This window comes from Nothoprocta perdicaria, unplaced genomic scaffold (assembly GCF_003342845.1).
Source record: "Nothoprocta perdicaria isolate Ctin4 unplaced genomic scaffold, notPer1 scaffold_148, whole genome shotgun sequence".
In the NCBI taxonomy this organism is placed as follows: Eukaryota; Metazoa; Chordata; class Aves; order Tinamiformes; family Tinamidae; genus Nothoprocta; species Nothoprocta perdicaria.
The window spans coordinates 1907781-1979869 of NW_020454627.1; positions in this window are offsets into that span (position 1 = coordinate 1907781).

The window sequence follows — 72089 nt, forward strand, 5'->3', positions numbered from 1 at the left end:
CTTTTATGAAAAGAATTATTTTAGAAATTTTGTATATATGTTATACCAATTCAAATTAATATGATCTATATAGGTCTCAACATATGTCTAATGTGAATATATATGAAAATAATCCAAGAGTGAAGTACTAGAAAATATCTTCTTGGTGGTAAAGAGTGAATTTTATAGAGAATTACTTTGACATGGATGAGTAATGGGAAAATGTGCAATAAACAGTCTTTGCAGAAACTATTGATTTGCAAACTCAAACCAAAGGATTATTGATCTTCACTAATGAGAAGTAGATAGATCACTCATAAAAGGCTGGAAGTGTCAGAGACCAAGGATCAGATTTCATAATGTGAAGTCTATATTTATTATATAATAAAAGGTAAAATGATAACTATAACAAATGTACAGGCATCTATATATGTGTGTATATTAAATAATAAAATATATATTATAAAACTTCTGGAGTTTCACAGATAACAATGTAGTCAAAATTAAAAGAGTTATTATTATTATTATTAWTAWTAATAATAATAATAATTAAAAAGCATCAAACAAGAAACTTCCTGGTCAGGAATCTGACACTTTACACTTAACTTTCTGTTGTTCATAACCTTATTCATAAATATGAATGAAAAAATGCGTATATATTAAAGATAGAAAAAGAAATTCTGGTTCAATGAGGGAACAGTAATACTAAAGTATTAGAATAAGAAAAAAAGTTCTTTGTCTCTGAAGAGGCAACTTTTAGGTCAAGTGGGTGCAATAAGGTCCAGATAAATTTCCTCTTTTGCAGTAACTTTCACCGAAAAGTACCACTGGGTAGCATAGCCCAGTACCCATATGTAAAAATATAAATTATATATATTTAAGTATTATTGAAATTGTTAGGCAAAGTTAAATTGAAGTGATATATCAAGGAAGYTTGAATTAAAGCCTTCAGATAAAAAATATTGAATTCATTAGCTCTAGCCCTCTGAAAGATATTAATTTTCAATTAAGTACAAAATAACTATCTTCTCTCATCTAAAACAGTTCCAGAGCAATTTTTATTTGGAGGAATATCTATTCAGCATAGAGTGCCAAATACCCAATATTCAGCTGTGAACATGCCACTATTTTTGCAGAGTATATATAATTTGTCATATAATACCTCCACAGAGGTCCTGAAGTTGACTTAGATTTGTGATAACTTTTAAATCAATAATATTACTGAAAATTCATAATGATGACTGCATGAAAATCTAGTTTGACCAATGTGCTCAAAAGTCACATTGAGAAGGATCTCATCAAGAATCAGCCGAGTATAGTAGTAGAAAAGCATCATAGCATAGCAAAATAATAGAAAAGTAGTACCAGTTGCACATGAAAAATATGCTTTAAGACATGGCAGATAGTTCATAGTGTCACAGACAATATTCCCTAAAGGAGAAACACATTCATTTGTGATTTAATGCATTATCTGTGCTGTAAGACTAATTTTCATATTCTGACTCTTTTAAAACTTTTTATCATTTCTTGCTTGGAAGTAATAATTTTTTAATCTTTTTATTCCCATCTGTTTTCTTTAATTTAAAATATAGGAAGTGACTTCTATGTTATGAATATCAGTGAACAATTCCTTAAGAAAGTTTTTTTTGTTTGTTCTGAACCTTCCAAACACTCAAGATATCTCCTCAAAAATGGCTTAAAAAATGGCAACTGTTTTATGCTACATCTTTTACTGAAAAGCTGAAATAATGTTTTGTTTTTCATGCAAGAACTCAGACAGTTTGGTTCAGCAGAAAGTCTTCTATTACTGTGGTATATATACTGTGTGCAACATTAGCAACACCAACCTCAGCAATTTCCTAGAGTAACTAAGTTACACAGTAGGTTCTAAGAATTTATTCAGATTTTTCCCAGATCAATTTCTGAATACTCATTATAATTTAGTGAAATTTCTCAATGCAAAACAGCATATTCTAAGCAAAAACAAGCAAACAAACAGAAAGCCTCCATTTTCACTATTTGTGACATCTCTTTAAAACTATCAACAGTTACCTCATTCATATTTTCAGAGTTCAATATTCTGTTCAAATTCTAATTCATGATTAGGGTACCAAATCCAGAACATAGATCATTTTTGAGATGTGATTCTTATTCAAGCTATTTAGATATATAAGCCAAGAAATTTAAAACAATATATTGATTGTTTTCCTCCTAAACTCTTCACATTGCTTATTCAAACTGCTTATGAATATTAGATTATGATACAACTTTTTGTCAAGGAAGCTGGCAAGTTAGCAAGGAAGCTAGGACAATGTAAGTCTCATCATTGCTCTCAAATAGGGCAGKATATCTGATATCCTACACATTTCAGTACAGCTAACACATTTGGAAATGAACTGATCTGTGATACTGTATTACTTGTTGCATTGTTATATAATAAGATTTGCTGAATTTAGGTGAAAGATAGAAAGTGTTCAGAATGTTTTCCAATGAATTTCAACTACCAATATGTGTAAGGCTTTTCAAATGGCTTTGAAAATAGAAGATTGACGTTTCTTTAGCATTTATTAAAGATTTTCTCTGCAACTACTAACCATAACAAGCACATAAGTTTGCAATATTTTTTTCTTATTTTTATACAGGATGCACAGGATCCACAGTGTGCTAAAATCAGGGCTGAGGGGATGAGGAAAACAGAATAATTGTTTTTTTTAATTCTCTCAGGTGAAATTAATTTATAGTAACCAACATGAATTTCCTTACTGTACTGTACTCTTATAATGAAAAAATAGGAGACACAACAAACAAGAAAGTGAATAATGTGCATTGCATAGTAAAAATAAAGCAGTAGTTTTGCATAACCTTAATCTTGTAGAAAATTGGCACAGTAGCAATTCTAGGTGGCAAATGAGTAAAGCAGGAACACCTCAGGAAACAGTACAGAAAATAAACCCGGTCATGACAAACTAAAGTAGACTATTTGGGACTTAGACAATATTTAAAACTTATTCATGGATGTGGTTTAATCCAAAATGCATTAAGACTTTGTGAACATGGAGTTCTTGATTTTCAGTTTCCTGTAACCTACAGTTCTAACTCACAGTCAGAGCTTTTGTTGAGTAAAGGTCTTTGAACTGTTTTGCTTTCATGAGCAAAAAGCACTACTTAAAAATGCCAGGCTTCCAAAAGCATATAAATGGCAATCAATGCTTTTCACGTGTATTAATATTTCATGGCAAAGGACTAGATTGAAAATGCCTTGCTTTCATTTTATAATACTAAATCATATGAACAGTTTCGTTGAAACTAGTGAGAATTTTTCTGACAGTAAGCCTTTGGTCAGAAAGGCATAGGAATGAGGAGGATGTTCAAACAGTTGTCCAAAAAGGACAACTTCGAATGAAATTATATATCATATTATATAAGGCTTCAAGGTAATGAAGGGTGAATTATGACGGATTTCCTTGATTTAAATGTTGGAATAGTTCTCCAATTTTGTGAGTATCGGTATCTCAAGTGTTAAGTATCTCACATGTTCCAATGAAATCACTTTTCAGTGGCCTCTACTGTATTACAAGTTTTTAGCTTCTAATTTAACTACCTTTTTATGTCCTTGTTTATTATCTCCTTGGCATGTTATCTAACAAGAATGCATGTTTTACACTTTCCTTTTAGAATGTGATAGGATTAACAGAAAAATGTAATCAAAATCTAGTCTCATTTGCAGTGATATGGATTTAAGTTTACTATTTTAATCAGACTCACTCCAGCTTTTCCAGAATACTTATGACACAGGGGAAGTTTCTATGACTGAATGGCAATTCTTATTTCCTATAATTTCTAGCAAGCTTTCAATCTGAATTCTTCATTATGTTTCTTTGTGAGCTGTCATTTTCCAAGAAAATATAGGTAAAAGATCAAAGAAATCATACCTTAGAAGTAAGCTAATATTTCTAACATTTATTCATTAAAGTTAGAATTTAAAAAAGATATTTTTATAACTGTATTGGATTTTGAGAACCTGAAGAATTCATTACACAAAAAAAAAGGATCAATGTTATGAGAAATATATAAAACATTTTCCTTCTTTTTTTTCTAGCAGTTTTCATGGAAAGACTTGCAAAATACTAAAAAATCCATTCATAAACAACATTTCATCTTTCCTTCAAAATTGTAAGACGAATTAAGATTCAAATCACACAAGATAAGTTTTTATTTTTGATAATCATTAAGAGATGAGCTASGTCAAAAACACATTGAGCCTTGAGCTGACAGCACTTCGTTTGACTAAGAGAGGAATAAGATATTGCTGCACTTGAGCATACATACTTTATCATAATGGAGATTCTTCTCAATTCTAACTTCTTCCCCTAAAGTATGAAATTAATCACTTTCAAACTCATGCCTCAAGTACATAAATTATTCACTTTAGTTTAAGAAATTAATACATTTTACATGTGTGAAAATACTTTGCTTGCACAGACAAGGTAATTTAACTTAGAAAGTCTTCTAGTGCAATCACTTTATTCAACTCTAATCCATACTTTATATCTCATATAACCCTCTGCATATGTTTTGTGCCTACTGACGAAATTAGATTTTCATCAATACTTTGTAAGTGGCATATAAAACAAATGTATTACAACAAAAGAGAAATACGTAGAAAAGAGTATAAAAATAATAAAAATAAATGCAGCAGTATTTTTCACTCACACTACTGGATTTGTATGTTAGAATATTACCTGTTCAGATACTTAGCTAATTTTTGTATTATCTACGTAAGGCAAAATTCCTAACAAACTGGGTGTATTTCTTAATTCCCAGTGATACACTTTGAAAGTCTGACTATGCACACAACCAAAAAATCTCTCATGATAAAGATTAGTAATTATGAAAGAATATGATTAATTCCTTCCAAGTCACATATTTTATGTTCTTTATCATTTGACTCTAGAGTGTGGTTAGTGAGGGAAAAAAAAAAAAAAAAAGATGTTCCTCAGATATTGTTTCAGGCAGTGCACATGTTCTGGAAGACATATTCACTCTTTATATTCTCTTGTTTTTTCAATGTGATCCTTAAAGTTTTAGTATTAGAAAATAATTTCTTAAAAGAGCTATCTTCTTTCCTTTTTTTTTTCTCCTGTAGATATAAACAGAGCATTCAAAGAAAAATACTTCATGTTTATTCTATTCTAAATTGCCCCAGTTTGACTCCAACATCTGTTCCCAAACTGTTGTAAAATGTGTTTGTTCTATCAGTGTCTGATACTGATTCTCAAACCTGATACATTAAGTAAAATAGTTAGAAGTTCTTTCATGAGAAAACTTAAACAGATTTTTGTAGCTGTTATCCAGTTTCAGGATGTTAGTAGATGAAGGCTGCTACCTGGTGAGATGGCTCTGAGTCAAYTTAGCAGTTGCTCTAATCACTCTTGTCAGAAATATTTAGACACTATTGAGTATCCCATCTGCAAGACAGCTAATCATAGAAAAAAATCACAAATATCTACCAATTTGTGGCACTGTTACGATTTATCTGTATTTATAAAAAAAATGGTTTAGATTATGAGAAAGCTTAAGCTATACAGTAACTTTCAGAATGTTTGCTACTATTTTTACAAACTAAAGAAATATCACTTCCTTTTTCCTTTGCCTGTTGAGATCAGAAAATCATTGCTGTTATGACTATGAACCTCCACCAAGTTGCTGTCCTAAAAACTTAGGTTTTTTAGTCCGCTTTTTCCCCTTAGTTCCCTTTTTCCCCTTAGTCCCCTTAGTCCTTACCCCCAGCTGCACACAGATGCATTAGTAATCACTTATATCATGGATATTGAAAATAGTTCTTTCCTGTTAAGATTATATCAGAATCTATGATTTGCCAACTCCAAAGTTTCTTAATTCTGAAAAGTTGTGTCAAAATTAAAATAGTATTAAAATTGTAATTCAAATCTGTGATTCAAAAACCTAATCACCTAAACCTTTAACATTCTCAGAATATTTAAAATAAATTACAGTAGTTATTTATGATGCAATTTAAAATTCATTTTATATATAGTTCTAACTTAAATGCACATGTAAGAAAAGATGTGACCTCATATATATATATATATGTACAATATATATATATATGTGGTTATTGTACTTTATTTATTTTAACACCAAAATTCAACAACCATACTGAACACTAAGTAYAGCTTCTGGATTCTGGTATGATTTTTGTCTCCTTGAATAAATTTTCTTAGCTTCATATAAATAATAGAATTAGTTACTAACAGTAGCCTGAATTACTAGTTTTCATAGAAATACAATTTAAATGTCATTCCTATTACCTATGTTTCATGTACCTTAGATACACAAGCCAGTTTTTTTACTGGAATTCTATATAGGCAAATTCTTGTGTCCTTACTTATTGCCTTTGACTTCAGTGAGGCTAATGAGGCTCCCCTAAGAACACAAATCCTACTCTAGGCTCAGTAATGGATTAAGGATTGTATTCTTATTTGTGAAGTTAAAACAAGTGCGATATTATTTTCAGATGTATTCTGTAGCAGAATTTCCTATAGTGAATACTAGTTAGCTATGTTACTGGACATCCAGAGGCTGTAGAGAATAAAATATGAGTTCTCCACATATCAGAGTAGCATAATCTATCTGCATATGCAGCATCCAATAGAGAAACTACCTGGAGTACTGGAAAGTCTTCTTGTTGTTCTTTTTAAGGTGATCATGTCTTAAGCAAATGAAAGTAAGCATCAGACTGAAATTTAATTAAATTTTGTATGTTATTTTGCACTTCTGAGTGAAAAAGAAAGACAAAAGGCAGAGAATCTGATGCCTGTAATTCTGAGACATCTTTTTTATAACAATCCCTACATCTTTTTCACTTTTGTGTCTACTAAGGGTTTAATACTTTGGTTTAGTTTTTGAATATGTGAACTATGAATACACTAATAACCAAAATCTGATTTTTTTCTTCTCCTCCATAAAATCCATGAAATGGATTTCTAAACCTTGAATCTAATAAAATCTTTCCTTCACAAAGAGAGAAAAAATGTAGATAGCACCATTAATTCCTTCTCTGACAATAATGCTGATATCTTATATATGCTCCTGTTACATGACTGGTTTGTTTAAAGATGTTCATGTTCTTAGAAACCTTATCATATATGAACAGTTAGCCCTCTGCCTGCCGAAAATAGTGCTAGCTAGGATTTAGTAAGACTGTAGGGTGCAGGCTGTATAATGCAACAAAAATAATACTTGGTTAATCTGCTTTAACAGCTGGTGAGCACTCCATCACTGCAAGYCCTGCTATATTGATAGTGATCTCTAGGTGTGTGTAAAGGTTAAGTAGTGATACAAGGGTGCTAAATGGAGGCTTATCAGGTTACTGCACATCAGAACAGAGATAAAGCTCCCTTAGGACACTATCATGTGAAAAGAGGACCTATTCAGAAGTGTTTGACAGAAGATATACAATTTCGATGGAAGCCCTCTAATTAGCAGTGCAAYTCAATGTGCAATTTCTGGGCTGCAGAGCCACAGAGCCCACAGACTGCCTTGATCCCTGCAGTGAGGCATGCACTGGGTTACCCACATGTTATATAGTGAGCAAATGCAGGGCTACTTTTTTATGTTAACTGAACCTGATTTGCACAAGGAGACGGAAGATCTTGCTGCAGCTTCCTGAGCAATTTCCAGTTACCAGCCTCCCTGAGAAAAATGAGGAGTTCATAAATGAAGAAGGGTGAGTACATCTCTGAATATCAGTAAAGTTCAGCTTGAATATTATTCACACCACAAGCCTTACCCACTCGTACCACATTACATCATGACCTACGATGTTGATGCCAAATGTTGAAGCTGATCTCACAAATTCTCAGCTTCTAAATGAAGCTTCTTCAGAGAAGAAGATTCAGCAAGCTGGATGCAAGCAGGAGTGATCTATACCAGTGATTTTCAATTTTGCTTCTTTTTGTACAGCTGTCATGTCGTATGCACTGACAGAGCTATGTTGGCAAAATCAAAATCTTTGGCTTATCAGAAGTTGTCAGAACGGTAACTGAAAGCTGCTTTACAATAAGTTTTATTGTTCATTCTTGTCTTGCATACAGAGTGGTCATTAAYATGAAGAATAACTTATTTCTATTCTGACAAGTCACTGAAAATTTCCACGTAAGTGTAGCCAGGGGGCTACATGGGGCTGGAAAGAGAGGCCACAGTACTGCTTTCTTTCCACAGACACAAAGAATATTTCACTAAGAGGGGCAACATCTTCTTGTAAGTAAAATRGTTTTGAGTAAGCACCAAACTTCATCTGTGAAAAAGATCAGAAAGAGGAGAAATTAGAAATAGACACATGCTATTGTACAAGTATTGCTGCTCGGATGGTTTGGCAAAGTATTTATGCATAGAATATTCTTTTAGTTGCATCATCTGAAGCATGGYAAAAGCTAGATACAGCTGTGAAATAAGCTTAGTGAGAAAACTCTTGTCACACAAAAAAGAAAAGATTTGCAAACATCAGCCATTTTTGTAGGTTTTCATTTTTTTGTTTTGGTGTGTGGTGGGAAGAAATGGATCTTAAGATGCTGTCAGTTTTCACACAGTACTACAGAGTATTCTCCTGTATTCAAGACTACATTTTCATTTCTGTTCTTTGCTTTTCAGATACTCTCTTACACATCATGAGAATTTCTTAAATATATTTAGTATACTACAGAATATTTTGTTGCTCTGTATTGTTCTGCATTTGTTCTAAACTCATTTTATAATTGGTATTAGTACTTTGACTGCAAAATGAAGTAAGAAATATGAATAAACAGCTCATCAGTCAGCATACAAACTTCTCTTTTTTTTGTTAGTTACTTAAAAAGATAAAATGGGACAGCATTTAATTTTCTATTGAAAATGCTTATTTCTRTGGAATTATATGACAGAGGGAGAAAATGGCTTACACTTTTTCTTAGGTAAAAAATGGAAATTACCCTAACCCACTCAAAATTCTGAGTTAATTTACTTGAGTTTTCAACTTGATAGAGGCAGTAGTCTTTACCTCTGACCATAAAAAAAAATGAAGCATATTCATGTTATAACACAACAACAAGATAAAAGAAAAAGAAAACTTAAAAATTATATTCATGTTTTCCTCCAGTCAATCTTGGCACCTTCTGTATACTCAATCCAAATGAAAAAGTGTTCTAAATAATACATTGTTATATTTCCATTAACATTTACTTAAATTTATTCAATTTTTTTATTTGGCTTTAGCTTCTTGCTCAAACTACTAAATAAATTATTGTTTTCTATAGCCAGAAGAAGACGAGAGTAAAGTGTGAACCTACAAAAAAGGCTTTATGTTAAGCATCAAGAYTTACAGAAATTTTAATATTCGAGTTCACAGACTTCTTTTTATTTTCTATGCTAAGCTCCAAGGCTTTTTAAGAGCAYTAAAATAATATTAATTATAATCTTAAATTGCTGCAACAAGTATCAAACATCTGTCATGTAGAATGAAAGTTTAAGAGACAGGAAGACAATTGAGGATTTTTGTACTAGATCTTCATTGTAGATTTGAATATATTTTATGAATGATATACATTTATGTACAATAATGACTTACTGTATGCACTTATTAGAGGAACAGAAAGACTCCTTTTTTTTTTTCTGTAAAGCATTAAATAGTCTCATTCAGCCATAGTGAAGTTGGAATATTGCCATCAACAGAGTGCTAGTGCTGAAAAAGGAGAGAAATTTGGATTGAAATAGTTCTCCAGAGCCAATTTGTTTAACATGGGATAACTCATGAAAAAAAAAGAGGAAAAGAAAAAAAGGCTTTGAAAGGCTTTGATGCAAAATATAATTGAGGGAGGCATTAGAAGTTTTACTATAATCTTATGATATTTTTGAATGTTATTATGTTAAGATAATACTATTATTAATGTTTTTGCTGTTTTCCCACTATACACCTAGACGTTTAAGTTTAGAAGTGCAAGTTTAAGAGACTTCAACAAAATGATTAGCTTATTCTGCCTTCAGAAGATTATTCRCTCTCTACATATGTCACTTTTTGGCATTTTTATGTTCTAGAGTGAGAATTTCATAGTTACTGGTTTAGTATCTCATCAGCAATGGGAGGTAGATGATGGAAAACTGAGGATCATTTCATTGATTGTCAAAGAGTATCCACCTCTTGAGGAAAAATTATTTTAAGGTAAAAATTTTAATGTTGCCAACTTCACAATATTTTGCACTTGTCTTTGTGGCCAAAATATTCTCTGAGTTTCACACATGAAGTTTTTATTTGGAAAGGCAAAAATAAAAGATTTTATTACTCAGCGTTTGGGGGAGAGAGGGAGAAGAGGGAAGCTTGTAAATCTTATCCTTKAAGGTTTTTTTATCCAGAAATATCCAGAAATATATGGTATTATTTATACTAATAAAATGGATGTGGGGAGGACTTTTGCAAGTATCTTGGGAGAGCTATACTAAGTGCTTAATACTGAGAATATTGTGGTTTAGGAGCAATGGGAATTGTAAAATCCCAGGGCTACTTCAGATACAATGTGGAATAATCAAAGATGGTGTCAAGTCATCAAGAAGAGAATTCCTTTTGCCTCTGTGCTACCATAGCTTTACCACTGCAAATACTGGTCACTTGGTCTTAATAACTTCTCAAAGAAAACACTTYAGAAAAACTGCAGTGCTCCTTAGTCTTCTGAAGGCTAATACCGCACGGGTTAAAAAGGATGGTTTATCTTCTGTAATATAAATAGATGGAGACAAGTGAAGAGGATTCACATCTTTTACCCCATGACTAGATCATACAGACAGTGAATATATAGGCATGAACTTTATACTGCAACTCCACTTTCTTACCACCCTGTGTATTCAGATTCCAAGAAGCCATTGCAGTCATGGCTGTATAGAGCCATTCAGGATCATTTCTAGTAATTTCAAGAGAGCAAGTCCATCTTTCTTTTAAAACAAGGAGTCAAGCGCCCATTCCACCCAGGGAAAAGTGCAAGAGGAACTCCATATGAAACACTGCCTATATTTTCCTGAGTATTACATATTGGTTAGCATACAGAGAACACATACCCAGAGATTTGTTTGTGCTGGAACTTCTAATGGATCAGACTGAGAACAAAATTTCCAAATTGGGCTGAATTAAAATGCCTTTTTGTCCAACATATATATGCTATCTATTACATAAACAAAGCTACCAAAAATCATCACATCTTCTTAGTTTGCTCAAAAGTAGTACCTTTGAAATTAAATTTATTTTTTATATTTTAAGACAATATAGATTCAAAATGAGCCATCACAACAGAAATGATCTAGTAAAAATTTCTAATGGTCTTCTCTGATTTCAGCTTGGGTTTCACTGAGTAGATTTGGTCACAACTCCACTTACTTCCAAAGAGAGAAGTTAGGAGTCCTGAACAACCACTGAGCAAACTGCTAATAACATATTCTTATAATTCTTATGATTAAAGTATAGACACAATTAAAAGTTTCTTTGTGGACTGAATACAATGCATTTATGAGTCAAAAGTGGTCCATCCACTGAAATTCAGAAAATCTTAAGCTGGTGGATATTGATGTAGCTCCATCAAAGTCAGTGGCACTAACTCCTCTTTTATATGAGCTAACACTTTGGTCTATGATCTGCCCCCTACCCTCACTATTATACACTGTGTTAACAGATTGTCAAACATCCCTTGAGAGAAATATATATCCTGAGGGATAGACCATTTTCACATCTATATGATTTTCAAATAAAGGTCTTATCTGAAGTCTAGTAAAAAACAACTCAGAAAAAGAGGTACTTACATTCTAACTTTTTCTTTCTTTTTCTTTTTTAAAAGACTAATCTAAGAAGAACAGTAACCTCAATGGAGCTATTATTTGCCCTCCTGCACAGGTAGCAGGCTCAGCTTTTCCCATTGCAGTGTTATAGCCACTGAAGCTGTATCAGAGCATGTATAATTACTTCATTATACATACCTTAAGTATAGGAGTGGTGTAGGGAAATACATCAATGATTCTGGAGAAATAGTAAATATATTGTAACTCTGATTCATGTTTTTATCCACCTGCCCTGTATAAGTGAACTCTCAGTATTTGGGGATTTATTTATTAAAAAAAAAAAATAGTAGAATAATAATTCTAGTGAATAAAGAGAGTATGATTTACAGTGAAGATAGCAGACTGAAATCTTGAAGGTAAGAAAACTGAAGGCGGTATTATTGAATTAGTGTTGAGAGAATAGCAGGATAAAACACTGAGGCAAGAAGATATGCAGATGTGCTGAGCATAGATACACAGACCCAGCTGTAGCTTTGGATCACTCTTACATGATATTTTTCTTCCATATGATCAATAGCTGAACTTACCTCTCTTAGAACTTTTAAGTCTCTAGAAAGAAAATTTTGCTCCTGCAAGAAATTGTTATTTGACTTGTGCTCAAAGAAAACCAAACGAAAATAAAACCCTGATGTGTGTGCAAATATGCCATTGAGTTGCAGCTGATAAACTGTAATTCAGATGCTATAGTTTTCATGATGTRTATTTGAATACATCAGGACAGCATCAGCCATATCCTCTGCCATTTGGCCCTTGTGAATGTCTTCTCATAGTCATCATTCTGCAAGTGAAATAGTGAAGTTGATGACCATGTTGTTGATGACCATATTGTAGTGGGATAATTGTGCTTCTTCTAAAGGCTGTATACGTCTTTACTTTTCTGCTTATTTATTTACATTGTGTTGCAAAAAAAATGTCAGTACAAATTCCACTTGTGCTTTTCTTTAGCATACGGAAGAGGATTAYGTACGTGTGTGTATATGTAGAATATGAGTGGTCCAATACTTTGTAGAAGTATGTGAATAATCAGAAGTAAGCAAGGAATTTGATTTCCTGCCAAATGATTCTCTGACAGGTTTGCTATAAGGTGTAGGGTCTTGTTTTTAACAATAKCTGTGAGGCATCCGGCTTCATATTTACCTTTGCCCTTCTATAACTGAAAACCTAAAGATAGCTTTTGATTTTTGCTCCAATGAGAAAAATAATTTGTAATACATGTGTAGCAGTCTCCAATGTATCAGCAAGACAATACTGAAAAAATTATGTAGACCACAGTTTTTGCAGTATGTTGCTCGACTGCAAAAGAATTTCCATAAGTTTTCTACGGTTTATTTCATTTGTTTGTTTTGCACTGGAAATAGTGTGAATGCTGATAGATTCATTCTCCAATTTACACACGATTTCAATGTGATTATTTTTGGTTTATGTAACTTGATAAATTAGTCTATTTTTAAATAGATACAAACTACCAGCCGCCYAAATTGCAACTTCCTACGTTATTCCAGTAATTGCATGATTTAGAACCACCTACACACACACTCTATTATGCCCTCAAAACTGATTAAAATATGGTATGATTTGGGGAATTTACATGAAGAAAATCGTATATTATGTGGATCAGTTAACTAATTTCTGTAAAAGAATCATGAGAAAGAAATTTGCTCCCTCCCCCTCATGCCTTCATTACCAAAACCACACACACAAAAAAAAAACAAAAAAAACCCTTAAGTCATTCAACATGAAGGGAACTATTTAGCTATTCTTTTATTTTCTGTGGTTTTTCTTCCCCCTTTCAAATTCTTTATTAATAGGACAGGTAACCACATAAGCTACTAGAATATTAAATGCTAAGGCATTCCTTAATAATATCATTTCATTAGCTTACTTGTTTTGCTTGCTGTGGACCAAGAAGCTGGTAGCATTGCATCTTAACTGTGCAGCTATCTCAGCATTGTGGAGCCTTACTACCTATTCTTGAGACTAAGATGTTGTCTATCAGAGTTTGACATTTTTTACCAAAACAAACAGAAATTGAAAACACAATGTAGTCACTTCCCTTTCCAGATGGAAAACTGTTAACGACAGACAMATACTTTTTTATTCCTTCCTCCTTCTCACCTTCTGGCTTCCCTATCAACACCTGGTATGTTTGTTCATGGTGAAGACAGTGCTATTCACGTGGGATAATTAGTTTTTCTTGAGAACCTGTGAATCTCCCTCTGAACAGAGAATCTGCCCATTTATTGTACAAATGCAATGTGACAAAAATGGAAACATTTATTGCCATTTTAGCTAGCTTCTATGATGTTTCATACCTAGCAACCAAACTCAGAATCTAATGGCAAAGCAGTGTAGATTTTAGAATATCCTTTTTGGTTTAAATTCATTTTTGTACACTTACAAAAGTTGGTATTTTGTTTTGTTTTGTAATGCTGAGCCTTAAACTGCTTGCTTAAACTGTATGTTATGGTACTTTTGTAAGGTGTATTCATCCAGTCAGTATGAGCTCACCAGCTCTGGAAACATATGCTGTTGTGTCTGTGACCTCTGAAATGTTCTTAAGGGAGCTGGACACTTGGGGACAGTAGCAGTTAATCTAAATTGCTATAAATCTATTGGACTACTTTGAATTATGGCAGTTCATATTAGTAAAGGACTGTGTGTTTGCATTGTGCCTAAGGGATGAATACATTTTTGATAGTGCTTTCCCTATGGTCTTGTGATATGCTTTATTGCATTTGCCTGGAAGCAATGCCAATTTTTCTTCACCTACACAGCTAGTAACAGCACTAGTCGATCTCCTCCTCTTTTGTTACTGGTTTAGCAACTMTTTTCTTTCACAGCTTAATCTTAGCAGCTGATGTGATTCAGTCATTTATGCATTCATAAACAGTCTCAGAATGTAACAATGAATAGTAATAACCATATTTCTCTACCCTACATCCTGGTCTTTTTCTTCTGGAATGCATTCCATGCTCACAACAGGCACAAGAAATATCAGCAAAGCTGGATGTTCCAARAGCAATAGGAAAAGATGTTTTTTTTACAGAAATAAGAAGTCTGGAGGGAAACTTGAGGGTTAGTGTCAAGGATAAGGGAAGACTGATGTGATTATGAAATGTGAATTTCATTTTATTGTCATAYTTTAATTGCTTTAGGCATGATTCTTTAGAAAGTGCAACCAATTTGCCTTTTTGAAATKATATGTACATTTCCAGCAATATATCTTGTGTTTACATTTAACATGTAACATAGAATACTATATATTATATACTATATATATATATATAGCAAAGAAAGATGGAGGGAAAAAAGAGACTTTGTTTAGCTTATCATCATAATTTTCTTTTTTTTKTCTTTAAAACTATTCTTTCTTTATTTTTTTCTTAAATCATCTAAAGAATTCTCATGGCCAGCATAATCTTAAGCAGACAAAAAGAATGGAAAGAACAAGTTAAGTGACATTAGCCTGAAAAAGAACAAGTAGAAAAGAAAGACTTTAGCACAATAAAAATTATTGAAATATGCTCTTTGTGACATGCCATTCTAAAATTCCTTTTTTTTTTTTTTTTTTTTGTGACTATGAATTGGACAATTCTATAAGATGATGAAAGAATTGCAAATATGATGCAGGGGACTGTATCAGTCTTAAAATTGTCAATGTCTTTACAGCTTTAATCCCATCAAGACAAACCAAATTATCTTTTTTTTTTTTTTTTAATAAGTACAAAGTAATTTGGAGGAATTAGGAAAAAAAAGTCATCATCTTTTCTCCTCTGCTGAAGCACTTTGGATCTACAAGAATGCATACATATTTTGTCTCTGTTTTTGAATATTAGTCAAGTCCTCTTGTAGAGATGAAAACATGCTGTACAATTACCTCTGACAGTGATGCTGAAAAAAGAAGTCCCCAAGGATAAAGTTGCATATCCCTAAGCATTTGGTTTTATTTATTTATTTATTTATTTCTCAGTAGAATAAAGTTTGAGAAATATATCAAGTGCAAGATGAAATAGAGTTCATTCATATATGCCAAAGCACTGTGTGTCTTACTGGGTAAGGCCCAATTCTTCTTCCTAATATGCCCATGCAACTACTATTTACTTCACTGAGCTTCCAGAGACTTAGAAGTGACATCATAATTTGGGCTGTTGTATATAGTGGTTGCAACAGAAAGCAATTAACTACAATCTATACCGGTATACATTGTCCTGCAATAGAAATGTGGTTTCCATTGCAGTCTAATCAATGCATTTTTATGATRGATTTCTATATAGTGTTTTTCAGCAGTCCTAGGGAGTAAATCATTGGTAATTGCTGTTGAATATTCRTATTTACAAAAGCAAATTTACATCTTCAAGGAAGAAAATGGCTTTCAGGATCTTTTTGTTTTTTAAAGAGTTGCAGTTATTGACTGTGTTGATTAACTTCATGCTTGTTATTTTTTTCCAAAGACTAGAGAAAACTGCTTAGCCGAATTATGACAGAAATCATCTCTTCATTCTTTTGGCAATAATGATGTGCTGAGACAGTAATCTTAATTTACTGATTACAATTWAAAAAATAATTGTCATGCAGAAAAATATGTTTCGTGTGCCAAGAGTGTTTGAGTATCCATAGCAGAGTTRCTTACTCCCTTGAGAAATATCTGTGTAGAGTTCTACGTGTTTACCTGGATCTTCTGTTTAGCTAATACCTAATTTAGTTATATGAGCTTTATATAATGAAATTTTATGATTTAATTTTGTAGAATGTGTAGAAAGTGATGGTATGATGGTAAAGTTAGCATCAATAGATTTGAAAGATGATTAATAAGAGAATATAGATAACTGGGCTTTTTTCCATCCTTTTTGGACAGTTCTTTATTTCTTAATCATTGTTTGTTTCATGTATTTAGATTTTTGAGCATTACTTCTGCTTCTAGAATTCATGTATTCTGAGAATGAGGTGTACATTAGCAGAACTAGTATTTATCATTACAATGATAGCTGCTGAATTACAGTAGAATTATATACTGTAGATTAGATCTATCTATTAAATCAATTAGATCTATCATCAACACAGATGGTTATGTAAGATCAAGTCAATACAACACAGAACTACCAAACAGGATTTCTCTGCACTTTGAAGTACTCCTTCAACTGTTTCACACATGCCATTTTGCCCAAAAGCACAATGTTAGTATCAACTCATTTGCAGAATTTTGAATGTTTCTTCTTTCACAGACTCCTTCCCCAGCAATAAAACTGCTTGCAATTGATTAATCATTAATCACATTGATTAATCATTAATCAATAATAAGTACTATATCTGTACTGATTTTAGTAAAAATAATCTCTTCTTCCCCAATCTTTAAACTCTCTTTGAGCACACTGTAACTAGTTTGCTGATTATATTAAACATCTATTATTACAATGTTACTATTTCAACTGAAGCTGAAGATCATTTAAAAAGGTGAAAAAAGGCACATGAATGCTGAAAAAAAATTGTCTTTTTTAGGCTGCTTCAGTTCAATCAGAAAAACTACTGGTGTATGTATATATCACTATAAACTTTAGTATCATTTAGGTACATTCCTGTTTTGGAATGCGTGCTTGTTTAAACAGAGCATATTTCTTTTTGGAGGTCACACATTCATGATTCTGTGATTGTGTCAACAATAGTAACAGCAACTAATATAGTTGTTTGGACCTTACCACAGTAAAGACTGTTTAAATTTGCAAGGGTATAATGTATTAGATATATATTAGATGCTATAGGTTTAATTATGAAAATAGAAGAGCTCATCAGATTTAAAGAGTCTGAATTGTATGCTAGGAAGCCTTCTTAAAAAAAAAAAAAAAAAAAAGGAGGGGGTGGGCATTAAACCCTGTGCACTTTTAAGAGTGTGCATTTGCATGTGTAAATTTATGGTATGCTTAATGTCCATTTATGTATCCATCTATGTGTGTACAAACCCCCTGAAGCTTTCCTGTGCTTATGAAAATTTTAACTGATGTGTCTGAAAGTTAGTTCATAAATTTTCTTTGACAATTTACTGTTTCATGAATCATAAATGGGTCAAACTAGAAATAAGAACCATAGGATTTTAGTTTATGCTCACTGGAGAACATAGCAAGTTCAATAGCTATATTTAGAGTAGCGAATATGTAAAGAGGTTCACTTGTACCTATTAAAGCTTCATGTGACAACTTCAAACTATCCAAAGGTAGTTGTAAATGTCAACATGTTTCCTGTAATATTTTCTSTGGCATATGATAGTTATTTAGTCCAAACTGCCTAAGGAAAGTGAACAGGAAAAAGAGTAGGGAAAAAAAAGCTATAGATAAATTGCACATTAACATACAAATTCAACACCTGAAATGAACAGATACTCCTTTGGGTGAAAATGTTCTGACCTTTCTTTATAGAGCAGTCGTGTTTTACAAGGGATTGAAAACTACGATTACTTTCACAGCTTTCCTTTTCACCAAAACAAACTGGCGAAAGGCTAATTGTAGCTAAAAAGATTACAAGACAGAACATCCAGTGTGTTTATTGCTCTATGATTGTTTTTATAACACTTGACCTGAAAAAAAGCTTGTAAAATGTCTCTTGTTACTAGTGTTCACACAGCCAACAGTGAAGTAGACAAAAGAATCATTTGTTTCCCACAGTTAAAGGAGYCACCACTTTTGTGTCAAAATTTGCTCCTGAGAAAAATGAAAATAGTGARTAATATTTTCATTTCGATTTGAAACTGAATTGATTACCTCAGTCTATTTCCAAAAAAAAGATGGAGCATACAGAATGCTTACGGAAGATGTCAAACTGGAAAAGATACTGTCTGACACTCTTAGGGARGACATGTTATTCATAAGCATGTGATCAGGCTGGACAAATGCAGTGACAGGAGCCTCCTGAAGAAGAGTGGATAGCTCTTTTCTGAGATGAAATAAGCATGTGCAGCATTTAGAGAGGCAGAGGAGGCTGAATGACTAGAAAACTTCTTCAGAAAGGGACATGGCAATTCTGGAGTTAAAATTGAAATCAAACGGCAATGTACCCTTGCAGCAGAAAAAGTCCAAATGCCTACTGGGTTGCACTAGCAAGAGTGTAGCCAGCAGGGTGAAAGAAGTGATTATCTCCCTGTGATTTACATTTGTGAGTTCAGACCCRGAGCACTGAACCAGTTTAAAGTTTCCAAAGAGGCATAGATACTTCGGAGTGAGTGAAGGGTGATTGGTTGGGGCTGGGAARGTGATATAGAAGGAGAGGCTGAGGAAGCCATAAAAAATGTAGGCTAAGGGGACTTGTTTTTGTTTTCTTCAACTTTTGATGAAAAGTTGAAGGAGATAGACTCTTCTTTGCAGTGCTCAGTGAAAGGCAATGAGGCTAAGGACAAAAAATGCAACACAAGGATGGAGATTTTTCTTTTATCAGATTGTGTTATCTGAGTGGAAAAATGAGTAAGGAATTATAGGAATGATCCAAAACTCTCAAATTCAAATTTTCTACCATAAGTTCTGATAGCTGTAGATCTTCTATTGATCTTCCTCCAAGCTTGATGAGGAACCTGATCTTTATTATGATTATAAACAGAAGTTGTCATTGGATCTTTAACATGGTGTTATTATATGCTAAGTGTAAGACAAAAAAAAATTAACACATAATTTGTATCATATGTATGCATTTTTTTGCTGCAGACTATGATTCAAAGCCTAATACATGWAATGGAAAGATTTTCATCAAAACATTTAGCACCACTTGGAAATACCCAAATTGGCAAATCCTGAACAAGCTGACTCAAATACTGGAGTCATTTTAACAGTCTCCTAGCATGACCTGGGAGGAGCACTGCAGCTGCATCACTTCTGCTATGCAAGATAGATCCTTGAGAGCCATTATAAAATAAGGTCTGTGGAGACATAATTTTAGGCTCCATGAAAGAATACTGTGTCAGTACAAATTATTTAGACTAGTGTAAATCTGGTTAGTTTCAGCAGATGCACAAATGTGCTTGTACTGCCAGGCAGGAAACTCCTTCGCCTACATAGCACAATCAGAGCATATTTATTTTGTTAATGTTATGTTACCATAAAATAATAAGGGAAATTAAATCACAATTTAATTGTTCATCATGTTGCAGAACACATTGTATCTCAAGCTGTCATGGAAACTAGTTATCGTTTCTTTGATCCTTAAATCATTCACACAAAATTCAATGAGGAAAGATAGAGGGATCACAATATTTGTATGAGAAAGATTAATGAGCTGTCTAAGCTGATTGCTTTTGCAGTAACTCATATTTCATTATTTTGTATGAATGCATAACTGAGATGGTTTTGTAAAGTTTAAATGGGAAAAAAATAATCCTGTTTATYAGTATAAATCTAAAGTTATGCATACTGAGTCATGAATTGTACTTTCTATTTATAGCAATTTTGCTTAGTGGCAAAATATGCAATGTATCCTAACTATTTCAAAAGTGTATCTGCTGATTTGATTACCTATTACAGTATAATATGAATGTATCCATTTGACTCGATTCATAGCATGCTCTAAATAACATAAAGCATTACTTCTCTCTAGACATTGTCAAAGATATTTATTAAATATACAATATTTCCGTGTCGTATCTGACCATTAAGGTCAATTATTGGCGGTCTGTCAATATTTACATTTTTAAGCCATTTTAAGGTTTAGCTTTGAAAATTTTCCCTTCATAAAAAGTATATACCAAATTAGAATGTAAAAAACCCTTATTTTTATTGCTGTGGTAAGGCAGAAATCAGAAAGAAATAATATAAATTTAAAATATATATATATAATTATAGTTCATATGATAAGCTAAGAAAGCCGTTCCTAGAAAGTGAAAATTTCTATTGGCATGTCCATTTTGAATATTATAACTCAAAAAGTTTATTTTCTATCTTATCCATGGCAAGAATCACATGATATATCCATGAATAATAATAWTATTATTAATAATAATAATAGGTAAATAATACACTTTTAATTGGAAAATGAAACCCTCATTTCAATCCTCATCTCCCTTTTGGTACACACATGATGCAATATTTAAATTATTTCTTCATCAATTTCACAAATATTTCTAGCAAACTTTACAACTTACGTTGCTTTGTACAAAGAGATCTCATGAACTTTCAGAGAATGGAGGTAAAATAAATTTTGAAATATAAAAATAAAGTAGTATAAGCATTTATTTTTTGAATGGCATCTTTTGTTTTTGTTTGAGGTGGCTCAAAGTAAATTACTATAATCTGTAATAATTTAGGCTTTTACCATCTAAATTTCAAAGGTGTTTGCTAATATATGTTAACAGACTTGAACAGGTATGGCATTCTGCCTGCAATGTGTTGAACTGTTTGATTGAACCAAGCCAAATCACAAAGACCTACACAACTTTTATTTAATCAGATATTGAGAAAAGGGAGGGTGAGGATTTAAAAAGAGATTAATCATTCTTTCATAAAGTCTGATGTTACCCCAAAACTAACAAYTCAGTCTATTCTTCTTGGTCTAGAGCAACAAGAAAGCACAGAAAAGCATAGCTGGTAGAACAGGAACTATCCRGGGGTAGGACCCTCTACTCAGTTGACTAATCTCCTTATACCATCTCATCTTCCTAAAGCAGTGCTCAAACCTTAGCTCTCCATATTACTTCTTACCATATATATGCATACATATGCAGTTGTTCATGAAATCTTTTATGRTTTTTAGTTGCCTGAGTAGCTTCTCTCTGCATGTGAATGTCAGCTCTTTTGCAAATGCAGTTGAACACAAGTTATATCTAATTCAAACATGAATGAGATGCATAGAACATATCTTAAACTAAAGTTGTATACATTTGCAGAATAAACAATCACAATTGCCTTAACAGAAGGCCCAAACTACCGGCAGACATTTTCTTGCCAACCATTGAACAATGCTGAAAGAAAATAGACAAAGTCTGTTGCAGGAAAAACATTTAAACTCACGCTGTTTAGAAAAATCAAAATGTTGCTAATGAAACTTTTGTTTCTCCTGTGTAGCTTCAAGGAGTTGTYCTTGAACACTCCTGTCGCCTCCCGCATCTGGGATGGATATTTTAGAAGTAAGATGTTTCTCCTTCCCTTCCTTTATCTTTTGAAGAACATTGGTAGACAGTCCTCCTGGGGGGAGTTACTGACACCCACTTTAAATGGATAATGTTGTCTCTTCTTTAGAGCAAAGGAAGGCATTCAAAAGAGAAACTAAGAAGAAAATAATTAAAGTTTCATACAGTTACTTGAAGAACACAGTAACACTATTTGGTGAGAAGATTCCATATACTATCACATACTAGTAGTACCTTCTCCTGCTTTAAATAAAAGAAGTTGAATTGTTGGCTTGCCTAAAAACTAAAAAAAGGATGTRTGTTCTTAAGTAAGTGTGTATTTAAATAATAACATTTTGATACCTAGTAACCTAATTAGCTATTATGTRGAAAAGTAATTAACTGGAGGAAATAAACAAATCACTTTTAATAGGAAATGTCTGTAATAACTGAATATGTCTGTTGAAACACAGCTAAGCTATTTTTTTTCTGCTCTTTCTAAATACAGAGTTGTAGTTTTTCCTGCTTTATCTTCATATATGAAAAATATGTATTATCTGCTCCTATATTTATTTCTCTTATATTTCTCTATTTGAGCAAAGCCAATGTACTCATGACTATAAATTAACTTTTCTTCTGTTTCTCACTAGCCCTTTTCACCAGAGTATGTGTTGTTTTCAAAAGACAAATGAAAGACAAATACATTGACTTTTGTTTCTTCCTTGCTTCAACAGACGTGCTGATCAAAATACCTTTACCTGCTTGCTTTAAATGAGCTCTAAAATAATTGTTCTTCAATGGCATTAACAGATTAACAGATGCTAGACTCATTCGACCATGTTTTTTTTAAAAAAAAAAAAATTTAAAAAAATAAAAATAAAAAGACAGTAGTATCGTGAAACTAGACCAGTATATATGCATTTATGCATTTTATTTTTAAATTTGTTAAAAGAAAATTTATATATGCTTGATTTTGCAATTTTGCCTAATTTATCGGGAAAGGGGTTTGAGGGAGTGAAGTACAAATACAAAGCACATGCTTGGTACTAAGTGATTTAAGAGAGAGAAATCACTTAAATATGGCTGATTAAAAACAGAATGACGTATTCGACAAATTTGTCATAGCCATCTGCTTGCTGAAACCTTGTGTTTAAAAAAAAAAATCGCCCACACTTTGGAAAACATTATCAGTCAAAATTGTAATTAAAAACAGCTTCAGTTTTCTATGGATACTTCAACACAGTTAAGTCAGGCTGACTTCCTTGTGCTCCACTCTAAAGGGGCAACAAGTCTTTGGAGGCTTTATTGCCTGTTTGTGTGGAAGTTATTCGATTTTGCCTCTGCGACGCCAGAGTGGGTTTGCATCAGTCTTTTCTTGAACCCTGCTGTGCAGGGTCTGCTTGAACTTGTCTGCTTGAACTTGCTGCTGCACTACTGTGTAGATCTATCCTATATTATTTAAGCCGTGTTTCACATTCACCACACTGGTACTYTTTTTTAACCATTTTAAGGTGAAAACTTACAGCCTATATACAGTACAGAAAATTTAAAGAAATAAGGGTGCTGGGCAGAACTTTCTCTCAATTGTGAAAATTAGAATAAAAAAAAAATGAAATACATTGTGTGAATGATCAGTTTTCATTTAAATCATTTTAATTATTTTTTATTTAAGAAATTTCTACTTTATGTTCAGAATTCTCCATATTTTATATGAACATGAATGTTTCATAACATTATGTATCACATGATTCATATAATATTCATATAAAGGTTAAATATACCATTTTTTTCTGAAGAAGATCAGTTGAGAAATTTSTTTTTTTTTGTATTTTTTTTACTTTCTCTTGAAARAAAGAAATACAGTAGTTAGTATATAAAAGCTTAATTAAAAAATAGAGTATATCACTAAAGACTATAATCACTAACACGGGAAAACAAGTGACATAGGGGAAAATATTTGAGAAAAAAGACATTATTAAACTTATTATTACATTTAACTTCTGTGGTAACTCTAAAGGAAAACTTGTATAGTTCTTATTCAAGTTAAGTTTTATATGATATGAAAAAAAAAGTTTTCCTTTAGAGTTACCACAGAAGTTAAATGTAATAATAAGTTTAATAATGTTTTTAATGATGATATGAATAATTGTTATCATAATAATGATAATATGACATGGAAAACAAAAACATCTAATAGTATAATTTTCTTTATTCTGTGCACATCTCATCTGTGGGGAGGCGAGGACAGAATGTGACCATGTTTGAGAAATCATATCCTTTAACAGGGAGAGTAGGCAAGTGGGCACATGAAACAATATGCATGTAACTCTAGTCCATTTTTCACATATCAGATATTGCAATGGCTTGCTAAAGGATTAAGTAGCAATGAAAGATTAAAAGGGATATCTAAATGGGATATTTCTGTGGAAATCTAGGTAGTTGCAGGCATGCAGCAGAAAAAAAAGGAGGCTCTGACTGTCCTTTAAAACACTAAGGATGTGATATAAATGGAATCAGTCTCCCGCACTGAAAGTGCAGGCACCTTGCTGCTAGCAAAAGCTAAAATATAGTTATTTGATGGGTCCTTAAAAATCTTCATGTTGTGAACACTAGGAGAAAGAGCAAAGCCACTGGCACTACTTGATAATGGATCACTCTGCAAAGAAAGGTGCATTTCTCTTGTCTCACATGGTGGGGGAAAAGGAGAGGAGGTGAATGAGACAGGAGGAGTGAATTAGTCTGCTTGTTGAAGCAATGTATCTAGATATCTGCTGGGAAGTGAATGGGATGATGCAAATGGTGCTGAGCCTGTGATACCTGTGATGACTGGGAAGATGCAAATAGTGAGCCTGAGGCACTGACACTGCGATACAAGGATGCTCGATTTGTATGTAGTGGGTGTTTTTCTGCTGTTCAGGGTTAAAAACAAACAAAAAAATAAAAAAATCCACTTTCATGTACTCCTTTCTCCTGGATGTAGAAGCACATACTGGACACACATAGCACAGTGAGACTAACAGGTTTAATTTACCATCCTACTTACTTATTGTGGTTAAGCACAGGGCTGCTCAGCAGGTATCCGAGATAGACCCAGTTATGTTTTTGTTTGTTTGTTTTTGCATACTTTGATGTCCCTTGTCCCATTTCCTAATGCTCTTTTTTATTGATCTAATACTTCTCTTTATCTGCTTCAATCCTCCTTTCACATAAAGAAACATTTCTCCTTTTGCTTCCATTTTTGGGATATTTTTTGACTGGGAATGTTATCCTGGTTGTCAAAATTAGTTTTCTTTGCAATCAGCATGAAAAGTAACTTATTTTATAACTTAATAAAATATTTCACTGCAGAAAATAACTTTGAAAATTGCTAACTCTCTCTGCTTTCCAATGACTGTACTTGAAAACATTTATCTATATTTAGATATCTTTATTTAACTTTAAGATACATTGCTGCAAAAAACATGGAGGCAAAATAATTTAATATATAAATATTACATTTTGGTAGCCTTTTTAATTATGCAATTCTTGTTAAGGAATTGTAATTGTATATTTTAGATGTGGAGTCCTGAMTTTGGGTACACAGGACAGTAATATTAATTATAATTAAAATTGCATAGAAATCATAGATCTTTATTAGTATTACTACTTTGGTTCTGATTTCTGACATTGTCTCACAGAGACGAGCATGSAGAATGCCATGGTTTAAAATGCCTTTGTGTCAATACAGATTAAAGTACTATAGTATTTATTGTGAGCATATTTGTGTGTGTATGCACAAAGAAGTCTCTAACATTCATTACCTTATAGACAAATTTTCCTTGTAACAGGACTGTGTCCCTAAAAGTGCAGCTAGTGCAGAATTTGATACTGTCATTGTAGACATTTTTAGAATGTAACAGCTAAAAATAAATAAGGCTTAAATACCACATATTATATGAATTTCAAGTACATCTTTCTTGGCATGAAATCTTCTAAAACACTACAGATATTCAGTTAAAATCTGTTGTTGTTGTCCTAAATATATTCCTTTGTTAAAACCATACCRCTAACCCTTTTGGATATTGACAGCCTATTATTTTTCATATGTGCCATCTTTATCCAAGAAACTGAAAGAACAACTAATTATATCTTTTGCAAATGAGCGAAGCAGAAGAGCCTTTGTTCACCAAAATTCTTAAGTCTATTCATCGTGAATACAGAATTCACTAGGATTTTTTGTTATTGTTTTTAATGTACAGCCACAATGGCATGTGAAGTTTGGCATTTGAAGCTAATTGTATACTTTGCTTTGGAGGCTGCAAATTCAACCAGTCTGCCTAGCTGCACTGCATTTGTACTTAGGTCTTAATGAATCATTTTGCAAAAGGATTTCATGTATTGCTTTTGGGGTCATTGGCATTACCACTATTATTTTTAAAAGTTGCCTGAGCAGTTTTAGGAAAAGGTATAGCAATGACCAATTAAAATGAAGGCCAATAAAATAAATCTATTAACAAAAGCATAATGTTTGGGGAAAATGATTTATACCTAAAGGTTTACAAAGATTTTACAAAAATAACAGCACAAAAAAGCTRCTGTAACTTTTGCTTGTGTTATTGTGAAATCAAAAACACATTGTTTAWGCAGAAAAGTAGACATCCAAGATGAAAATGCAATCTAGGCATATGTGGTTTGAAAAAAACTAATAAAACAATATAGTTAAACTAGTCCCAAAATATAAACAGTCATAGGTAAAAGAAACAATCATTACCAATATTATCATCATTCTGTTTACCAGTCTATGTATTTTAAGTTGTCAACTGTCAGTAAAGTATTTAAGCTTTCCATATAACACTACTGCATTTTTGTGTTCTACACTGAAACATTAAGAAGAAACATCAGTAGTTTCCTAGTTGTCTTTATGTACTAAATGAAATCTCAAATTAGTTTTATCTTTGACAGATAAATTCAAATAGCCTTTTTTTTTTTTTTTTTTTTTTTCTTCCAGTGGCAAGAAATTGCCACTGTAGGAGGCATTTTTGGGCACTTATCTGGGCCATTGTCAGAAAGGATATTGTCTTGTAGCATGAACAAAAAAATGCTTAGGAGGTACATGTTTTCCACTTTACTTAAGCCAGGAAAAAAAAAAAAAAGATCTCCTACAATTTATAACATCATTCTACAACTGTAATATTTAGTACATAATTACTTCTTTTTCATTTTAAGTATTTTTTTTTTCTGCTTAAAAGCCTCATGATGTTATTGTAAGCTCCATAAGTCAAGTTTATATATATATATATATATATATATATATATATATAAAGGATTCTGGTCCAAACATGTCAAATAATGTGTTGATATTTAAGTCAGTTGTGTGCTGAAATTGAGCTGTTAAGAGTAAGACAAAGAAAATGTTCTTTTCTAATCTTTTCTAAAGAGAAGCATCTTTTAAACATTTAAAGGATCCTGATTTGCTTGGAAGTTCATAATGTAGATGTCTGGGAAAAGTACCCATCTGAAAGACTTCSAATTATGTTCTATGACAGATACACAAAAGCATTAATAGATTTTCTACAATGTACATGCTGATAAGGAAGATAAATTGATTGGACCCTGAAGCTCTTCAGTCGTGCTTTCCAATCAGCCAGATATTTAACAAGGAGCCTCTGGCTAACATTGTCATACAGATGTGCATTTTTYCCAGATACCAAGTAAAATGAGAATGAGATGAACTGCATCCTATGACTRTAACAAATATAGGACATCTATCTCACATACAGGTGTTTAAACAATGACCTTTGCTGCTTAAATAGAAATATTTCACCTTAGTCATCCAATATCTATATAGGCTCACATGTCACAATACACAACGAAAATCAGTTTAGAAATTTAATAAACTATTTTCAAGGATCTCAAGGTTACCACAATTAGCAGAGAATTTACGGAGGATATAGTGAGGTATTGTCACTTTTGAGTATTGCAGGATGTAGCCTTTAAACAGGAAGGTTTTCCATTTTTAAAGGCTGTATCAAGCATACCTCTTTAAATTCAAAAGACAGATCTATAAGGAAATTTGATAGGAAGTTCAATTTAAATAAGATGTCTTTGGCTTGTGTTTTGGCACTACATATTGCCATTCTTAACACTAATGAGCACTACAGGACAAAGTGATGATTATACCAGTCTTTTACCAGTGTGAGAGATGGCAATTGCTTATAATGAAACTGAGTCACTTATTGTGAAGGAATCACTTATTGTGCACTCACCAAAAATTATAACAAAATGTTTGCAGTTTTAGGTAACTAATATAGAATWGATTCTAATCACATTTACTCAAAGGGTAATTGAGATGAGATTCTCCTCCTAGAATATTCCAAGGGTTGGTTCAAAAAAAGGTGATGGTCAACTTCATGACATTGTGGTGTTTGAGGTAGTTCAGCCTAGGGAGTTGTAAAGTGGAAGCAAACAGAATTTAAAGGACAAATTATACCAAGACTTAACATTCATTATGCACTGCTATCTCTCTATTTTATTTTCTCTCAAATTATACCAAGACTTAACATTCATTATGCACTGCTATCTCTCTATTTTATTTTCTCTCAAGAAAATGTCCATCTTTTAGTATATTGCATTACTCTGACAAGCGCTCTTTAGTTGAACATGGGCTAGTAGCTTTAAATTTTTCAGGATCAGGATATCTCCAGAGAGCACTGGGACTAGAGTTAAGGCAGATTCTTGTTGACTAATCTAATCTACATATCTAATCTAATAGTTTCTACATCAAATTTGGTGTATAGTGTAGATGTGCCTTGTATGGATTCCCTGAATTAGATTGAAAGTATATCATAGAGAGACTTTATTCTCAATACCTGAGCATTCTTGTAATATGGGAAGTTTAGTCCAAATCAGGATAAAAATTTTACAACAAAAGAAATGTCCAATATTACCTATTAGTAACACAAATGTACTAAATTAGAGATTTAAATATACAGGGAATCAATGTAAAGGGAGAGAATGTGAAGAGAAATAATCCAACTAACAGTATTTAAAAGAAGATTTTTTTTCTCTAGCTTCAAATATTTATTTTCTATATCAATATATTTGACTATAAGTATAGCACAAAACATCATTACTAAATGCCAAAGGGTGCATATATAGTTTAAGAATCACTAACCGGTAAGTCAGTTTCAAGACCTGTACTAATATCTAGACAGTGAATTTGTGACTATAACTAATATTTACTTTCCTTTTGCATTTCTTTAGAAAAGAGAGTGGACAGTTTGGGCATCTCCTGTCTAGTAATCTAAGCAACCTGCTGGCAAGCCAGCTGTCGAAAAGTACACAAATGGTACTCAACACTCCTAAGATTTTCCTATAAGAAGAAAGTATACCTAACCTGTTGTGGAGAAGATGAATTAATTTGACCATTATTGAATTGCTGTGTTTGTTAACACACAAGCAAAAACAAAAGTCAATATTATCAAAATCACAGAGGRTATCCTCATAAAAATATGCATATGAATATTGTGAGTAAACTGAAAGTCACTGTTAAAATGTCATATAGTGAAGATAATAACCTTTTTTTTGGAATGAGTTCAGATGAAATATCTACTTTTTCTCAGACCACTCTTTTCTATAAACATTCATGACAAATGATAATCAGTTCATACCTGCTGTYTCTTCCTCTCTCTCTACTTGTCTTCAGACATAGCCTTGCCTAGAAGAAAAAAAATCTTGCAAGCTTATAAAATAGTTGATTCTCATCTAAGAAATGTACTCTTCTAGTATAACTAAAATTTTAAAAGTCCTTTTTTCTTTTTTCATATTCATTTTGTAGTAGGTTGCACGGACTGTAAAATTATTCATTTACTTATTTTCCTCAGTGATTGTTCAAAGAGCCATGTCAAAGACTTAATTATTTACCAAAAATATACTCAAGATTTTGTTTTTCAGCTCTTGRAACATACTTAATCCATACTGGACAAAAAAATAAATTTTGTTTTAATGTTGATGACAGATAAGATAGCTGATCATAAAATGAGGTGTCAAGTGGTTAGTCTGCTGAAAGGTAGAGGGTGATGAAAAGTGTCTTAGAGATTATAATGACAGTGTTGATGTGAGCAGTAGTAGGTGTTACCTCTAAAGAAAGGATGACAGCATGCATAGGGAAATAAAATAGAAAAATAACAAGGGATCATGATTCCTTCCCTCAGGAGGAAGCAATTTSATGTCCTTTTAAGAGATTAGGATTCCTCTACCCTTTACCCTCCTGCTTGCAGTGTCAACTATTTTACTGTTACAAGAAGGTGAATAGTTTCCTTTTCACCCTGAGAAGACTGTTGCCAAGAGGACCCTTTTTTGATATTTTTTYGATATTGACTAACAAGAGGAAGATCTTAGTCCTACTCAGAAGTTGGAGAAATCAAAGCTTGATTTTTTTTCCTTTTCTACATATAATTTTTGTTAGCTGAGTGCTTTCATCTCAGCAGTGATGTTCTAGAATTGTTGAATAAAGATTCTTTCAGGCAGCAGTACAAATCCAGATCCTAATGAATTTCMTTATGGGAATGTAACATGGTTCTTTCTTTTACAGAAATTTCTTACAAAATTGTGTCTTTCAAAATTTTATTTTAAAAGGGGAGTACCTGAGCCTGTCATCTAACATAGTCATCTAACAGTAGTCTACTGTAACTTTGACATTTAACATCAATTGTATGAATGTTCTGAAAACTGTCAAGCAAATGCAAAAATTTGGGGACTACTGAAATTGAATTATGGGTCATGTTCAGTCACAGGCCCTTAACTCAAGTATATTCCAGGCTCAGCCCTGAGACTGACTTCTTTGGATGGTGTCTATTAAAGTATAAAGCAGAGTTGAAGGCTAGATTTATACACATGAATGATTCAGAGAGAAAGGGAGAGACAGGTGAATGAAATACAACATGAAAAGAAGTGAAGATGGATTACTGTAGAAGCAAAAATACGTTTCTTAATCTCATTGCTGTCCTTTTCACTGTTATCCTCAAGTAAACTTCTGATTGAGCACTATGCGATAYGTATTGATTAAGCAGAGAAATATTTTGAATATGTAGCCATTTTAGTGAGCAATTATTCCCTGTTTAGTACTGTGTGAAGGAAAACACACTCTGTGTAGAGTGGAATTTGGAAGTCTAATTTTAACACACTCACAACATACTCATGTAGTTTTAACGCACTCGCAACAGCATGAAAGGGCTAAAACACCACATGGATTTGAGACAACCAGGCACTTTTTTGATTCCTCTTCTGTGCATTCATACACTGAACTCCACAAAAAAAAAAAAAAAAAAAAAAAAAAAAAAAAAAAAAAGACCCTTTATGCCAATTATTGGGAAAGTTCAATTTCCTCAATCTCTTTTGGACAAAACCTTGGACTGTAAACTTCCATCTCAAAACAGYTGGATTTTCCCTTACGTAAACAGTTTCTTTAGATTAGATTCAGAAAAGAAAATCCATTTTTTGAATAGCAAATTAATTCTTGTAGAAAGTGTGTTCATACACATTGATGTTCCTCAGGAACTTTGTTCATTCTGACAMTATTAATCAGAGGCAGAAGATGTACGTAGGTGAGATAAAACAATAGCTTTTTTTTAAAATTCATTTGTGAGAAAATAAACATGACTCTATGTAAAAATTTAAGAGAAGTGCTGGAATACTTAGACACTGGTCAGGTAGTCAGTTCCAACATTTCAGAATTTAATGTTCTATGGAAATAGGCCATTGATTGTCTGTTATAAAAATGCATAGAGTACTGTACTGTAATGAATTTTCCAAGAAAGTGTAGACTTAGAAGATTGTCTACCTATGTACATCTAAAAAATTGAGGAAAAATTACATTTAGAATGTTTTTACATAATATTCTTTCTTGTATCTTTTACTATTTGTAATTATTACTGCTCCTTGATATTTAACAAGTCTCAAAAATTGCTTTATTTTTGAAGAAAAAAGTCATTATTTGTCACTTTCCTTAAATTTCAGATAATGGAGTTAAAATGTGCACTGCTGGGCTGTGTTTCTGTAGTGCTTTGTGCTTGCAATTCAGGCAGAATTCATTTCACCTAGTTTTAGCATCTTAAGAGTTTGTAATCTAGCTTTTTTATAATTGCCAAATTTGCCTGGAAAAGGAAGGTTTTATTCTTCTCAAGTAATATTTCTACTGCAATACATACACATGCTGTTTATAAATAATCTTTCTCACTTGCCCCTAAATAGGGCAAGTGAGAAATTATCTTCCCTTCTGTAGCTAACAGGCAAAAGAGAGAGATGTGCTTCCAGAGAACAAYTCACACTATACTAAGACTATCCAGCTAGGAAGAGAAGGAACTTAGATTTTAGATTGTGGTGTGGTATCAATCTTAGCATTTAGTGTGAATTTCAGAAACATTTGAGATTTATAATACTTATATGGAAAATATCTCCTAAATTATGTGTGTTTGTATACTTTAGCTATAAACTGAGAATATAAAAGCTTGCTTTTCTGGAAAAGCTCTCCAAGAGTTTGAAATGTTTATTTTTCTATCTTTTCCTGTACATCCCTCAAAGTAATCTATTCATATGTTCATAATTCAAACTTCAGAATCAGTTGTTAAAACCCTAAGAAAAAATAAATTCAGCAAAATTGTCTGTCTTGAGAATACATGGAATTATTTCTCAATAAAATATGGGACAATTTTGAGGATTCTGGATGAAGTCTATATAAAGGAAAGCCCGAGCAATTTTTTAACTTGTAATCAAGTTTGGTCACTTATTTATTTCAAATACTGAGAGCACTCAGTTGAAGACTCAAAAACTTTCCATAAAAAATGAMAGCAATGTAGCTAAGTGGCTTTGCAGATGGGCTACAAAGAGTTGCCAAGYCACAACTGTTCAGTTTTCTTGTTTTATCCCACCACAGTTACTCATCACAGTTTATTACTCACCACAGTTCAACAGATCTCCTGGAACACTTGCTTTTCCTTTAGTTCTGTCCATATAGCATTGGCTATGTATATAATAACTGTGAACAACCTGCAGATTTTTTTTTTTTTTCCTTTTTTTCCCCTGGGTTGGTTCTTAGTATTAGCAGAATAGTGTGTTGTGTCACATGATAAGTTAAGTTGTAACAAAACATAGATCTCTTTTCTTCATCAACATTTTGGCTTTACCCCTCCTTTGTAGGCAATTTCAATAAAATTAAAWGCATTTTGGCAAGTTATTTGTTTTCATTAGAAGAATTAAAAAATAAGCAATCCTATGCCTCTTCTCCTTTCCATCAAGTTCCCTCAGACAACCTGAATCCCTCAAATGTTAGCTGCAGTTCATTAAAAATTACCAGTCTTACAGTATAGTTTAAATGCTATAGGGTTTTCCATATGGCAGAGTAACTGGCAATAACACACCCATACATAAATCCAAAATGTAAACAAATATAAGACTGTTCTCAGTTCTGAAAACAACAGCAAAAATGTATCTTAAATTTTCTTTTTTTTCTGATAATTTTCTTCTTTTTAAAGAAAAATTACAAAAATATTATGAAGTTCTTTAGAAGAGCTATATAACAAATCTGGTCCATTTCTTTGGCTCCCCTAAAAAAAAAAAAAAAAAAAAAAAGAAGAAGATAAACTGTTACCAAGAGATAAACTTCTCTGATACCAAAGAGAACATTCAGCATTTTTAATTTATTTGAGTGTGTACAAGACAAGAAATATTGTCATTGTCAGTGAAAGTGTGTAAGCAGTTCTATGCTGTTCTTTCTTCTGGTATCTGTACTCCACTGCAGATGGTAATCCCAAGCTCATTAAAATTATTGTAGAATTTCTTAAATAGCAGATCCACACAGAGATAGTAAAAGGGGCTTTTAAATGAAGAATATTCTTTTACATTTCCAGTGATTTCAGTACTAGAAATACTTCATAAACCAGAATTGATAAATATTCATATGCAATAAATATATTCATTTAGAAGAATTATTCATAGTGAGGCAAATTATGTAGTCATTTTCTTTTGGAATCAAGGATGATTTTAAGGAAGCAAAGATTGCACAACTTGGTTAGTGTATTTAGTAGGATGAATAGTCTCTGCTCAGAACAATGTTTCATTTTAGCGACATCCAGTGATTCTACATCTCTTTCTTGCAAACAAAACTTTGTTTCTGTGCTTTTCCAGCAAGAAAAGAAACATATCAAGGGTTTGTGTAACAATTGGTCCTGTCAGAGTCTGTTTTGGCCAAAAATCACTTGGTTGTTCTGAAAGCCTAGTGGGATTATGAAGAAGTTAAAAAAYGCCTTTTGCTTCTAATGGTTTTGACTATAACTGATACAAAAAAGGCAGGATCTGTTTCAACAGAAGTTTACTATGGAAGCTAAGATTGACTTCGAGTGTATGAAGAAAATTTGTGAAAGCATAAAATGAGAAATGTAGGTGCATGCAGTCCCTGATGACTTCTCCCTGAGACTATACGAATTGTACCTGACTAAGGGTTGCAGGCTTCTGATACTAAATAACAGAAAGATTTCATCCTTGTTGATTTTTTTTTCTTTTTTTTTTTTAATGATCTTAAATTGCTTTTATGTTGAAAAAAATCTTTAAGTGAAATCCCTTCCTTGTGTAATAAACATACTGAAAGTAGTATAGAGTCATCAAACACAGCATTTGTTAGTCTTTTAGTATTAGAGACTGAAATAACATTTGCACATCCTGAGCACCAAGCTAAAAAAAAATTAGTTTTCAAATTCCCAAACATGTATCATTGTGAAAGACAGGTAGCAGAAGTAAACATGGTCTGTATATTTGTCCAGTGCTGCATATTAGGGCTCTGGAATACTCATTATTTTGGAGGCACACCTATATAAAGTCTATAAGAAATTTAAGTGAATTGCTATACATTCAGGGGAAAAGTGTCATATTATGACTACAAAAAACATAATATTCCCAAAAGATTTCTAARGGAGAGGTTTTCAGCTTTTAGGTAATCTATGCAAGTCACTGAAAATAATAACCTAATACTGCTTGCTTATTTTGTAAGATACTAGTAATGCCACTGGAATTATACAATATCTACAATCAGAAATTCATGATTCTATTTTTAAGGACAGCTGCAACATTTAATATTTGAGATTATAATTGAAACTTTAAAAGTTTTTTTTTTTATGAATTAGCTCAGAGTTGTGATTTTTTTTTTTTTAGCTTTATTGTTCTCTGTTTTTTTTTTTTTTAGCTTTATTGTTCTCTGTTTACTATATCTTTTAGAGAATAGTAATGTGATGTTTCTTGAAAACATAGACACTCAGGATTATTTTTTCTTTAGTAACCTTTGACATTTTCCTTTTAATACTTGCAAGATTTCCTAGCGCTAGCTGCAAGGAGCAAGTCAGGGAGAATTCCACAGTGGCCAGCATCAGCAGCCGAGTGAAAGACAGCCAGAGGGCCTATCTCCGAGTCCAATCTGTTCACAGCAGAGACAGCAAACTGCTGTTGCCAATTTACATACCTTTGCTTTGCTGGAAGGCACAGAGTGCAGGACTTTCTGCTGAGAGGCCCCTCCATACACATATATTATCTCAAAGTAGAACGTATAGAGATTTAAACAAAAGAAAGAGCCCACCCTAGCAACAACTTCAGGATCAGAAATACAAAAGATCTTTGCACAGAACAGTTCATGAAAGACTTGTAGCGTAACATGACCTTTTGTTGGAAAGCAAAGACTAAAGTTTGTCTGGATGGTGAGGCACAGATATAAAGCATGTGAGCCTAGTGCATGCTGCTGGTGGTGGTGGTGTTTTGCTGGAGCACTTGTGAAAGTGCCTCCTGTAAATGAATAAAAACAGGAAACTAGCTGCCAACCACATCAAAGGGTGGGATGCTCCCATATATATTTCAAAAATAGTATATAAGTGAATTATAATTTTTAAAAGGCCTCTGACATCCTTTATGCAAGCAGAAGAGACTTTCTCCTCTTATAATTCTCATCTTGCTGCTTTAAATCAGGTAAAGCTAATTTACTATATCTTTTTATCTGTGCCTCCTGTTGCTCTGGAGGCAGTGCTACTGATAATGCTTCACCACCCAAAAGAATAATAGAGGGATTAAGACGGCTTGAAACTCAAAAACTTAGATTTTTTTCTATCATATACACACGATAATTTCTAAACAGTTGACCAAATGCCAAGATAGCATTTTGTTTAGTTAAGTAAGAAAATTATAAGATTTAAACAAGTCATAATTTTGTTTTTGGGCTTCTAATTTCACATTGATTTCAAGTGATCTTAGTATAATGTCACCTGCTTTTAAGTCTCCAAGCATTAAAAAACAACAAAAAAGAAAAAAAAAAATACTTTAGGCACGAAAAATATATTTTGAAATCACAGAACACCTGGCATCTTGTAAGAAGCATCAAAAGTCTTCCAGTCTTCAAAAAAGGCAAGAGGGAGGAGTCAGGCAATTACAGGCCRGTCAGCCTCATCTCTGTCCCTGRAAAGGTGATGGAGCAGTTCATCCTAGAGAGAATCTCCAGGYATRTGAAGGAGAAGAAGGTGTTGAGGAGCAGTCAGCATGGATTCACCAAGGGGAAGTCATGTCTGACAAACCTCATAGCCTTCTATGATGGGATGACAGGCTGGCTGGACGAGGGGAGAGCCGTGGATGTTGTCTACCTTGACTTGAGCAAGGCTTTTGACACCATCTCCCATAATATCCTCATACGGAAGCTCCGGGAGAGTGGACTAGATGAGTGCACGGTGCGCTGGATCAAGGGCTGGCTGGATAGCAGAGCTCAGAGGGTGGTGATAAATGGGGCCGAGTCCAGTTGGAGGCCTGTGGCCAGTGGTGTCCCCCAGGGGTCAGTACTGGSCCCGGTGCTGTTCAATTTGTTCATCGATGACCTGGACAAGGGCACAGAGTGTACCCTGAGTAAGTTTGCAGATGACACCAAGTTGGGTGGAGTGGCCGACACTCCGGAGGGCTGTGCTGCCATCCAGAGGGACCTGGACASGCTGGAGAGTTGGGCAGAGAGGAACCTCATGAGGTTCAACAAAGACAAGTGCAGGGTCCTGCACCTGGGGAGGAATAACCTCAGGCACCAGTACAGATTAGGGGTCGACCTCCTGGAGAGCAACTCCACAGAGAGGGACMTGGGAGTCCTGGTTGACACCACGTTAACCATGAGTCAGCAGTGTGCCCTCATGGCCAAGAAGGCCAATGGGATCCTGGCCTGCATCAGGAGGAGTGTTGGCAGCAGGTCAAGGGAGGTGATTCTGCCCCTCTCCTCAGCTCTGGTGAGGCCGCACCTGCAGTACTGTGTGCAGTTCTGGGCTCCCCAGTATAAGAGGGATGTGGAGCTTTTCGAGAGGGTCCAGAGAAGAGCAACTAAGATGATTAAGGCATGGAACATCTCTCGTATGAGGAGAGGCTGAGTGAGCTGGGCCTGTTCTCTCTGGAGAAGAGAAGGCTSAGAGGGGATATGATTAACATGTATAAGTTCAGGAAGGGAGAATGCAGGGAGGAAGAGGACAGGCTGTTTTCATTGGTGGCCAGCAATAGGACGAGGGGTAATGGCCATAAGCTGGAGCACAGGAAGTTCCGTCTCCAGGTGAGGAGGAACTTCTTTATTGTGAGGGTGACAGAGCAGTGAAACAGGCTGCCCAGGGAGGTTGTGGAGTCTCCKTCTCTGGAGGTCTTCAAAATCCGCCTGGATGCTGCCCTGTGCCACATGCTCTAGGTGTGCCTGCTTGAGCAGAAAGGTTGGACTAGATGATCTCYAGAGGTCCCTTCCAACCTTGAATATTCTGTGATTCTGTGATCAAAATGAAAAACGTGATCTAAGTCACTGTAATGTGACCAAATCCACTATAGTTTTCAGAACTTTTGAGATCACAGCAGTGAGAATTTTGCCTATGGTGAAGAACTCTCTAGGTTTTATACGTTGCCTTTCCAATAAGTTCTTTCCTGTCTTTTTTCTTTTTTTCCTCCTGAAGTAAAACACTTGCATTTTTTGTTGTTATTTATTTTTTCTCTTGAAATGTTCATATAGAATAGAGTATGCATAGAAAAAGTATGCATAAATCAAAAATTATCCTTATCTGACATAGAGGTGCAAAACATTTTCATGTCCTTCTTTATCCAGTATGCAATTTGTGATCATATATTGGGAGGAACAAATTTGAAGAAAGCTGTGGGGGGTGAGGGGCACTGTTCTTTATCTTTCTTTAGCACTATACAAGTTGCACAGTTATTTACTCTGGAAGATACCAAATACTGCAACCATTTGATGCAACACTTATCRAATCTGGGATTTTTTTTTACTGATGTAGTAGTTTAAATATCTTGAGTTCAGAAAATAATTTTTTTTTTCTCAGCAAAGTTCACAAGCAGTCTATTCTGTTTTCTGTTACAATTTACAGAGCTACGGAGAAATAACAATTGAGTAAAATATACGTTAATATTTTTGCCTCTTAATTCCATTTACCAACCTACTAGATATTGTGAAGAGAATAAAYCATCCTCATGGTAATGTCAGAATAGTATTTATTAAGTAAATATGCTAAAGACACTGAATATCAATTATACAGTCACGAAATGCTGTTGGTACATACAAGAAATCCAAGTTCAAGCATCAGGAGGGACTGGAGTATACTGTAGACTTTGAATAAATGGGAGTGTTGAGTSTTTACAAAATGGTTTTTGTTGGACATTACCATGCTTCCTGCTCATTAGAATGGAGAATTTTCTCAAGGAATTCATAGACTGACTCTTAAATTGAGCTGACCATCCAGTAAGTCTCCACTGGAAAGGCCATCCAGTTTTAATTCTTTCTTTATGAAGCTACAAGTTCCAATTAAATCTTATTAAGATAGACAGGTTTAATATAAAGTATATCAATTTTTATTAATTCATTCCTTCTCCTGTGCATCCTAATAACATTTGAGAATTAACTATTACAATCAGGTTGGGGATCCTGAATATAAATAWGTATCTATGAGGAAAAAATTACCACCAAGACTTAGGAAACACTATGAGGCTTTTCTTCAAGCTGTTTCTTAAACACTGTTCCCTAGTGTTCTGTATTTGTGTTGTTATTTTTTTTTTTAATCTTCAGTTGTTACATTGTTTCACTATTTTTAATTGATTGCTTGTGATTTTTTCCTGGAAAGAATATTATAGGAGAAATATGTTAACTCTAAGCAAATGAAATACAGAAGAAATTACCTTTGTATATCTCAAAAAACATCATCACACAAATGTGTGGTAGCATGTTCATTAAATAAAAGAAAAAAATTCCTTTCCCCTTTTCCTTGGGAATCTGAAATTACTATAATAAACATTGCTTCTCTAAAAAAAGAAAGAATTTGCACATCCAGACCATATAAAGAGATTATGCAGAAATGTTAATTGACAATACAGTTGCTGAAATAAATTATAATATTAATCTTCTTGCAAAACCTAAAATTCAATCAGAATCTGTATAGATGGCAAACATTCACCTTCTCCCTCACCTCAGAGATAGTGTATTTTCATTTGCAAGTTTCTTCAGTAGAAATGACAGAAACCTATTTTCAAGAGTCAAGCAGGATCAGCTAGGAGCCACCCAGTGTAGCTGTAACTCCACAAAGCAGTATATGTCAGGTATCCAACAATCTAATTCACTTTTAAGTGCTTAGTGTATAAATTACATTATAAGGGTGCAAAGAAGAATTACTCTCTGTTGTTTTTAGAACTAGTTCCAGCAGCTTGTCTCTGGAGTTAAATAGAGCTGTCTTGATCATTTTTACATATAGACTTCCTTGAACACTAAAAAGAATGATAATCACCTGATTATAAATTCACTGTTAATATAGCCTTAGAGCTGAGAACATTTCACTCCAGTAGTTAATTTAGTCTGTGGTAAATTCTCACTGTTATTTAATGTCATTTATCACCTGCTGTTTTGTCTTACTGTGAACATCCTGCCTGCCCTGTACTGTCTACAGTACATGGACCTTCTGTGACTTTAATGTACTCAGAACAAAGGCTCCAAAGTGCTTCTATCAGGAGAATTTGGCAACTTGCCTTAGATATATTCAAGCCATTTTGCTGCCTGTCACTCAGTGCTTTACAAATTGAACTCTGAGGAGAGGTAAAAAGGGTCTATGAGGCATTTTTTTTTCTGGGAAGAATATGCTAATAAAGCGCCATCAGCAGGAAGCAGGTTGTGTCTGAAAGAGTTTTGTCAACTCTGAATTAATTTTGTGTGTTAAGAAACACGGGGGTGCTTCTAGAGCCGGTCTGTGGTAATTAATCCTTCCTGTTTCTGGAAGAGCAGAACTGTAATAAATGCAGCCCAGATTTAACAGATGTGTGCACACAATGTCTGCTTTATGAGGAGTAAAACAAAATGATGGGTATAGAACAAAAAATGTTGATTTTAAAAATTAAAACAGTATGGAATGTATCAAGYTTGAAATTCCCAGTGTTTATGCAAATACTGTATTCCTTTAAATGTTAGCAGACAGTAGGGTTTGGGAAACATCTGTCAATGTGGTTGGATGCTGTGAAGAGACTGAAAAGGACAGATGTTACTTTCACTGTTAAAAAAAAAAAAAAATAGACACATGAGATCTGAGCCACAATCTGCTTAACCTAGGTGGTRATGGAAGCTGGTCTAACAAGACAGACAGTGAGAGTGAACAATTTTAAGACTCCTTGTAAACTCTTCGAAGTACTTTCAGAAGCATTCAAATTATTATTGCAATGCAACAGTATTATTTGAATGCATTTTCCTTATGAGGAAATAAGATTGGGTAGAGTGAGAAGAAAATATGGCTGAGTTTTAGTAAAGTTTAGTAAAGCTGAGTTTAGTAAAGAGTTTTAGAAAGCATTTTTTTTTTCTAAAATATCTTATTCATAATTTCACATAAATGTGAATTCAGTACAATTAACTGAAGTAGGACTAGCTTCAGGTTTCACTGAGGCCCATTACAAACTTCTTGTTTATTTCAATAGGAGAAGATTTCTCATTAGATCCCACAGGCAAAGTCACATCTGAAAACTTTAGGAGGAACTTTATTCTGGAAAAGATGCAAGTTTTCTTTCTTCAGGAACAATTCTAGATTTGGGGTTGTCTGAAGGGTTTTTTGTTTGTGCTGTTATTAAAWWWTTTTTTTTTTWAAATCTGTGGTTGTTTGACATATCCCAAATGAGCATCTTTAATTTAGATGCATCTTCATTTTGGGGTGTACTATTCACACTGAGTCATTTACAATAGTATACAGAGTTGAGTATGTGGATTAATTAAATAATTTTTGTAAAAGGTACAACCTAGCAGTATATTTCTGAGCTATTCCACACAGGAGGAGCAGAATACCAGAGCAGCACACTTCATTTAATGTTCAACACCAGTATATCTTACTAGACAACATGAAGGTCATTTAATTTCTCTATCATCTCAACTATTATTTTAACTATTGTCAAAGGCAAATATACATCTCTGACACTCTTCAAAATTAACTTTTTCAGCATCAATCTTTCCCTTTAAGTAGAAGAAATACAGAACTAAAAATATTCTGCTAATCTTATAATTAATTGCCTCTATAAAACTCTCTAGAAAGACAAGAGAAATTATGGGGATTAAATTACATTTAGAAGTATAATTTAAAATGCWCCACATAAATTCACTCTTTTTTTAGCTTATCCCACTTCCACTAATGARGCTCAAATCATAGATCTGTTTTGCTTACTATTCAGTAAAAAATATAACACCTAAAAGGTTCCTGTGTTTCTTGGTTGAGAAGAGTTAAGGAAACATAAGAAATTAAACCTCACAAAACAAACACATACGATGCTAGAATTCTGAGCCAAGCTTCAGTGTCACCAACATGAGAAGTCAAGTTTCTAGATTAAATAATCAACAGTTTTTGGTTCTGGTTTGTATTGTTTTATCTGTCACTCTTTTCACAACTACTCTCATCATTAGTGGAATTCCTTTTGACAATGAAATTATTTCTTTGCCTAATAACTGAATTATTGCTTGTGGTAAATCTTGGCAACACATTAACATCTTATGAATACCAACTGAACAAAAGGTGCCATTTTGATTTAAGACTTTCAGTACGAGGACAGATCTAAGTAGTTGTGTGCTTTATAAAGCACCAGTTCATTGGTTTCTCTCTCACTTTAGAATGCAACTTTCTTGTATAGGACTTAATAATATTTTAGTTATTTGAATTTGCATATGAAAAATAACATATTTGGAAAGACAGGAACAAAGGAATTATTCATGTTGCCCACTTTAAGCTTCTGACTCCAGCATTCTTTATCATCCTCTGGAGACACATACTTTTTTTCTATGAACTATCAGCTCCTAACTGCAGATTCTCTGACTCATGCCAATGCTAGATACCTAAAATAGCATAAAACAGAAAGTGTGAAATCCCATTTGGTGGCCAAATTCACACATGGTATAGATCCATTAAAGTCCAAAGGCCACTGTAGATTTACTCTGGCTAAGCCTGGAGTAGAATATTCTCACGTTTCTGCAAATTTATAGCCCATGTCATTTGCAGTTTAAGAGGAGAGATGTGACAGTTGRTTATTATTATAGAACAGATGTTCAAAGAAGATGTTAAATCATAGGCTCCTTCCAATTCAGCTTTGCAAGTTACTTGCCCAGATACATTATTTTTTACTGGGACTTTTATAGTCAAAAACCCTAAACAATAAGGCCTGGCACCTTCTCTATATAGCATCTGTTCTTGTATCATCCATTATTTAGTGAAGATTCTAAGGAAGGGATTTTCTTTTTTCTTTTCCTTTTTCCTTTGCAAATTCACAAACTACGAACTAGGACTATCAATCCTGATGCATAACAAATATTTACTACTTTTCTCTTCCAATTAGCACTGACAACTAATTGTTCCATATTTTGAGATGCTACTCCTTGTTCTTCTCATCTTTCAGAGTTTCTATGAACATATTGACTCCTTTCCTGATAAAGGCTTTCCTTACTTACTTAGAAATTAGCAAGTTACTTTAATGAAATAGTGTTAATTTTCTGCTTGGAAAATTATCACTCATGTTGCTAAATGGCTCACATCTCACCAGTTATCTCTTATAAAGGTTGTATGACAAGAAATTTTCTCAATTGGTGTTTTGTCCTGCTTTGACTGTACTTGCCCATACTTGGTTGATTATCTTATTTTTGGAATTAATCAAGATTTCTTGTTTGGATACCATTAGATGTTCCACTGACATTCAGATGCAGCTTTGCTCTTACCCATGTATTGGTTCRTGATCATTATCAAATGTACGTATGACTGCTTTTATAGTCCAAAATTATTTTCTCAGACAGAAAACAGTAAGCTCTCTTTCATGTAGAATTCAGCCTTTGCTGTTAGGATCAGACTGTTTCCAAAGTGCAAATAGATAATGTAGGGTGTTTCCAGTAAATTTTATTTTATAAGTTCAGAGCTGATGCTAACAAATCTATAGGAGAAAGGATAATGGGTACAGGTTAAAACACAGGATGTTCCATCTGCATGTGAGGAAGAACATCTTTCCTGTGAGGGTGACAGATCCCTGGAACAGGCTGACCAGGCTCCACAGSCTGTGGAGTCTCCTTCTCTGGAGGTCTTCCAAAATAGCCTGGAGGTGACCCTGTACCCTGTGCTCTGGGTGTCCCTGCTGGAGATGAACTAGATGATTTCTAGAGGTTCCTTCCAATCTCAGCCATTCTGTGATTGTGTAATTCCATGAAATCTAAGATAGTGTTCTTGATGAAGAGTTAATCTCATCATTAGCATGCAACATGATCATGACTTGCACTAGATGGCCAAACATTTTTGGTTGAAGTTTCTAATGTTACTGAATATATCAAGTTCTAGGTGTCTTAAATTAATCTTGGTGTTCTGTGCAACTAAATGATTATGCAATTGATTGGATTTCCCTGAGTTTCAAGACAATTCAGTCAAAAATATGATTCTAGTAGGTTATTGTTTAGAAACTGTTCAAGGGACTGCAAGATATCCAGATCTGACAGAAGTGCAGGGAAGTGCTGATTTGATTTGGACACTGTCTCTCTTGTTTAAACATGTATATATGAAGGGAGTATGCTACTGTTTTAGATTCATTTGGGCTTTTGACCTGCAGTTTTATTGACAAGCATGTTTGAAGTATAGGGGAAAAAAGTTCTTATATTTGTGGTTATTTAAACCTAAATAAATAGCTATGACATTCAAATTGAGTTTACACATTGTATGTAATAAAAATTGACAATCCCTTTGAAGCAGCTTGCACTAAGTAATTTCTGAAACACTGACAATTTCCTCAGTCTTCAAGTAATGCTAATAAACAATGCAATATGAGCTACCTGTAAATGTTTAAGGAAGGAAAAACAGTGGTTACTTCCAATTGTTATGGGTAAAAATAATAACAATATTGATATTAAAAGCACACAGTATATCAGAAAATAAATCTGAAATATTCAGTAAAGTTGTCAAACATTCATTATTTTGGACTCCTGCTTAGGAATGTTCCCAGATCTCAACCTGACACTGCTGTGTGCAACATCCCAGGGATTATTTCATAGAACAGCAGTAGTAATGCATAAACGCTTTTCTCTGGCTTTATTTGTGACAGAGATGACATTTAATAACTGAAAGAGAAGCTTTGGGAGCAAAGGGAAAAATTGGTTATATATTTTCTGCCTGAAGAGAAGAATACATATATATTATATAGATACACATATTTTATAGACACACATACACACATCTATATGTATGTAAATAAAACTCCCTGGGAAACAAAAATAAAACTTGCTTTCCTTACTCTTTCATAACTCAACTGCAATATGAGGCAATTTCTTAGAGCAATTGAGCACCTGTGAAGTGGTACATTACCAATAATTAAGGATTATAGCTGCAGATGGCATTTCCAGTTTTGGTTATRTTTTTGTTTTTGTTTTATTCTTTTTTTAGTCTTGGCTTTTAAATTTGCATTAGTTGGGAACTCTACCCTTAAAACATCTAGCCTTTTACTGAAAAAAATGACATAGTTTCCACAGTAATCCTGTATAATTTCTGTTGAATAGTAGGGTACATTTAAACAGTTCTAATGGGGTGAGCAATAATATTTTAAAGGGCTTGGAGCATTACTTATCTTCAAGCTGATTATAGGAATCCTGTTGGAAGCTTTCAAAGGATTTTTAATTTTGAATCTCTTTATGTCTTCAGCCTAGTGATGACATTAATTTCCCCTATCGCTTTTGAAAGGAAGTATAGTTTTGTTTCAGGCATATTTTTTTGTTCCATGTGTCATGTCTTTTGTGTGTGCAGATGGGACTAATTATTTCTATGACCTTACATTAAGGAAAAAAAAAAAAAAAAAACCCTAAATAAGTATTATGGAGAAGTAAGCATAGCTACTTCTGTTACAATATGTCAATAATGAAAGAAATGCAATTTTTCCTCAGAAGCAAAACAGTTAATTTCTTCCACAGACTGCACTATAAGAGGTTTGCTCCCCATGGCTCTGTATGTGAGCTCTGAGTGGATTTTTTCTTCATTTATGGAGTACTCAAGCCCTTTTGCTTGAGTCAACCCAGTCAAACTTTCACTAAGAAGTAATTCATTCCTATGCAGAGATCTGCCACAAGCTACTTCATCTCTTGAATCCTACTTAAACCTTCAAAATAAGGYTTAAGTGTTTTATAAATAAAGCATTAGCCTTCATCTTGGGGTGAATTTCAGACTTTCAGAATTAGCAGCTTCCTCTACRTTTAATAATGACTGGAGAACACCTACAGCCTAAAAATTAAAAGAGAGACAGGAAGGTCAAGGAAAGATCATGCATAAATTAAGGTATTAGGAATTATTTAGATAATGCTGTATTTCAATATAGAAATTATTGAATTATAAATTCAATAATTTATATTATCTTCATTTATTAGGATGATACACATCTATTTTCTGAATTAAATAGTGAGTATTGAATATATACATTTCAATTCTCAAGTAATTTATTGCATTCAGTGATATAAAATTGATTTTGTACAGTAAAATACATTTTTTTAGGGATTCATAAATAGTTTACTGAAGCCATTCAGCAAATATAATTTGAGACAGTCATCTCTTCATATTGTCCTTACTGAATTAAACTCGTCATTTCTTTTTCTACAATACACTTCAAGATATTCCAGAAMTGAGAAAAACAAAACAAACAGAACRAACGAACAAACAAACAAAACAAAACAACATTTCTGCACAGAACAAGGCTTAGACATCAAGATTTTAAGATTCTCTGAATACTGAATCAAAAAGTTATATTTAAAAAAAAAAAGTCTGCACTTTTATCTCATTAGAGCTTTTAATCTTCAGTTTTCTGAAACAATTTTGGCATGAAAATTTTACCTTAAAATTAAAAAAAAAAAAAGAATCAGGAATATCCTAACAGCAGGAAATAACAAGAATAACAAAAATTCAGATCTTATTTCAGCTTGTACATGAATAGTAAACTCATTTATCCTCAGGAAAAAATAGAATATTAAAAACTCAGAGGAAGTGATAGCAACCAGAGAAAGAAKAAAAATCTACCCTCACTGGAAAATGTATTCATAACAAATAAATGAAACTGAATCAAGATTTTTTTTTTTTAATCCAGAATTTAACCACTTCACCTTTCACTTTTTCTGAGTAAGGGAAGTAAAGAGTGTTTTCATGCTTTCAATTCATTATTATTACTATTCTTTTCAAGAAATGATATAAAGTCAAAAGCAACCTGTTCACATGAGGAGAAGTACAAGGAGAAATAGCTGGACCAGTGTCTTCTACTTTCAGAGACATGAAAAACTTCCTTCCTGAAACAAACTGTTAAAATTTCCAATTTTTAATTAAAAATAAAGCAAGGAGTGGGTATATCATGCTTTCAAATTAGTTTTCTGAGCAGGTAAAAAAAAAAAAAAAAAAAAAAAAAGAAAAAATATTGTCCAGGTACACTAGAAATGGAGCAGGTTAAAAACACAATATGTAGCATTTTTACTGAAGAGGGGACACTGTAGACAAAGCTTAATGGAAAATCCATATTAATACCATTACTATTTTTGCCTGAGTTTCGATATTGCATTGAGAATAACAGAACAATACTTTATGCTCACTGAGAGTATTGGAGTCTACATATCAGGTACAATGGTAATTTTAATTTGAAAATGGCATGCATAGAGAAGTATTTTTTTTTTTCCAATGAATATAGCATCCAATTTTGCACACAGTTTTCAGGAAGTCAGGCTATGTAAATGAACTGCATGAATAAATGAAKAACAAAGCATTAAATATGTATAAAATATCTCTAACATGGTATCAATTTTGTGTTCTTGCTTCAACCTCTTTTGTAATATTTGAAAAAAAATTATGACAGACTTATAAAGAAATTATCAACTCTTATTATAAACATGTTATATAATTTTTCTGAAGTTCAACCACTTTGAAATTATGTAACAGATTGAGACAGAAAATATAGTGAAACTGGTCTAGTAAATGCAGGAAATGCAGCTTACTGTGGAAATATTTTTACACAGCGTAGAAGAGTTGCTAAGGTAGATTTGACAGAATGTATTTCCTGGAGTAAAATGTGTCCCTATGTTTTACTATGCTTGTTCTGAAAAAAAAAAAAAAAAAAAAAAAAAAGTTTTTTTTATATATATATATATATTATATTTAATCTTGTAGGCTACTGTAGCTCAGGATCTGAATGCATCAGGGATTCTTACTGCAGTATAACCCAAAGGGTTACATCATTCTCCCAAACACTTTTCATGTAACTCATTGTGTGACTTCCATAGAACTAACACTTTTTATCATTAGACCAAAGCATGATGCCTTTTATTGTCATAAGAATGCAATTTATACCTCAGAYATACATTGGGTCTCTGCTGTTATCAGCTTTTAAACCACTTCCTTAACAATTCTACAAGCTTTTTCAGGCCTTTGTGCTTTGTAGGGTCTCTAACAACTACTATCAATAAAAATATGCCCTTGGACAGACTCATAGATATTCTTAAGGYGAAGCAATTGTTGAAGAGGGACAGTAATATGATAGTATAAGCAAATATAACACCAAAATATCTTCTGCATAAACTAGATTCAATTGTATGTCAAACTTGTGAAAATGTATGAATTCATCCATGTTGACCTACTGTCAATATCATTCAAAACAGACAAATAGAGGTTCTCACTTTCTATGTTTCCTTCTGAAGATCCTCAGTATTTTGGTGTCTCTTTTCTTTGTCTTTTTTTTTTTTTTTTTTTTTTNGTTAGTTATCAAAACCTAATAATAGATAATTTCCTTCAATTAGTGTCTTCAGTGTATCATCATCAAATCTCTTAAGTGCTCATTTTGAGGGGAAAGATATAAATCCATATTTATATAAATATGGATATCCATAAATACAGATATCCGTATCCATACCCATATAAATCTTTCATATCCCTAGGTAAATTAAATTCACGTGTTAATAATACAGTGGGGAAATATTTTAGGCATATCTTCTCTCAAATAATATTATATCCATTATTTGAGATTATTTGAGAGAAGATATCCATTATATCCATTTACTGTACAGGGGCAGTGATTGCAAACCCCAACAGAAATTAGCTTACTGTTATGTCCAATACTGAACATATGTGTCAGATCATTCCAAAGAGATTCCAAAATGTAACAAGCATGATAAGAGACAATAATAAACTATTAAACTGCTAATGATGTTACAGAATTAGAAAGTAAACCTAAAAAAGCTMTATTTTTTATTTAAAACAATATGAGCACACATTGTGCTCATATTATTCTGATAAAATTAGAAATGAAGGGCATTAAAAAGATAATACTGACCATTCTGTGGCCTTAAAAGTCAGTCAGGACTGTTCAAATWTTTTTAGGCAAATTCTCTTATCTACTGAAAAAGTAGCAGTATTCAAACTACTCATTAGGTTTTGCCAGTCCTTGTACCATTCTTGGGTATTATTTCCAATCATATTGCTTGTCTAAATCAGATTAGGCTAGTAATTGTGCCACCAACTTAGCAATACAGAATATTTTGTGCTAGTGCTTGCAAAGGGATTGATCTTTATCCACTGAACATAAAAGAAATTTAAGTAGATAATTACTTAAATTCAGCATTTCACTAGACCATCTAAACTTGGAAAGCATGAATGCTAAAAACTTAATCATCCATAATATATATTCACATTAATCTTTCTTTCTGTGTGTGTGGGTGTACAGATGTGTGYTTTGTAAGCGTCAATGTATAATACAGTAACTAAGTTGATTCACAAAATGGTGGAATTGTTATTTCATCCTAGCATGTTATTTGACTTTAAGACTATAATGCATTCAAAATACAAACACTTTAAAATATGAATAAATCTGTGACCTTTATTATTCATTAAGTGTAAAAATGTGAGACTCTATTTCTGTTCACCAGSAGAACTAGAAATTATTTAGCCAAGAATTCATAAGAAGTTGCAATTTTTGTGGTAAATATCTCTTTGTGAAACTACCTAAAGAAAAATGTCAAGGTCATAAAAGCTTTAGCATTTTCCATGTTCTAACTGCTACTTGATTTATTATTCTGTTCCCGATTATAATACTTGTCATTCTTTTTATCTTATTGAGCCTTATGAATGATTTTCCCTCCTTTTGTCTGCCTTTAGATGCTACTACTCTTTTATTGTACGAAGTTTTAGTGCTATCATTGCTGAGAAATAAGTATTAAATATACTTGTGTTGAAATATCTTAAAGAATTTAAATTTTTACTTATGTGGGATACTCTAATAGAATTATCTTTGCTTTGAACTCAGTATGCCCCCACATATGTCATAATTGCATGACATCCTTAGATATTGAACTATTCTGTGACAAAAAAAAAAAAAAGAAAAAGAAATAAAACCCATCTCAAGTTTCTTTCTCCTCAACATATTTGAGGATTTCTCTTTTGTGTCATTTTTCCTTTATACACTCTATTAAAACAACTTCTGCTTCAGTTCTAGTAACCTGAATATCTTTAATACTTCTAATAAATTTGRTTCAACTTGATTTTAGTAAAGAATATTTACACTTTATGTGGAAGAAAAATCTTATTCTGATAAATTTAGAGTATCATTATTTTTCTATGCCCAAAACACATATATACATGGGAGATGAATAACTCACCAGGTCTCTTGTTGCTTCAAACAATTCATCATATCACTGCTTCCCATGCTAGGTTGCTATATTAACTGGATTTAAATTAATAGCTATAAATATGTGCAAAACAGTCTTTATTGTGCAAGAGCCAACAAATAATTTTAATTCAATACCACAAACTTTWAAAATATATTTTCCACTTTTTAAGTTTTAATTAACCATGACACTGAGGATTATTTTTTACAATTCTTCCATATCTGTTTTGAGAGCACTCACTTTGAACTATCTCAGTGCAGTCAGATATACTGTTCAACCTATGTTAAAAATATTAGCGTAGACAAATTAATGAGATACTAATCCAGTGAAATTTTCCTATAACTTTTGTTGCTTGGAGTAAGACATTGATGAAAGAATAGCTTATTTATTCATCTAGAACTATATTAATTCTTTATAAATCAGATTTACAGCTTTCTGGAGCTTCTTGGCTTCAAGTCATATTGTGTTGCTCTGCCTGTAAACTTATGTTTCTTTGCAGGATAATTTTCTTCCTAAGACTTAGTAAACATCTGATCTTTGAGATCAGATGTTTGAATATCACATGTTCTTCTCTACCTCCCTCAGTGAGAGTGAGATTTAAATAGAAGCAAATAAGTTATCACTATAATATTTGCAACTTCCCATATTTATTTTTTTACTTACCAGCTTCAAATATATGGAAAGTATGGGAAAAAGGTATAAATACTACAGTGTACTGCCAATAAATGCTGTCTAGAGAGACTGAGTATATAAGAACAAAACCAYCTAAAGAATCATCATGTATCTGTGAGCCAGATACATATACTGAAAATATATGGCTGCTCAGCGATCGTCTGCACTTTATGGTACTCCCCTGAACTGCATTTCATTTTCTCTCCTCCTAAATTAATTCTGAAGATATGTTTCTCTAAGCAATGTGTATGAATTGTACTTGCTGATATGGTTGAACAAAATTCTAACAAGTGGTTCTTGGCATAACAACACTTACTGAAGTGAATTTTGCAACTTTCTAGAACAATGACAACCCTACTGAGTTTGTTCAAAACAAATGAGGTTTAATATATTAAAATGGTGCAAAGGTCTTAAGAGTAGTTTAATAGCTATCATTGTCCTGTATGACAAAATGACAATCTGTTGTAAAGGGAAATTAAATTTCTCCAGGTCATAGAAAGCAGAATGATAGGATGAAGAACTAGAACAAGGTCTCCTAAGTGCTAATGAATATACAGCTTCTTCCAACATAGGAGCCAGCAATCCTAATTTCCAAAGACAKGTTTGTATGGCCAACATATACTTTTAGCTAACCATAAAAATATTTTGAGTATAGGAGGACAGTAAATGACATTCTCTCTTCTTCCCCTCCTCCTTATTGAAGGAAACATTGAAAAAATAGTGTTCATAATACAAAAGATTGGAGAAWAATCTTACATAAATTTATCTAAAATGTAAGACTTGCTGTCTTTTTTCAAAGTATCAAAGAGGAAGATATTTCTGGAGAGTAATTTATTACAGCTATGTTGGCTTTGCTTGGATGTGCTGTGATATGTCCCAGAAACTCAGTCTCTCRGTTTCTTCCACTGGTGAGCACACCATGGGTCCCAGTTTACCCATATATAAAGTTTCTTGCTAATGATAACTGGAGAATATTTATTAAGGAGAAGCAACAAGAGAGGATTTGTATGATCAGAGGTCTTGGCTTGACTGAGAGCATAACCAAGCACACATCAAGACCTGAGAATCTGGAAATGCTTAGAGATATAAGATCACAGACATTCATATTGTGCTATGTGAGCTTCTGTGAAGCTGAGCATCCCCACCTTCTGCAGAGCAATGTGAAGTAACCTTAGACCAAAGCAACAGATTTTTTAGTTTGGTTCACACTGCATAATTAACCTAATACAAATGGAATTTCTAGTATTTAGAAAAAGTAAGAAAAGTATCACTTTCTGCAAATTTCACCTAGTTGAGAGATGAGGAGTAGATATTCTGTCAACAAAGCAACACCCTGTTTCTTGTTGTTAATGGAGTTCTATACAGTTTATTATACTGGGAGGGATTTGAGTGACACAATTGTAGCAGCAAATTTTTCTGGTTAGTAAGGTTTACCTGCTGATTTTTAACACGAGCAGAGGGCTTTTATTATGTAAGGCATGCATTTAATCTAAGTGGCAAAATATGTATTTCTATCTTTTATCTCATTTTCCTGTTGTTACGTAATTCATGAAGTATTCCAGGTTGAATAAATGTAATAAATTTACTATTTCCCTCTACTATTTCCGGGATTTTGATTACATCATTGGTTATTTTCCAGATATTTCATGTACATAGACTGTTGTCATACCACATAGAACAGTAAGGCAATGTTGTATGAAAATAGTTATGTCAAGTTTCTTTGCTACTAGCTAGCAAAACTGCTGTATGKGTGTTCTTGATAAAGAATGAAATAATAATTAAATTCTAAATCTGATATTCCACAATTGTCAGTGTGTGTATTTGTTATTCAAGACCTATCACTGGAAGTGTTAGATTGTTCACAACTTGCCATAGCTCAGCATCAACTATACAGACTGCTGAACAATGCAGCTTGTTTTATTTGCACTACTTAGCATGGTGCGAAAGAAAAGCATGTCTGACACAATGGAAGAATTTTGCTACCCGAGACTGTGAAGAGAGTAGGAAAATACTCTCATCTTCCCACTGTGTACATGAGCAGCTTAATCTTTAGGAATCATATGAACTCTAAGAGCAGTCCTAGACTCTACATCCCAGGACTCAGATGTCCTGAGTTTTAGGTTTTCTAAGAAGGTTCTAAAGGTTCTAAAAGGTTTGGTTTTGTATTTTACAAAAGAAAAAAAAAATAGATATATCCATATACTCTGGAATATCAAAGCAAAAAATTATACCAATATTCCAGTTGCATGACTGAAATCCTGAAATCAGGTGAGCTCCAACAGATGTATATGCTGAGATAGATAAATTATTTTTAACTTGGATAGTGCAGTCTCTCTTGATATGCGTAGGTTATCTATGTACCACTTTGAAGCATATGTCACTATTTATTATATGTCATTTTCTTGCATCTTATACAATACTGAAGCTTCAAACTACTGAATAAATCTCCATTATGGTACCCTCAAGGCTTTTTCTGTCACAAACTTTATTTTGCAAAGAAAACTATGAGACAACTCCTGGTTAGGGGTCTGGATATATTTGATAGATGGCCATAGGAAGGGAAAAAAAAAAAAAAAAAAAAAAAAAGAGATAAAGGACTCTCCTTTGGCTAAAATTAAAGGACAATTGTATCTTCTTTTTCACCAAGGCCATGTTAAGTTCTGCCACCTTCCCCTAGTGCATAACTCTGCATATAGAATCTAATCTACTAACTGCAGCAAATTAACAAATTCAGCTTTAAATATCTTCAGGACATCACACTGGCAAGAAAGCCCTTGGTATGAGTTTGCAGTGGTGGAACAGGAATTATAAAGCTGGAATGAGAGAACAACAGACTTATGCAAGGATTAGACAAATAATTTGYCAGGGAAAAGGGACTGGTAAATCTCATACACTATGAGGTGTTGGAGGGCTTGACATCTTTATAAATATGTACTGTCTCTACTCACATAATAATGGCATGCAGATGAGATTAAGATAAAATGAGCTGCAGACCTGAATAAAGCTAATTACAAWTTTCAGGGTTGTAAAAAATAGCAAAATTCAACCATTCAACCATAAATTAGCCAAAAGGCATTTTATTACAGGTCCCTGGAAGAAAAAAACTTTGACATTCTGGAGGTTGTTGACTGCAAGTCGTAAGATTATAAATGATATGACAGCTAGTGAAAAAGGTCCTGAGCACATAAGGAAAATAAATGGAAATAGTATATTAATGCAAATAATTTGATTTTATATTCACGTAASTACGTATTTTCCTGACACAGTTCCTAGCTACAGATGTTACAGATGTTATAGTYCCTTTATTTTCAAAACAAAAGCAATCCTGTCAGCCAGCAGTCCATGCATAAGGACACATTCTCCTATACTGGGATTCCAGCCCAACAGAAAGATTTTCAGATCTCTTTGAATACTAAAAGTGCTGAGGAAGGTATATTTTCTTATTGGGACAAACAGTAAGATCCTCAATGTATTCGATCACATTAAAAAAAAAAAAATCACTGGGTCACATGAGCAAACAATATTGATGTCTCTGAGTGAAGAACACTTGGGTGTGACTTTTTTTTTTTTTTTTTTTACTTCGATTTTGGAAATGCAATAATTTTCATGCCTGAGCACTTGGTCCATTGTATATCACAGAATCACAGAATGGTTGAAGTTGGAAGGGACCTCTAGAGATCATCTAGTCCAACCTTCCTGCTCAAGCAGGGAAGGAGCACAGGGTACATGTGGCACAGGGGGGCAGCCAGGCAGGTTTTGAAGACCTCCAGAGAAGGGGACTCCACAACCTTCCTGGGCAGCCKGTTCCAGGGCTCTGTCCCTGGAAAGAAGGTCCTCCTCACATGCAGATGGAACTTCCTGTGTTTCAACTTATACCCATTTCCCCTTGTCCTGTCACTGGCCACCACTGAGGAGAGCATGGCCGCTTCCTCCCTACATTCCCCCTTCATGAACTTATACACGTTAATCACATCCCCTCTCAGCCTTCTGGTTAACTGGTTAATCTGCTGGCTCATGGTTAACGTGGTGTCAACCAGGACTCCCAGGTCCCTCTTTGTGGAGCTGCTCTCCAGCAGGCCAGCCCCTATTCTGTACTGATGCCTGGGGTTATTCCTGCCCAGGTGCAGGACCCAGCGCTTGTCCTTGTTGAACCTCATGGTGTTCTCTGCCCTACTCTCTGCCCTACTCTCCAGCCTTTCCAGGTCCCTTAGAGTGGCAGCACAGCCCTTCAGAGTGTCGGTCACTCCACCCAGCTTGGATATCTATAGGCACTTTGGTGGCATTTTGGTGGGATATCTGTAATATCATTATAGATATTTTCACTTATCATTTCAATTTGTTTGAGCATTATGTTAATAGCTTATGTGAGTTTTTAATGCCTGAATATTGTTAGCATTTTCATAGAATGAGAAAAGATGAATTAATATTTTTTTTTGTTTTGCAAAACTTTAATTTAAAAGCAGTGAAGTGCTTCTTTCAAGAGATATGTTTATATAAACAGTCAGGATTTGATGCTTCTGAAACACCAGATTTCACCCCAAGATAACTTCTCTGACTTCAGTAGGTTTCTTATTAGAGCTATGTTTCAGTCCCTCCAGTGTTTCTCAAGATGAGTATATTTATACAAAACATTTTCATAGATTTCATCAGAACTGTCTTTGTGAGTAAAGACACTCAAGAATAAAAAATCCTTTACAGAATCAGTCTGTAAAAAGCTAATGCTTTCTTTAAATATGAGTGAGAGGAGTATGTKCAGAAATAGGAATATACTTGAGCATAACATATACTTTTTTATTTCCCTCTATATATTTTAAACTCATAAACACTTCAAGACATTTAGATTTTTCAATATTTACTGATAACTTTTTAATTAGTCAACTTAATCCAACCACTTAGAATACTTTCATATGCAAATAAAATATAAGTTAAAAAGATAAGTTAGGATAAGGTAGGATACTACATTTCATGATTTATCTTGTATATAAAATACATGGACTTCAGTGATTTGGAAATTAAAAAGGAAGGACTGATAAAAATAATCTGAGAAGACTCATTGTCTTGACAAGATATTGACTTTAAACATAATTTATGCTGATTTTCACAATTATAAAATGATCCCCATTTTGGAGACCTTCCACCAGGAGCTAAGGTGTAACCAACCTTGTTGTTTTCTTGTTAGCTACGGCAGACTCTGATTTCTGATCTAATCTACCTTTGTTCATTTATCCCATTGATACCTGTAAGGTCGAATATGTCTAACAGTTAACTATGTCTTACAGTTATTTCTCTCTAACAGTTTGACTATGATTAAGCATTGACTAGAAGGTTGCAGTCAATAAGGTCTGTAGTGGTTTTGTGGTGCACTGCCCTGTTCCTGGACTTTGAGAGCTTAAAGAGCAGCACCCATGCTTAAAGTCTCTCCTGTCTTCCCTAAAACAAAGAGGTCGGCCCCTACTGCTTCCCCTGACCACACTATTCTTCAAAATGTGTCTAGACATAATGTGTGAGACAGCTCTTTTTCAATAGCTAAAATTTTTTCGAAACACGTGTTAATATTTAAGCAAGATGGACAATTGCAGACAAGTGCTTAAGTCTTTGCCTTGCCCCTACTGATTTAATTAGCATAGATGTAATTTTTGTTTTCATGGCCATGTAACTGATAGAAAATTGTGAGGAAAGGGTCAATTGTTTGGACAGTGAAAAATATAAAAGGAAACTGAATTATCGAATATCTACATGAAGAACAAAAGGCAAATCCAAGAATGCAGATGAACAAAGGCACATTAGCAATGTTCTTGATGGTATAAAAGAATCTGAAAGGATATTGCAAGCAGCTTGTCAGGAGCAAGTGAACTCAAATAGTGAGTCATAAACTATTTAAATCCTGAATAGAAGAATGTGAGTYGGATAGTTCCCTCATCTATCTTTCCATAGGGAAATAGAGCAACAGGTAACTCATCACTGGAAGCAGGAAAAAAAAAAGTATGTTAAGTATTTCTATGGCATTCAAACTGGAATTTCAAGTCTAGATTAAAGATACTGAAAATGATCATCTTTTTCTAAGTAATCCAGAAACACTGAAAACAACAAAAACGACAAAACATGTCAACAGCTTTGGATATTAAAATGATTTCCTAATAATGATATTTAGTGAATTGTTTTATGAAAGATAAAATACAAGTGTAACTTGAATACATGTGTGTTGAATAAAGAACATAAGCTTTTTAAAGCAATAATATACTAAAGCCAGCATTGAGTTACATTTTTTTCTTGCTCTTTTTATCACTAAAATAGTTATCTTTATTCCGGCCATCAGAAGCATTTCCATCAAATAGTTTGACAGCTTTACTGTAGCAAATAAATTTAACTGCTTTTTGAACCCTTAAATAACTAGCTATTACAAAGTTATGTATTTCTGAAAGAGAAGGTAACAGAAAGAAATATAGAAGACTCATAAATCTGCAGTTTCTATTACCCAAATAATATTCATTGGTTTCTGAGTTTAAATTAAAACTGAGCAATTAGATAGATATTTGTCCTCTTTGTGTGCATGCTTGTGTCTGTGCTTATAAATATTACATAGCTCTACAAAGGATTTTTCAAGGTAGAAACCTAGGGAACTTCAAAGACACAAAGGAATCATTTTGTTTGGGTCATATGCATTTATTTGTTTGAGTGTTGTTACTTCCTAGTAGAGATTAAAATTATTCAGCAGTAGCACAATAAAATAACTGCACAGAAAGCATATCCGACCCCTTAAGGAACAATGCATGAATTCTTCAATAATTGTAAATTAAACACAAGTAACTCTATGTTATTGTTAAGCAACTCTGAGCATCTCTGATTGTGGGTGCAGAGCCCATCCTGGGGAGGGTTGGCTGCAGTCGCACAGTGTTGGCCACCCAACTCACTCATATCAACACAGACAACAGATCAATTAAGTACTTTGCAAATGCTTATCTTTCCACAAGCAATTGTTGTAGGACTAGAATTACAATTAGAATTAAAACAGAGCAGGGTATATTGTTGCTAAAATTTGAGCAGAAATTAGAGTATGTCACAATCTTTCTGTAAGAGTGGTAGGACAAAGCCTCCATACATAGTCTTATATAGGTAAGTGACATATCAGGTACTGACAAAACTTATGAAGGAATACTCATGAGTCATGGACTTATAGTCTGAGACATAACAGAATCACTAGCCAAATATACATATGCACAATACACATGCCAAGGTAGCTGCAATTTCTCTCATCCTAACTTTTTACTACTTTTCCCTAAAATGGACCACTGAATCCATTATTGTTATGTTGGGGTTTAGTCAGATCAACAAGAAAAAAATAAATATACTGGAAAATAACTTGGYATTAGATATTTTGATCTACAAATGTGTATTTTTTTAAAAGTATGCATTACATCCTTGGAAAATACTTCCAAGAATTTTCCTTTAAAAGTGACTTTTCTTTCCCATTCTGTCAGCAGTGAGCCAAATTGCTGCATCCATATGCATGCCCAGTTGATGTTGTTTCAGCATTTAGAAGGTAATTTTGTGAGAGTGTATTGCTTCTAAGCTGCTATCAACACATTTATGAGTTGTGCTTTGGAAATTACCATAATTTATTATGCTTAATTTTTGGTGGTATTTTCATAATCTCGTGGAAAATTTTCTCTTACCATGTCTCTATAAGAAGTCACCTGTAAGGCTTATGTCTTTTTCTTTCACTATTGGCCATTGCCTTGCATATATCTTACTGAAATATGTTGTAATCATTTGGAAGAATTGTAGTGCATCCAGGGAAAAAAAAAAAAAGAAAAAAAGATTCCAGTCATAGGGAAGGCAAACCTGAGATGTTAAAAAGCCTTCAAATTCTTTTTTTTTTTTTTTTTTTTTTTTTTTTGACAAGACTGATAAAGAATAATATCTTCAGGATGATGCATTGTTAACATATTCAGTGAAAAAATCAATTTTTTTTTGAGGGGGATATGGTGCTATTGATTAGTGACAACATCAATATATTTTACTAGAAAAGAAAAAAGATAAAAACAAACAAAATTGGTCTTGAAGAAATGCTGTAATCATTTTAACATTTTGAAAACAAAAGCTTAAAACAAATTACTAAGGATATCTTTGAACATCAATGTTTTGTTCCAATATAGGGTGAAAGTTCATATTTGAACTTCTATGGAAAAAAAATTCTATATATGACATTTAATGTAGATCTGGAATAAAAAAATATAGTCCTTATGGAACTCTATTCTTAAATATGCAATGTTTATTCACACCATTAATCTATTTTTAATTTCAATTTCAACTTTTTTACTGATTCCATTCTTCCTTACTGCTCATATATTTCAGATGTTAAAATAATTTCTCAACTTGATGCCACTATCTTAATTCTAAGGACTATTTTCCTGCAGAGAAGTAAATAGTAACTTTGAACCTTTACTTATACATCACTAGCTGGAGAAGAGAGAAAGAAGCAAATATTAGTGGTAGTAATGTTATCCAACACAGTGCTCCAGGACGGGAGTTAGCATCTTCATCTCTCCCTCTGTAACTGTAAACAAAAGATTATTTCCTCCCAAAACTGAATGCTTGCTTGGACAGTAAGCAACAAACAACTTGGAAGATTAAGTGCAGGAGTGCAGACTCTTTGATGATGTGATAAGAATGTGATGATAATGCCATAGCATGGATCCTTTTTCAAAGATATTTAAAAGTCAGTTTGGCAAACCAACCAGTGACAACAGCAGATATATGCGGGTCAGTGAACACACAAGCATCTACATATGAAAAAGAATAAAGGGTCCAGGATCCGAACATTCTTGCTGAAGACACTTGTATGTTGCCAAACGTGTATTATTTGTTGTCTGCGTTGCAATAGACCGTTGGAATTCCCTGCAGCGCTGCAAGGTTCTGATGTATCTGTCTCTAGAATACACTTGTAAAGTTTCTAGCCAATGTGATTTAAAATGACTTTAAAACAATGTAAGGTGCAGAAAATTGGATTCATAATGGAGCCATAAAAAATTCACTGCTATTTGAAATTGCTAGGCATGGCTATAGGTAATGAGGTGCAGGTGGCGTCAAAGTAATGGATTATTTAAGATGAAAGGCAACAGAAACTGACCACACTTTAGGCTTCTCCTAACTTATCTCGTAGTATGAGATCCATTCTTAATAAAAGATATTATTCATATAACCTGAGGTCTATGATTTCACAGTGGAGACCAAAAGGATATCACTTTCATAGCTTCCTCATGGTTAGTTAGTGGTAGCTAATTCTATTATTTCTCTAGTGTATGTTTCCAAGAGAATTCTTGGATTCTGTAACTGAGTTACAGTTCTCTACRTTCATAAAAACTATCATTCCTTTACCACAAATAAACAAAACAAATCATATTTTTCCTTTCTACACTATTTATTTTTATAAACATGGAGTCCTTTTGTAGTTCTCCTTTCCAGAGTTAATTCATATATCATATGTCTAAAAGCTTCCTTTTCATTACCATTTCCATATTTTTCAGTGATAGGGGTCCAAGACTAATTTCCATGGAATGAAAATTATGGTGTTCTTTGTTTTTCTGTTCCTGTTTTTCTTGAGAGTCTTTTTCTGTTCCAAATAATTCCACATGCAGATTATTAAATTGTCTTTACCTTTCCTATAAATTCAGATTTCATAAACTATTCATTTGATGAGTAATTTTACTTTCAGAAGAAAACCACAGAATCATAGAACCACAGAATGGTTGGAAGGGACCTCTAGAGATCATCCTGCTCAACCAGGGCCCCCCAGAGAACGTGGCACCAAGTGGCATCTAGGCAGCTTTGGAAGATCTCAGAGAAGGAGACTCCCCAACCTCCCCAGGGAGCCTCTTCCAGTGCTCTGTCACCCTCAAGTTCTTCCTTCCACAGAATTTTTGGAGGGGRAGAAGTCTTTAAAATTCTCAGAGAAATAGTCAATTTTTGGCTTTCTTGGATGGAATCTTGATATAAATTATTTAAGTAATTCTATATTTTATAAGGAATGAAAAGAAAAAACATCATATTAAAAAAACCTGCTCTATTCATTCTAGAAGCRTGATTATGTCTTCTTTTAAATACAGCTTATATTAATTCTAGTTTTTAAACACAGCCAGGRTCATTAGCTGAATTCTGAACATTAGATTTAATTGACTTTTTTAAGCGTGTCTGCCATGCACAGTCAAATAAGGAGTTTGCTGGTCTTCAGAAATGGTAGTCAGCTTTTTTTCTTTTCCTTTTTTTTTTTTTTTCATTAATTTAAAACATTATTAATATAGGAAGACCTATGTATTAAAAGATGGTGATGCTTCTACAGATGATTCACTTCATGAACCATTAATGTTTATTTTTGTATTACTGAAGAAAATACAACAACAACATGAAAAACCTACAGCTATTCAAGTTTAAACTAGGGAATCATTTGCTTCAGCACCTGATATGGCTGCTGGTAAACATTTAAAAATTTTAAGCAGAAGTAGACAGGGATAAATTCTAAATAAARCTTTTCAGTTTCAAGAAATCCAGCAAAAACATCTCTGGAGGGAGGAGACTCTGTTCACCACCATGAACTATTTATGMTTTTATACTTCTGTATTAGTTTGCAGTGAGTTTCACAACAATGCACRCAACAAAAAAGATATTATCATGTCTATTATAAGCATATACTGTTTGAATATTTTATTTGTTTTCCTTTTATTCTGAGAAATTGGGAACAAGTATTCCTTTTGAACCATTAATGATTTTGTATTTATCTTTCACATCCTATACTACATCTATGATCATACTTTACATGGTTCCTTTTTCTTTTATTCATTTATACAGCAGATATAACAGCAGTGTGATTTTTGTTTTTTTTCAGTTCCCTTCCTAAGGATTTCTATATCTCCTTTCCCTTTTTCACTGCTCTGAGGAGGGAATTGACATATTGACAGATTCCAGAATAGCTCTAGTATCTCTTTCCTGGATGGTGATAAGTAATTCAGATATCACTAATTCTTTTCCTGATTCACTTCTGATAACCAATATTAAATTTAGGGTTTCCTTCTCTTCCTATGTTTTCCCTAGACTAAAATGAAGAATAGAGAGATGTTCAAATCTATGTAATATCTCAGCGATTCCAGTCTTCTTGTTGCTTCTATTAGTCTATTGTTAATAGACTATTGTTATTAGTCTTTTGTTAATTTTTAATAACCTTTTAATTGTAAATGTTTAACCTTTTGGTGAACTAAATCAGGACAGGTTTTGTTTGGACAATAATCTCTAATATTATGAATACTTCTATCTTTTCTCCTCCATGTTTGCCTAAACCAGTTTTCACACTGCTTGAAATTTTAGATGCAGATTTGTGCTCTGGGATGTACTGAATGTACTGATGCACTGAATGCATGCTGACCCTAGAAAAAAATTGCTGATGTATTAGATTTTTTAAATGAAAAAAAAATATATTTCTATATGCACACAAAGACAGTTATCTGTAAGCAGAGTAAGATGGACATGTGAAATGAAAGGCTAGTTAAATAGATAATTTGCAGAGTGGAATTTTCTTGAGTAGAAATTAATCATTCAGAGAGAAATTTTTTATTCATTTTAAGATGTGACAAGCTTTTATGCTTTTTATCAACTGAAGGGCTGTAAGGTCAGATAAGGAACTTTTAGTATGAGAACATATTTCATTGTATCATATGTACACAGCAGTTTAATACTTAGAAGACTAATAATAACAAGTCATCAAATAAACTTTCACTAAAATGTTTATGTTAAAATATACTCCCACTAAAACATTTTTCCAAATCAAGTTTAAGTTATTTTAGGTATAGGTCATAAAAGATGGAAACTTTCCACTAAAATATTCTGAATTTAATCAATCAGAATTGTGCATTTTATTTACATTTGGATTTTTCATAAYATTTTTTTTTTCTATACTGAAGTAAAGTGTTTAACTCAAAAGCAAACATGAAGAYTTAACTTTTTAAAGTTATTAAGTTCACTAGATCCTGAATTAAATTCCTGTGGGAATTTTTCTCACCAAGTATTTTAAAAAATTCTTCTTAAATACCAGTTCAAAATTTTATGCATCATTTTATTTAAACAACAAGCAGCCCTAAGTGGAAAAACAAAACATACCAAGAAAAAAAAGTTGGGTCATGGTCAATTATTTTTCTGGCCCAGAATGTAGGTGGTACAGCATAGAAGCAATTCATATGGATGAAACATCTTACCCTCCTCTCTTTCTCCTGAACTACACCTGGGTATTTTCTGAGAGTTTTATGTGTCACAGATTAAAATTCTTTGAAGGCTCATGTTGATGAGTAAATAGCACAGAGGTTATGATGTCATTTATTCAATTCAGTTTGCTAGTGCAAATAGATAAAGCTGACCCCAAAAGGTGCAAGCATTTCAGTGTTGCAGCTGAAAATATCCAGCTGCGAGTAGAAGTGAAAAAAAACACTGAAAATTCTGGAAGTTTGATATGGTCTTCACTTCAGTCACAATTATTTGTCTTATTCAGAGATAAGAAATATTTAGCAGAGAGGGCATTTGCAATCTCTTATCAAAGTCCAGACATGTATATTTTCAACTTTCCCTTGCTGGGTCATGTGAATGTCTGGTAACTTAAAAAAAAAATATACACACTCACACACACACACACACACACACACACACACACATGAAATATATATATCTATTCAAAAGACAAAAGAAGTTACATAAGTCACAAAAAGGAAGACAGCAAAAACAACAGCTTGCACTTTGCTTCCACAAAATCTATATTTAAGTGTTATAAAAATATATAACTATAGAAGCATAAAAAATGCAGGCCTCTTTTAGACAGACTATCTGGTTAATTTAAATTATAGTAGAAGAAAAGACCATTTGCTCATATATAAGCAGGTGTTTAACTTAAGTGAGTGACAAATTTTTACTAATGTCCTTAACTAAGGAGTCTACATTTCTAATATCTGGGCAAAACAGGGAAAAAAAAAGTGGGGGGGGGGGCAAAACAAAACATAACAAAACAAAAACACCAGGAAATAGTCTTTAGTGATCTTCAATTTAGTGACCTTCAATAAAAGGAAAGTGGATCTCAGGTAACTTGAGTTGAGTCTTTGATGTTATGCTCAGCTTGAGTTGCATTTGGAAAGCCATGAGTTAGTTGAAAATCCCCTCTACCTGTCACCCTTGATGGAAGGTAGGACCGGGCTGGCCTAACCTGAGATCGCCTTGCATCTCCAACATAGGATGTATTGAGTTGCTTCACAGCCAGACGACGCCAARGTAACACACCCTGACATACTGATAAAAGCCTTTCAAATAGCCACACACACACACAAAGAGAGCTTAAAAGCTTCCCCTCCCTCCCTTCCTTACTGTCCCCCCTAGCACTGAATTATTTCCCCAGAAATAATTTGAGCAGCACCCACATTGTGGATAATTTTAATACAAAGAGCTATATTAAAAAATGTTGCCAAAAGAACAACTTTCTCCTATATGCATATTGGCACAGAATTAACTTGATATTGCACTTTTTACCAAAGTGTTTATTTCAGTTAGTCTCTTTCCAGAARCACACATATTTAAATTTCTTTTTTTTTAGTTTCCATTAATAATTTCCCATGGACAATAAGTGGAAGCTGGGTTGTGTTAAATTGACTTGCATTGCTTAAGCCTTCCCATTATCGTAATGCTGTGACTCCAGGTTTTCTGATTGCTCTCACAAACTGATAACAATTGACTKCTGCCTGAAGGGCCTGATGTATTTTGGTTGTAACAAAAAGGRAGGTATAATGTTGCCAGAATCACTGTGAAACATCACTGAGAAAGAATGCAAGAGTGAATTTCTAACAACAATAAAGCCTAGAGGAAGAAGATAGAGATAAAAGACATGGAGATATTTTGGCTGCATGCTCCATTGAGAGCCTTTGAATTGGTTCCATATTGCCTGAAGGGACAGAATACAGACCTAGGAAGAAATCAGAACTGACTTTTACAACTTTTTACACGTGTCAATATAATAGTATAGCCAGAAAATAAATAAAAACCCTCTATTTTGTTTTTTATTTTTTATTTATTTTTGCAACACAGAGACTCAGCATGACTTAGTACAATATTAGCCATAAATTGTGCTGTCAAAAAAAAAAGGGAAGCATCCAGGAATTAATGTGAAATCAGATTCTAACACTTCTACTTTGATACCAGATAAGTTCTTTGAACTTTGGAGCTGGTCTTTATTCACCCAAGTATAATTTATGCAAGGACGGTCCATATTTTCATTTTGATACAGACTAAGCATCAAGCATTCTTCTTAGCAGTGATAACTTGCTGTTGTCCATATCGGGCTATCCACAGGAGTAGTGAAAAATGTTTGCTTTTGGACTTTTCACAGCACCTTCACAGCTGTTTCCCAATCTTTCTGAAACAAATTGGACATAAGAATCTTATGGACTGGATCCAGCTAGCAGGCTGCCAGCTGGTCAAACTGAAATCATACTGCATAAACTATAGGAAATATTAAATAAGTAACTGCTCCCAGTTTGAATATTTTCCATGGGCCTTTGAAACCTACATAGAGTACTGCAAAAAAGAAAGAAGAAGGAAAAAAAAAGGCACTACTCAATTTAGGATGAGAGGAATAAATCTATTTTTAATCTTAATGCTGACATACTTGTACACACTTAGGACTTAAGGGCAAATGTCTAGACCAGAGAGTTCCAGGAAAGATAGTAATAAAAATACAAACATTATCCAGAATATTATCAATATTTAGTTGTTGTCTAGAAGCAAAATAATTGGATATTAAATAAGCATATTTATGGAATACATAYATATGTACGGAATATATATGGGATACAATTTATTTCATAAAGTTAGTCTGTTCTTATATAATTCCTATTGCTTGCTCAGTAGCGATACCTAGTGCCAGAATGCAAAAGAATGCTGTGAGTATAATTTCTTGTGATATCTCGGAAGAAAAAGGATTTGTTTGCATAAGATAGAGTTCTATTTAAGAATGAGACTGCTGCTTTGTCTCAGCCATCTGGAATGCCCTGTACTGTGGTAGTTCTAGAGCTTGGTATATTACCTGGAATTTTACATTTTCTGGTTTGAGTTATTATATCTAGTTATATTTACAAAACAAACAAAAAAAAAGTTAAATTATAAGCATTATTCTGGTACTTTTTTGTCATTTTATTCTCGGGGTTTATGTTCTTGGCATTTCTTTCACCCCTCGGTCATAATCTGCTAATAACTTCTTTCTGTCTGCTGAAAATGCTTCTATAATTGGTGACTTATTGTTTCATTTTAGCATTGCTGTTATCTAAGCAGTGGAGTGTGGGAAGCAAGAATTTGATTCCTGTTGTGTCTGCCTGCACTGACCTGTGGAGCTCTGCGAAGACACCTGAGCTATTTCTAGAGAAGCTGAGCAATGTCACCATGTCAGTGTGCAGCTGTGCCAAGGCTAATTAACTTTGCTACTTGTAAGGAGCAGGTATAACAGCTGTGTAATGCACATAGTTTCYTCTGATACAAGGAAAATGATACCACCCTTTGTGGGGCTAGAACTGCATTCAAAATCTCATTTTCTGCAATGATTTTTCAAGAATGATTAATTCTCTCTCACTAATCCAAGTGTTAATTTGTATGGCTTTTCTCTTGCAGCATGAAAGAACAGGGACAAATTTAGCCCACCTAAAGTGATATATAGACAAACATCATTACATGACACTACATTATTCAGCACACATTTAACCAGCCGTCCAAGGGTAGCCTGGGCATCTCTATCACAAAAGTAGGTTTCATGCCCTGAGAGAGTCTGTTAACATATGAGAGGAGAAAACGGATGCGTCTTTCCCGGCTGTGGTAGCAAGTTCATGTTCGAGCTGAGAAAAAGCCTGGCTCCCAAACTGCTGACTCTCAAAATCTGGGTGCTGCATATTCTCCAAATATTTGGAMGAAAAATAATCATTGCTATAAAATTACTGATTATACACTTTTTAACCAGATGGCTAAAGTATCCRTCTCTCTTGTGATTTGCAAGGGAAGTACGACTCAGATTAATAACATTTTTTATTAAAAAATAAATTTTCATTCTGAGAAAATCATTACAGAAAATGTGTAACAGCATTTTGAATGACTTTCTGTGTCATCCATTCAACAAGAATGACATAATTTCTCATGTACTAAAAGAAAAGAGCATTACTTGCTGTTTTTTTCCCTTTATATATGTTCATTAACTTTTTTTTTTTTTTTTTGAGGGGCTCATCTTGTTTTCCTTAGGAGTTTATTATTCAAAATAGTTTGCAACATTTGACAACATTTTTTATAGAAGTGTCAGMATAAGTCATCATCAATTAATGTGAAAAGTGACTTGGTAACAAGAACATAATTTTAGATTCAAGAAGTATTCATATTTACTTCTCACTATCAAGCTGAGTGGAAAGAGAGCTTAGGTTGAAAGGAGTACCTCTAGAAAGAGACTAGTTACATTCTAGTCTTAAAGTCTCTTTATGAATCATTGATTTTTGACCCGTATGCATATTACCTGTATGTATATTGAATAGTTTTCACACACAGATAGACTTCTGTATTCTCAGAATGATAAGCTGAACTGAATTGTATACCTGAATATTGCAGTTCTACTCCACTTAGTCTTTAACCATGAAGAGGATCAACCTGTGGCATTTGTTTCTTCCACCACCTAGTTTCTTCTCATAAAATTTGTGGACTCGGGTAGAGATCTGCACAGAAATAATGCAGATGTTGAGAAAGGGGGAAATAAAGGTAAAAAAAAAACTTTAGAGACTATATATTGGTAAGCAAACAAGTTGTAAGGCTTGCTGTTTGCTTGCTTGAATGGCAGCAAGCCCTATTTTCCTTGCTTTAAAGGTGTGTTAATACTATCTGACTATTGTCTTTTTCCCATTCTCTTCACGCACCTAAAGTTCCTGATCATGCAAAAGTATATGGTGGGGAGTTGCAGACTTTTTTTTTTTTAGCACTGTCATTAGCTATATGACAGAAAATAATATTTTTGATCTAATTTGGTTTTGCACAGACAAAATAAAAGGCAAAGGAAAATGAGTCAGGATAGAAACACTGAGCCAAAAGATTGTATTAATTCCTTTTCTTAGCATCAACATTTACTTTCTACAGTARGAACTTGAGAGAAGTTTATGTCAGCTTCCTATAGTCAGATTTTTTTTTTTTACATTTGCATTATGCAATTCAGAAGCCAGAGAATTTATGCAGAGGCCTAGATAAGGCCCCAAAAAGTGTTTYTTTTTTTCCTTCTAAATTTGGTCCAAAGATGTACACAAATTTACATAGTTGTATCATCCATGGAATATGTACATATTCAGTTCAGACATACTTTTCTAGTAGAGTTTTTTTTTTAAATCAATAATCGTATTTACGTCCTTTTTAATAGGAAAATCTATCATTACATTATCACTACACTAGATAAATCCTATAAATGATCATTTTAAATGATTCTCTGCATTCTTTGCACTGCACCCATAGGCATATGCACTTTATCATTAGTAGGATAAGTAGAACCTGACCTATTTAGATATTACAGGCATTTTCCTTAATACTTGACCTTTGAATTTCCCACATTACAGAGACTGTTTGATTATTGAATTCATTGAATTCTTATGAGTAAGTTCTGAAGAGAAAAAAAAAAAAATATTCTGTATATGACATGGGAGAATTTATTCTGAAAGCAATGAATAATCAAATGGCTGACATACAGATCTGTTCATTCATTAAAAGAAGAAACTTAAGGCATATTTTTCTTGTTTTTTTAAAGAGAACAGTAAGCATGAACCTGCCTCTGTCATCAAGATAATAACAATTCCATGTTTGAAAGCAATCTAGGAAAGAAAAGATATTCATTCTGTAAAGGTAGTTCTGAACATCTATGTATTTATCTACTTCCCATGGGAGTAAACCAACCATTATGAACTTTATCAGAGTGTTGTCTCTCTTCTCTATTATCTCCATGATCTGCAGTGGTGTTTAAAGACAGCGAGAGAACACAGACATGATAATGGTACAGTAGGATTAGCATAGTGCCCACAGACATGATAATGGTGCAGTAGGATTAGCATAGTGCCCTGTTATGATGTTTTGAGGCCTTTGAACATAGCCAGGAAAGGGGCTTGTCTATGCTTCTACCAGTTTGGTAAGAGAGAGAGGAGTTGAATGAATAATATGAGATCACATTATGAGTTAGTAACAGGTCATATAATAAAAAATATCTTAACATTTTCTCAATTTTTTCCCTAGACCCTTCTGTGTTGAGGCTTGTATAGCAGATTTTATAAGTCAAATAATATATGCAATATAAGTCAATATAGTCAATAATAGGTTAAATAACGTAGTAGAGTGTATCAGTGTATCAAAGTCCTTGGTGGTATGGAAGATGCAAAAAGTGTGAGCCTTCGAAAGTCCAGGACTGGCCAAACATTCTTTGAAATATTTGGCATGCTGAAACAGATGCAATTCATATGAGCTGAAGTAAGTATTTTTGAACTTATAATCTTTCTCATAGTGAGGAAAATAAAAAGAATAGAAAAATGGATTTCGATCACAAGTACCAATAAAATCCTACATTTGTAGCATAATTAAACTAGAGATTTATATGGGATTGTTTTTTTATCCTTAGTGTTTTCAGATAGTGTTCAAAATGCTGATATCAGGTAGCAATACTTAGTCTAAAAGCTATAGAGGACTTCTATAAAAGCTATGTGAAAGACTTCTCTGATTTGCTTAATGTTTTACAAGAGCAGAAGAGCAAATGTTTTACAAGAGCAAAAAGGGAAACTTCTATAGGTATAGACAATTTCAATCTTCCAGAGTATTGATGTTTTCTGTTTCACATATTTAACTAATTTTATCACAAATAATTTGTGTATTTATATTTTTATTTAGCTCAGTTKCATTTTGAGTGGTAGTTCTGTGGAATACTAACTGAATTCCTATATAATGGAAATATATATCTAAAAAGACCACGAAGAGTTTTTGTAGTATGGAATAGTATACATTTATTTCACTATAATTTCTATTAAAAATAACTATTCTTCATATAATGCTTAGGATTGTGCATATGTTTTATGGTGTTAACATTTCCAAGTTGAGAAGTCAAGTTACTGTGAAGAGAGGAAATTAATTTTTATCAACTGTTTTTCAATACTGACCTATCTACATAGGCCAGAGGATCACTGTATACTTTTTCAAAGATAMAGGAAAAATTATGTCTTCAGAAGTTAATCATCAAAGTACTGAACTGTGACAGTTCTACATAGTCAAGATCAAGTAATGGTATTAACATACTGCCCCTGAGAAAACATACAATAGCAAGCCTCCCTGATGCTGAAGAAATAATTGGGGGAAGAAGACTTCTGTCTCTGCAGTATGAAATTAATATTTCATATGATTGAAACAAAAGCACCTTCTCCACCAGAATCCACTGTCTATCTTTGGAAGACAGGAACACAAGGACCTTGCTAGAGTGCTGAAATKATATTGTTTTACTCTTTGTACATTTATACATCTTTGGAGTGTGTAGGTGTTTTTGTGTTTTTAGGGCTTAATAAGTTAGAGAGCTTAGCGAAAGTAGATGATATAGTATAGCATAGGGCATAGAGCTTAGGGCATGGCGCTCGGAAGATCTCGCGATGTCAYGGGAGTTAGGAGYRTAATTAATTTATGCAGTTTACTGATAACCCCATGCCATACAAGGCGAAAAGTAGAAATTAGTCTCCCGATTGGGCAGTAGGTGAGTTTCCGCATTCAGCTGGAGTATATAGGCAGACTGAACTGCGCAAAAATCGCCATTTTGCCGCATCCCCCATAGTGATAACTGTGCTCCAGGGCCCTGGGGTGAGGACAACCCCAGGTCAGTCCAGCTAGCGAATGAGGCTTGCCGACCCCCGTCGGCAACAGGAGTGTCAGCATAAGGTCCAAGATAACTTTTTCCGGAGCAAAACACAACATGCCTTAAAAGAAAAATAAAGTTTCATTACCTGAGACTGCCAAATATTTGTAAGCATATTGTCTTACAACATCTGTGAAAGAATATTCTCAAGAATAGCTGCTCAAACCTAAAGGCGCTTTGCAAGCAAATTTATAAATGCATAGTTTATCACTGAGAGCATGCTGTTTGTGAATAATTGGATAGTCATTGGCTGTATGAATGAATACTAAAAGTATGCTGGCATTTGAGTGAACTAGCATGCATATGTAACACAATATTTCTCATTTGTTATTCCTGGGACATTGATCACACTTTTTCTGCTAAAAAGCTTTTCTAACATATAGGACATCAAGAGTACTTATTTAAATAATTCATTGTGGGTATGACAAATGTGTTAGCATGTATCTCACAGGCAAGAAATAATTTTTGTCAATTATTTGATTTAAAATTTTAAAAAGCACTGATACAGTCAGTGAAATCAAAACCAGCCTACAAACATGGAAGTTATACCTCCACAAAAAATACTAGATGATGAATAGTTCAAAACACTGTAGAACCAGAAAGTTCTCAGTCATCTAGACCATGGCACAACCTCTTAATTAAAAAACAAACAAGAAAACCTTTCTACTTGAAAGTTTCTACAGAGCAGAGCAGAACAACTATAGTTCATAGGTAGGAGTGAATGAGAATTTTGTCTTTGGATGAGCTCCAYGTTTTGGAGTAGTAAAGACAAAACAAAAAGCCAGGAACTTGTTTTAAGTCTTATAAAAATGAACAGTTCCATAAGTACATATGAAAACACATTCATAAATACACATATCCTCTGTTCCTATAGAAAGGTAATGGAGCAACTCGTTCTACAGACCATTTCTAGGCGTGTGAAGGAAAAGACGGTGATCAGGAGGAGTCAGCATAAACTCACCAAGTGGAAGTGATGTTTCACCGACCTGATAGCCTTCGATGATGGGATGTCTGTCTGGATGGATAAGAGAAGAACCRTGGATGTTGTCTACCTGGACTTCAGGAAGGCTTTGGACACCATCTCCYATAAAATCCTCATAGGAAGGGTGGATTAGATGAATGGGTAATGAGATGAACCTCTGAGCTCAGAGGTTTGTGAAAAATGATGCTGAATCTAGTTGGAGGCTTTTSGAAGTGGTGTCCCCAGGAGTCCCCAGTCTAACTTGTTCATCAGTGACTTGGATGGGATTATTTAGGCAAACTGACCACCCATAAATCTATGGGTCTGGATGGTATACACCCAAGAGTGCTGAGGTAACTGGCAGAGGTAACTGGCAGAGGCTCATCTGCTCTCCATW